This window comes from Rutilus rutilus (genome assembly GCF_951802725.1).
Source record: "Rutilus rutilus genome assembly, chromosome: 2".
Taxonomy (NCBI): Eukaryota; Metazoa; Chordata; class Actinopteri; order Cypriniformes; family Leuciscidae; genus Rutilus; species Rutilus rutilus.
In genome coordinates this window covers 34,233,369-34,305,457 of record NC_140210.1, presented here as the reverse complement: position 1 = coordinate 34,305,457, position 72,089 = coordinate 34,233,369, and the positions used below count along the sequence as shown (strand labels likewise).

The 72,089-nt window shown below is 38.5% G+C and overlaps 2 protein-coding genes across 3 annotated transcripts; both read right to left on the bottom strand.

The window, feature by feature from the left end:
- Nucleotides 1-47,443: 47,443 nt before the first annotated feature.
- cpz (carboxypeptidase Z) lies at nucleotides 47,444-58,248 on the bottom strand. Of its 2 annotated transcripts, none has more exons than XM_084401779.1 (11): nucleotides 58,051-58,248; nucleotides 57,404-57,433; nucleotides 56,367-56,741; nucleotides 55,927-56,142; nucleotides 55,135-55,370; nucleotides 54,186-54,347; nucleotides 53,744-53,905; nucleotides 53,521-53,656; nucleotides 53,199-53,338; nucleotides 49,264-49,363; nucleotides 47,444-49,131 (listed from the first exon to the last, which is right to left on the bottom strand). In XM_084401779.1, exons 1-11 carry the CDS (start codon nucleotides 58,190-58,192, stop codon nucleotides 48,785-48,787), a joined length of 2,046 nt encoding a protein of 681 aa, XP_084257905.1. In that variant the 5' UTR covers nucleotides 58,193-58,248; the 3' UTR covers nucleotides 47,444-48,784. The 2 variants fall into 2 exon arrangements, with proteins under 2 accessions (XP_084257905.1, XP_084257906.1); XM_084401780.1 differs by having other exon boundaries at nucleotides 55,174-55,370.
- A 1,036-nt stretch (nucleotides 58,249-59,284) lies between these two features.
- gpr78a (G protein-coupled receptor 78a) lies at nucleotides 59,285-61,391 on the bottom strand. The gene is made up of 3 exons (XM_084402916.1): nucleotides 60,546-61,391; nucleotides 60,340-60,453; nucleotides 59,285-59,880 (listed from the first exon to the last, which is right to left on the bottom strand). Exons 1-3 carry the CDS (start codon nucleotides 61,214-61,216, stop codon nucleotides 59,622-59,624), a joined length of 1,044 nt encoding a protein of 347 aa, XP_084259042.1. The 5' UTR covers nucleotides 61,217-61,391; the 3' UTR covers nucleotides 59,285-59,621.
- Between the last annotated feature and the right edge of the window lie 10,698 nt (nucleotides 61,392-72,089).

The window sequence follows — 72,089 nt, the reverse complement described above, 5'->3', positions numbered from 1 at the left end:
AATAGTTTTAAATGAAGGATCACACCAACTTTCCCAAAATATTTAATTTCCGCCCATCCATATATATCTATTAAACACAGTGACACAACTTCTGTTTGTTTTCTTGTTTAACTGTCTTCCTTTCTTCCTATTATTGTTTTAGCCTATCTTTTCTTTCATTTATTTATCTATTTATTTATTTATTTCCCTCTGCAAAAAAAAAGTATACAAAAGTATGTAACGCCAATAAACCAATATGAATTTGAATTTGAGACTGAGTGAGCGAGTCCCTGAAGTGGCCAGTGGTCCAGGGGGACACTTGTAACAAGAACTCCATGACACAGCACATTACAACATAAACAACATCCTATTCGTTAGGATGAGCAACTGGAGAAGAGAACAGGGCTTTTCAATACCCCCTAAAGAGTTTCAGATAGCTTATTGATCTACTAATTTAGTAGACTTCTGTGGCCTGGGCGATGCTTGGCGCTTAAGGAAATTGAATGGGGGTTAGTGGACAATGAACCTTTTGGAAAAGAAGATCAGTGAAGCAGAAGACTGAGACAGAGAAAGAGGAGGTGCACGTGTGTATGAACACCAGCAGGCTTCTCTGTCTGGTTGTAAGTTATCTAGTACGTGCATGTGTGTGTGTTATTTGAAAGTGGAGAGGGTGAAAAGCCAAATGTGTTTAGAGTATCTGGGGAGCTTGGGTGTCTGATTTATGCATTAGGTTCCACCAGATATGTCAGGAAATGACATGACATCATCCATGTTCAGTGCACTTAGATTTTTAATATTCATAATTAGATTGATAGATCTAACACATTGAAGTATGTGTTGGCTTTGGTCATACATAATATGTACAGTAGTGGCCATAAGTGATGTCTGCAGGGGATATTTGTTTTTAATGACCCTACAAGTTCAATTAAACATCAATTTATTTATTTTTTATTTAAAAAAAAGCATAAAATGACTACAGCATTATAAGTTATTAATATTTCATTGCTTCTCTTGTTTTTGTATCTGTTGATAATTTCTTTGTGTGACAGCCAGGCCAAAAATTATGTCCGCACAATTTGGCATGTTTCATTGCGTTATCACAAATAAAACAGTTGACTCAAGCACAACTAGCCAAACTTGCTTACAAAATCTTTAACAATCTTTTAATAATATTTGAATAAAGGGTGAAGATGTCAGTTTTTTTCTAGGCCAGACATCACTTTTGGCCACTAGTGCCTACATAGTATAGTATAAAACTAGTGAAGTCAAGTGAGCATGGACCATTTGCCTTTAACGTGTCAATCAAACTTTGAACATCCTACCAACATAAAGCAAACAAATTCTTTTAAAAACATGTTATCTAAATTACAAATGGATAGGTTTATATTATATTATATTATATTATATTATATTATATTATATTATATTATATTATATTATATTATATTATATTATATTATATTATATTATATTCATTTTGTATTTTTCACTGTTGTTTGATTATTTGTATTTCATGGATTTTATTTATTCATAATATTCCATATATTTAACAAAATGTGAGAAAAATTAAGTTTTGGTCATTAAAGTTACAGCAGCTTTATCCTTATTTTGTCACAATATACATTGCTATTTTCAATTAAATCTAAAGTTATTTTTATTTGAATGTATATGCGTACCCAAGGAAGATTAGCCATCACTGTGTGGTAGTTAGTGAGGATCTGAATAAAGAAATGCTCCACTATGACTGATAAGGCACTACATAAATATGTGACGACCATAAATGCCCTATAGCTCATTTTTCATATACAGAATAATAATAATAAACGTTATTTTATATAGCGCCTTTAAAAGTAGCATCTCAAAGCACTTTACATAAAAATATGAAATTAAAAGATACACATAACAGTGCAGGCAGTAAAAAACTAACCAAACAATTAAAATAAAAAGTCAATAAAATAACAAACAAAGTAATCACATGGATCACGTAAAAGCTACCCTAAAAAAGTAAGTTAAAAACACTAAGGGATTCTGCATTCCTAATCTCAGAGGGCAGGGAATTCCACAATTTAGGAGCCAAAGAAGAAAAAGCCCGATCACCCATAGTTTTTAGCCGTGTTGTTTGGACAGTTAGAAGACCAGCTTCAGAAGAGCGTAGAGCACGTGTAGGAGTGTAGGGGGTTAAAAGCTCACACAAATATTGAGGGGCCAAATTATTCAAGGCCTTATAAGTGAGCATGAGAATTTATCGAATTTATCGAATATGTTGATATTCTCAAAAAGAAACATAGACTGTATCAACTGTAGCCACAAATTTATGCTTTGATATGTTTAAATATGTTCATTCTAAGAACCTGGATTCAAACCCATTGCAGTACCGCTGTCTATTGCTCACTTAGCGTGACAGAAAAGACAAAATCGATGTTCCACACACAGCAGTGCTGAAACTTGAGACTAATGGGGGAATGAATTGAGTGACCTGCATGCTTGTGAGTAAGACTGTGTGTGTGAACAGCAGAAAGACAGGGGTGAAATTTATCCGGGTGCAGAAGGGGCTCCTTGGCCTTGCGAGAGCGAGAAAGAGCATGAGATAAAAGAGGAGAGGAGTGAAGGGGTGTCTATGTACTAATGGAGGTGTATTGACTCGGCTGTTCTTTCTGAGAGAATATTAGCATTAGTTTGCCCCAAGTGGCATTGGACAGTGTCTGGACTTATAGATCTTCATGGCTATTCTCACTCAAATGATAATTAGTACTGGTCCTTCATTCCTCAACTCCAAGCGCTGCCATCCATTCCTGATCAATGATCCGGCGGCGGCTTCTTTATTTTACTAGAGATTATCCGTCTAATCCGTCTCCACTCACCCTTCCTGTCCTCTTTTGCTCTCACTCAACTCATCGATCAATAATCTGCTTTTAGTAGCTCATTCAAAGTCACAATATCACAGTGTGCGCGTCTGAGTGTTTGTGTACTTATTGGGTTTGTGGAGAGTGTGTTTAATTGATACAATAGAGTGGTGATAAATAGAGTGATAAATAGAGAGGTGAGTAATTTATTTTGGCCATAACAATTGTATCAATGTTTATAGCATTTGGTTGTTAACATAATCACTTCACACAGACGAAATGTTGCAGATTCAATAAGCAGCTGAATATACTCAGAAAACCATCTTAGTGAAATATTACAGATTCTGTCCAGAGATTTTTGAGCTTTTCCAGAGTATTGTAATGCTATGACAACCATTAAAAGGGATAGTTCAGACAAAAATAAAAAGTCTGTCATAATTTAAAGAATAAAGAATGTCAAAATGAAAATGAAAAGTCAATGGGGTCCAAAACAACTCTGTCTCTGTCACGGGTTGCTCCACAAAGATGACGATGAGAGACTTGGTATTTCAAATTGTCAAGTGGTGAATTCACACATATGACGAGTCGATTTTAAGTAAAAAGCAAGCATGAAGGTCCACCCCAGAATCGTTAATTAGTATGGTGTAGGGCCTCCTTTTGTGGCCAATACAGCATAAATCGTCTTGGGAATGACAGATACAAGTCCTGCACAACGGCCAGAGGGATTTTGAGCCATTCTTTTTCCAGGAATTCACACTGTGATGCTGGTGGAGCAGATCATGTGAGCGAAGCCGAGCGGTGTGAAGCTCAATATTCTGCTATGCCAGTGCAACAGTCTGGGTGTTAAGTATCAAGAAAACAATATATGTTTCACATCGTCCACAGCCCAAGATTTGCAGTGTTGGCACCATTGAAACTAACACTTGTCATTGGCACGAGTGACCTTTGGCTATAGCAGCCCGACCATGAATACTGACTCTGTGGAGCTCCCGATGAACAGTTTTGGTGGGAACAGGAGAGTTGAGGTGCGCATTTAATTCTGCAAAGAGTTGGGCAGCTGTGTTTTTATGCTTTTTGGATACAATCTGTGTTAGTACCTGGGCATCCCTTTCAGACAGCTTCCCGTTGCATTGACAGTTACTCCTGTTGGATGTGGTTCGTCTTATGTGGTGGTATGGCAACATTACCCATAGCTCTCCATACACCACAAAGATTTGCTGTCCTGGTCAGAGACGAGCCAGCGAGACGCGCACCAACAATTTGTCCTCTTTTGAAGTCTGTTATGTCTTCCATTATGTTGTGTGGATTGCAATATTTGATGTACCACTGTGCTATTGCTCTGCTAATTCAACCTTCATACTCTGCTCTTACTTATGGAATGCAATATCAGTGAAGGCCCTTGTATATACCCTGACTACTTGGATGAAGGTGGCCAGGCTGAACATGTTTAATTATATTATTTATTGTAACCAGTATGCATTCAACTGTTTGACATTTAAATAGAATAATTAGCTGAATTTATATTTAAATACCCCATTTGCACATGTGAAAACAGACACATTTGCACACATATGCATATGCAAACACACACAGAGAAATAAACCAGTGGGAGTGGCCAACTAAACTCAGCTTGCTGTGGCTTGTACTAGGGTGAGCAGTGAAGCAGAAGTGATGGGTAAAGCAAATGTGCATGTAGTAAAGGTGACCTAAATGCAAGAGCTGTGACAGGCTCCAGAAAGAGGCCCCAGAGACAGCTTACACTGCACTGTGTCACTGTCTGCTGCACTGATCAGGGATTAGCTCAACTGTGAGAGACTCTTTCTCTGCGGCCTGATCTGAGACACCTCAATGTGAAAATACACAGAAGATAGGGTGTCATATTTAGCAGACACAGTTCCTCTGCAGGATGCTGTTTAAGCTGATAATACATCTATATGTTTTACATTCAGGAGAAATTGCAGGCAATTGTTGAAAGAACTAGTTTTTTACTAGGGCTGTTAAATTTCAAAACATAATTTGTTGAGAAAAGCCTCTTACGTGCTACAAAAAGCACCCAAACAAATCTCTCCTCAATAACTTAAAGGTGAACTAAGTAACTTTTTTACCTTAACTGAACAGCTTCGGAGTCATTGGAATGGTTATAATACTTATTTTGGGTTGAATGGTGGTCGTAGTGCGCTAAGTTAGTCCGCATCCGCCGTTAAGCAGCCAAAGAAGAAGAAGAAGAAGAATGGTGGTCGTTTCGCACATAGATATCATATATAAACGCTAGATGTCTTATGGCGCAGTCACTTCCGGCATCACCGTTCGGCCATCTTGTGTCAGTGCTCTGTGCATTAAGGTGAATGATCAACATGCACACAAATCCTCATATCTCGCTGAAATATTGACGGATTTACAAACGGTTTGGTTTCTTACAAACGTTATTAACGTGGCTATAATTCCGAATGCTTGAACATGTATGTTATAATTTTTCATATGTATGCAGTGTATGAATGTAGTCTCATAACTACATCTCTGACGTTTATAACAAACCAAACCGTTTGAAAATCGGTAGAAAATTGAGCAAGTTATGGTTATTTTAAAGTATTTGCACCATTAAACAGTGAGCGAGCGCACTGTCGCAAGATGGCCGCCACGTGCGGACGTCGACCTACATTGGCCAGCAGCGCGCACGAGACATCTAGCCTTTATATATGATATCTATGGTTTCGCACCCCCCTGGTGCCCGTGAGCGGAAAATACGCACTTGCAACTTTGAGGCGGCGGGCCGCCGGCCGCCGCGTCAAGAAGTATCGCGTGATATCATGTCTCGCGATGTAAACAACTGCTTTACGGCCAAAAGAAATCTGCTAAAATGCTGTCATTATTGCGCTCCCTCACGCTGTCCGAACCTGAATGAAGAACGTTTTAAAGAATGTCCCATCTGCTTTGATGTCGTTGATCTACTAGCCTCTGGTGTCTGAGAATCGCCAATGAGTTTTTACAACAGTGTTGTCAAATATCTATTCCGAAGCTGTGGGGGAGCTCTAGAGAGAAACCTGCGAGCAAAAAGCGAGAATACAGCGTAGAAATCCCGAAGCTACTGAGTGCTGCTTTAAGGTATCACTCATCTCCATAGCACAAACAGCATGACGGCATTGTTCACATCCTTAAAGATGCAGTCACACCAAACTTTTTTGCACTGACTTCCATTCAAACACAAGATCATGTGAATTTTGCTGCATTCCACTGAATTCTGAGCTGCGAATTTGTATCAAGTGAAGATGTGTGACCAATAAAAGATCAAAATATCGTGGCGTAATGAATTAAAAGAACGCTAATGTGAGTGGAAGTAAATGTCATTGGAGTAGATTGCACATTTTGTACATTTTGAATTTATTATTTGTTATTATGTTGAATTTATGTCTGTTTAGACCAATGCCTAAGAAAATGGCAGATGGGCTGAATAAAAATTGGAAAAGTAGAAATACCCTGGTTACCAAGGTACGCAAAGCAGCAAAATGCGCAACTTTCTGTTTCTGCCATCTGCTTGTCACAGAGAAGAAAGGAAGTCAAGCCGTATTTACTGAGCTTAACCAAGGCATAGTTTTATGTAAAATGGCAGCGTCTCTTGGCAAAAGTGCACATGTCATTGATTGTATATATATATATATATATATATATAAAGCGGGACTTTTCTTTGTCAGTCTAGAACTGATTGAATCGTTTGATCATTGTCATGTGCTAATTGTCTCTCTGAGGGACAGGGGAAGTTTTTATTTAAAGATTACATGAATTTTTAAAGGGTACATGAATTATTTGATAAAATAATGATGTGCACACATAAATCATTCATAATAAACAATGCAATATTCCATGAAAAATACGAATTGTCAATTTAGATTTCATGGTGACTTTAATAGTGATTTTTAGAAATATATATATATAAAAAAAAGATTTATTCTTATTATTTATTCTTATCCTTTTGTACGCTGATATTTTGAAATCATGGCTACATCTTATCTAACCCTGATCAGCAAGACTTTAGGTGAACCTGCAGATGTATTTAAAGAATTGAAATATAGTGCGCCAGCTACCCACTTCTGCCTGTCATTTCACATCAGACCCACCTGCCCCTATCCAAGAGTCTCTTTAATTCACATCGCTGCTGTGCCCGTGGCAACGGTTGAGATGTTTTAAGTGCCCTTTAATAGTCAGCAATAATTGCAGCATGTCAACTTGCTTCAGGGAACGAAATAAATAAATAAGATGAAGAAATAAAAGCTTGTGTATGCGCCACAGAAGCTGCGGTCAGAGGCAGTGTGTTCTATAATGAATATAGATTGAATGCTGAAATATTAATTTGGTGTGAGGTGGAGTGGTCTGTGCTAAATGGTTGTGTTCGGACTTTGGAGGCTTAACCTCGCTCCCCAGCGTCTCAGTTCTTGAGGCACTGCAGCCTCACTGTCAGGTCATCAAAGCTCATGAGACCTGAGGACAGCGACGTATCATAAAAAACTTTTTCTCATTTTCTCACTGGGTGGCTGTTAGTATATTACCATGCTCATATTATTTCTAAAGTATAGTATATCTAAATCTATAGTCTATATCCATAGTCCTTTCAATAGTCCACTTTAGACATTCTACTAACCATAAGTAACTTTGCAACTACATGCTGTCAACTTATTCTACAAACCCTAAGATCTACTAATACTCTAATGAGAGTTAGTTGACAAGCAGTTGCACAGTTACTTACAGTTAGTAGAATGTCTAAAGTGGACCATCGAAATAAAGGGTTACCTTTTATTGAATACATGCAAAATAGCCGTTTTTATTTCTGAAATGATAACTGGACACCTGAGTTGAACATGCACATAATGGGCCTCGTTCATAAATGCAATGCTAGTGAGAACTCAGAGACGAGGGAGAGTGGGATCCAAATGCAGTTTTTTTTAAACAAACAAGAATTCAAGCACAAGTAGTAGAAACCAGGAATCACAGGAACAGAATTGGGGACGCCAACAACATATCCAACAATGGACAAGACCCATCAAAGAGCAAAGGAAACGTTGCCAAGGGGTAATGGCATACAAGACATCACTAATCAAGAAAAACGACAAACTGACAAAAATAATGGAGCTGGAAACAGGGAACAGGAAAAGAGTCGGTTCAGAATACAACCCAAGTTCTCCAGGAGGCGGACCGGGGGAGGGATGGTGGGTCAGGCTCTTGTGGTGGAAGTGGGCCTGAAGACTGAAGTAGAGCCAGAAAAGTGTAGAGCCAGGGTGGAGTGGCGAGCCAGGGCAGAGCAGGGAAACAACCTGGAGCAGACAGGGCAGGAGACCACCAAGGTGGAGCTGAAAACCACAGTGGAGCAGGCAGAGCAGAGTACCACGGCAGAGCCAGCAGAGCCGAAGACCATGATGAAGCCCAGAGAGTTTAGGTACGATCTCCGTGGCCGTAACAGAGCTTACAGGGGGCACAGAGACTTCAGGGATGGCTTTAGTGGCCATAACAGAGCAGGTAGAGAGTCCAGAGACAGCTTCCTTGGCCGTGACAGGGCAGGCAAAGGTTTCAGAGATGGCCTGCTTCAGAGCACAGAGAGTTCAAGAGCGGACGCTGCCTCGGGAGGAGCTGTAGCGGATGCAGCCGCCTTGGGAGGAGCATGTCATGGCCCAAACACATAAGATGGCGGTTGCCATCACAGTAAGTGTAGCTGACGCCGGGCTTGAGAGCGTTAAGACCGCCAGGCTTGAGAGAGTTGAGACCGCCGGGCTAGAGAGAGTTGAGACCGCTGGGCTAGAGAGAGTTGAGACCGCCGGCCTTGAGAATGCAGAGTCTCAGTCTATGTACTCTTTGAGGGTGATTTTGCCATTTCCTCCTGGAAGACATAACTTCAGGGGCTCATTTATCCCAAAATGAAAAATGTCTTAAAAGTTAGTCAGGGCACACAACTGAACTGTATATTCCTCTATGATGTCTGTACCTTGCTGGAGGAACAGAAAATTGCTGGATCCATCGTGTTTTGTTTGGGTCTTCTTATGCAACAATCCAAACACAAGGAGCAGAAACCAGGAATCACAGGAGCAGAACTGAGGACACCAACAACACATCCAATGGATAAGACCTGACAAAGAAAACAGGAAATAGGGTTTATACCAACCCGAATACGAATTTTACGAGGTGGCTAATTCGTACAAATTCGTACCTTTTTTGCTAAATCGTACGTATTTTTTGAGTAGCCAAATTCGTATGAATTTGTACGAATGACCTACCCCTGACCCCGCCCCTAAACCTACCTATCGCGTGGGTTTAGACAAATCGTACAAATCGAATTAGCCACCCTTTAATCACTGAATTGTTCTCGTACGAATTGTACTCGTACACTTGTACACAATGGATAATGGCAAACAAGACTCACTTGGGAACATCCAGAGAACTGATCAAGAAAAACTACACACTGACTACAAAATGGTGCTAGAAACAGGAAACAGGAAAAGAACTGAGCAGAAAACAACCTAAAAGTCCAAAATAACAGAAACACAATGCACACGAAACAGAGAACATGTAACAGTAAAACTTTCACAAGGAGTAATTTGTGCACAAAATGGACCTTTCAGAAAACTGTCCTCTTCTGACTCGATAGTTAAACGTGTATATTATTGAATTCAAATCATTCGTAAATCGGGTGCACGTGCTCACTCATTCACAATTAGCATAATTGAATTACAACAACATAAAATTCCGTGTACAAGAATTATTGGGGATCTTCTGACTCCCTTCTCAGCTTTGACTCTAGAGCATAAAAGCAAAAGAGACTGTTTGGCCAAGAATTATTCAATTAAAGCTGGCAGACAAATACAACAAGTGTTCAGAATAATAGTAATCTATAAGAAAAAACAACTAAGCAGGTTTTTCTTACCATTTTGTTTGTAAATTAAATTTATTTCCACATTTAAAGCTGCAGTCCGTTGTTTTTCCTCTTTGTCGCCATCTCCATTTGAAATCTGCAATTGCAGTTATTCGCAGAATTATGAACTTTACGTAGGTTGTGCCTCAGCACGGCACAGCACGGATGAATTCAATGTTTTGAGGAGAATGTGCGGCTGTCAGTCACAGCGCCGGTGAGGATAGGCCTACTGTCATTCGGAATCACAGATTCTACTTTTTGGAAGTATGACCAACATAAGAATTTTCACTGGAAAATGTCATCTGAACAAGTAAGTAACATCCACTTTTGTTCTGACCAACTAAGGGGAAAAATCGTTTATTATATCACGTCAAATCGTGCAAATTATACTTTGTTCTCAAATTGTTAATGTTAACAACATCAGCATTGCGTGACTTCATTCAATGTGGCTACCTGTAGTTCAGTTTCCAATTCTGTGCAGTCTAATTTCTAATTGTCATACCAACAAATGAATGTTCCTTAGAACTGGTTCTCTTTGATATACAAACACACGTAATCAGATGCATATTTATTGCATTGTTCAATATTCCGATGCACGGAAAAAAGCTGTCTCTGCGTCCGTTTTGATTCCCTTCAAAACACGGAGTTCACGCCACCTTTCAAAAGCCCTTCCGATATTTATCCGGGCTCGGTTGCATTCTCTTTTTTTCTGTAGCCACTCTGAAGTCCGAAGTCTTTTGCATTTTACAATGGGTGAATCTCCAGTTGAACCTTTCTGGATCCACCATCAAATTGATAAGTGTAATTATATCAAGTGCTGTGAGAAAAGGCTATAAATCTCCACCTCCAACATCCTCACATGCAATATAGCCTACTAGCCGAGACTCCTTCTTTATGTGTACAGATGTGACGTAATGACGCAAAGACATGCTCGAATTTCCTGCGGAAATACACCAGTACCACTGGAATTAAAAACATTATTACAAGCTAACCGTTTTGAATCAAGCTAAGGCAAGCAGATAGTTTTGAAGACTGGCTGGTTATGTACTTGCTCAAAAATTCATTTTGGATAATCTTTTAACCCAAAAAAGGTACGGACTGCAGCTTTAACTAAATGGTTAACTAATACATTTTGTTATTATTTATTATTATGGTAAAAAGCAGTGTCATCTGTTTGCCTAAAAGAATTAACATTCAGATATTTTACACACCATTTAGGCTTTGCATGGTTGGAAGCAGTGTAACTTTTGTTTCATACCAACTAACATTTTGAAAATGAATCTAAACATTTTAATCAGAATAAAAAAAAAGGACATAAAAATTTATTGTTCTTGTGTTTCACGAATGAGGCCAACTGAGTTCATGCAACAAAAAAAGTCATGAGATGAAATACAGCATACTATTGTTTGAAATGTATAATACATTACTTTTTTTTTTTTTTTTTTTTTACATACAATTAAAATAATTGTTGGCAGTGTCCAATATGTGTTGGCTCACAGATAGAATGTCCTTTATACACCTGTGGTTAACATGCAGAATCACTGAAGATAAGAGGAACAACAAGAACAGTAAAAAAGAGAAGAGACAAGCAGACAGCACAACCGCTACAACTGACTCACAGCCTTAGATTAAAGGGGACCTTTATGCCCCTTTTTAAGTCTCAGGTGTCCCCAGAATGTGTCTGTGAAGTTTCAGCTCAGAATAGCCCACAGACCATTTATTATACCATGTTGTAAATGCCTATTTTTGAGTGGAAGGGAATGGGAGTGGAAGCTGCTGCTCCCTACCACACTTTCAAGAAGAGGGTGGAGCCTACAGCTTTTGAATGTAAACAGCAAGTAATGAAATGGCATGTGTATATTAGATCTGTGTATTAAACTGAAAGCAGCGTAATAGTAGCCAACCTACTGCTATATATGCTGTTAATATAAAAAAAAAAAAAAAAAAAAAAAAAAAAACAGAAAATCACTCACTGCTCTTGACTGAATAACTTTAGTAGCTTTAGTAAGAATATATTTCTTACTTGAATGCTGCTGTTAAATGCTCTGGCGAGGGGATAAACATGGCGGACAGTGTACAATTCACTCAGGGCGGGGTCTATGCTAATAGGGCAGAGTCCGTAAACAGTCCAGGGGTGCGTTTCCCGAAAGCATCGTTAGCCAACTATGGTCACAAGTTCCGTCGTTATCAGCATAGTTCAACGATTTGGTGTTTCCCGAAACCATCGTTCCAACGAACGTTCGCAAACAGCATCGCAAACTTGTGTGGTTGGAACGACAGCTCTCGAGCTGTGGTTAGAAGAATAGTTTCTAGTTTACATGAGATGTAGACTGAATAAATCCTTATCTTTAGCAAAACAAGCAAGCTGACATTCAGTACAACCCGTGTTATTTATTTAGAATACATACAAATGTAATTTACGTCTTTTAGTTTGTCAAGAGATTTAAAGCACCGTTTTTGAAGACTGCGCATGTGCGAACTTGCTCTACTATGTAAGAACGAGCCAAATATTGAGTCTGGTAATAAAGCAAAATAACTGAGAAAAAATAGAAATGGTCTTCAGATGCCATGTCTGTAGCTTATATGACAAAATCTAGCGTTAATTCGATCTCAAACAGATTAATTCAAATAAGTTATTAGTCCACCACGTGCGAGACGTCATAAACCAACGTGGTTGAACGATACTTTGCGACATACGGTTTCGGGAAACAGTCGTGACTAGCTAGTTGATTTCTCCAACGATGCATCGTACTATAGTTAGGCAGCGAGCTATATAGTTGTACGGGAAACGCACCCCTGGATGGGGCCTGTAAAATGTGAAGGCACATTGCACAGAAACTCCAAATGGCACTGCTTATGATTTATGGGGATTAAAAAAAATAAGCTATTCTAGTCAGAATGTGAGTCTGATACTGCTCCATAGGACTTTAATTATGGGGTGTGTCTCAACTGAACCAGAAAAAAAAAAAAAAAAACTCTGCACTCAATTGGATAGACCTACAACCAATCAGAGCAAAGGAGTAAATGACCCATGTTCTTCATTCATATTTTCAACCAACAAAATGTCGCGGCTCTCTGTTCCTCTTTTAAAATGAATGCGCTGTGGATATCTTCTATAACAGACGCGATGGCGGAATCTACACATGATGTTTCATAAACAAAGTTCGGGAGGAACACGTACAAATAATCAATCCAATATCATCTTGTCATCAAACAATACCATGTCTAACGTTACCCTATATCAGCATGAGGAAGCATATTCACTCTGTCAACTTACCTAACACTCCTTGACAGTTTTTCAGCATCCCTCCACCACCCCGAATCCTCACTCTTGTCTTGGCTTGTTCTCTCACAACCAGGAATACCGGGGGGAGTATGGCTACCGAGCCCACAGCCCTCTCCCTCGGACAGCACGTCATATACGCATCTGACTTATTTGTGTGAACTCGTGAAATCTAATATACGCATTTATTCTATCTGACTTATTTGCATGTGTGAACTCGTGAAATCTCAATTCTCCAGCGGCAGTCTTCTTTGTTGTAAACTAAATCAAATCAAGCGCTCTTTGGTGACGGGGTGATTACGTAACCGCAGATCATCTGTCCATCATCGATTAAAGCCCGCCCTGGCAATTTGATGGGCCCGGCCTTCTGGGAGCCGAGCATAATTACTCCTCAACGGATCGAGTCCAGACCGAACTTCCCGACCAAAAAATGTTGTGGGCGGGGCTCGGGCTGGCACCCAGGCTACTGCTGACACATATTCATGTTAAAACACCTTGTAAAAGTGAGAGTTTTGCACAATAGGTCCCCTTTAAGTCAACTGCAAATAAAGTCAATGATCTTAACCCCGCAAGACCATGCTTCACCAGCTCCGGTTTGCTTGAGAACACCATGACTTGCTGGTCCACCAGCTAAAACAGCACTAACCAGCATGGAATTCATGCCAGTTTATACTGGAATTTTCAACAGGGTCATTGCTAATGAAACTACTGCAGATCAGACTGAGGTTTGGAGTGGACATCTGGGAGCCCGGTTGGAGTGGCAGAACCTGATTTTAAGTACATGTTCGTGGAACAACATTCCAATCTACCAATCAGGGACAGAAGTTTACAGTTTATGTCAAGTTTACACTTACAACCAGGGTAAGGTGCTTCTACATCAGTGTTATTCACCTATCATTTCCCTCTGGTTTTAGGGATAACTTATGGGTAGGGTTAGTTCTGGGCGTAGGGGTATGGTTGTAATTAAATTGGACAGGAATGTTGTTCCAGGATCAACAAAATATGTTGACCCAGGAAAACGTTTAACTCTGCAAAATCAGGATGTGTAGTTGAACAGAGAGGACTGGGGCACGAGGTCTCTGCTAGTTGTCTTGAAGATGTTTTACCAGCTTACCATAAAATAGAAGGCCGATGTGTTGTACGTATAATATTCTTGTTGTTTGTCTCTATGTGTGTGTTTGCTTGCTGTACTGAATAAGTGCAGAAGTGAGGAGAATGTTGGGATTCAGGGATTTTGATAAAGTGGTTGTTGCAAGTGCAGCCTTTTAACAACAACAACAGAAAAAAAAAAGGAGATTTACAGTGGAAGCTGGAGGCTTTTAGCAATGCATAATTCATCACAATCAGTTGACCAAAATCTACAATAGTGATTATAGATATCCCACTGTGTTTCAGTGCTAACTATAAAGCCATAACCACCCACTCTCTCTCTCTCTCCCTCTCTGTGGGTCTAAATCATTAATGTTCTCCATTACGGGCTGCACACAATGGACACGTCCTCAAACACCTTCAGACACACAAACAGACACCACCGGATACTGATGTGTGGAAACCACAACTTCCAGCCAAATGAAAATGTGAGGAGAAGTGGATATATGTGGCCATTTGTGTGTGTGTGTGTGTGTGTGTGTGTGTGTGTGTGTGTGTGTGTGTGTGTGTGTGTGTGTGTGTGTGTGTGTGTGTGTGAGAGATAGAGAGAGAGAGAGAGAGAGAGAGAGAGAGAGAGAGAGAGAGAGAGAGAGAGAGAGAGAGAGAGAGAGAGAGAGAGAGAGAGAGAGAGAGAGAGAATTTTTTATTTATTTTTATGTAGCATTTTTATGATTTAATTAGGCTACTTAATAGCTTTTCATTAAACTAACGAACCCCAGTCTGGAAAACCCTCATGTAATGTAATATTTAATGTTTTTCATAAAGAATGGAATATATTTTCTTTCTCTTTGTATTTTTATATCAATATGGCAATGTTATGGACAAGTTAATGCAAAAGTAATTTAATGTAATCCAAAAGTAGTCTGATTACATTACCTTAAATATGTAATGTAATGGATTACTGACTAAAATTTTTGTCATGTAATTTGTAATCAGTAACCGATTACAATTTGTAAGTAATCTACCCAGCTCTGCTTCTCAGGCTTCATGATAGTTGAGAGGTTAAGATGCCTAGCAGTAGACAGAAAGGTAGCTTGCTAGGTTTTTGAACTTATCTTTATGTTTTGTTGTTGTTGTTGTTGTTGTTTAAATTATCTGCCTCAATCTGGTTCACATTGTAAATACTGCACAACTGCCTGAGTTATGATCAAGAAAACATTTTACTACATCTTGAACATCACTGGCATGTACCTGGCATGATATAAACAAATAATTTTATGAAAAATCAAAAAGTGTAAATGTTGTACATATACGCAAGCACCACAGATAAATATAAAAAAAAGTCCAGATCCAAACTCACATCCCTGAGGTAGAAAGGCATATGCTGTTTTCATATGTGCTCAGATGAATTTCTCCAGCCTCAATAACCATTTCTGCAGCTGCCCAACTGTTGATTATTGACTTTTGTCTGACTAAAGTAAAGCAGTCTATATAGCCATTTTACCATGTGTGTTATGCTAATGATTTTACAGACATGAAAAGTGAAAGATTATTCTGGGTGAGGACAGGTATTTATTTAAGAGTCAATGAACTTGAGTAAATACAAGTGTGTGCTTCTTGTTCATGAGTGTTAAGATCTATAAGAAAGGGAGAATACTTGTGTGTGTTTGAGACTCACTGATTGCGTGAGCGTATTAGTGTCTGTGCCATCAGAGGGCTTTCATGGAGGAGCATTTGTGTTGCATTTTGCATGACTTGAGGGCTTCCTGCTTTGGCCTGTCTGTTCAGCTCTCATCAACACTGAGCTCAGTGGAACGGTCCTGGATTGCCGCATTCTCTTCCACACACACAAGTGTGTCCAAGTGCAACGAACTCTTCCTTGCCACAGACCAATCGAATAATGTTCAAAGTCAGGATGTCCTATTTGTGCACAAGTCCATCCCAGACAAACTACTTACTCTAATTATAACTGTAACCCGTGCTGTCACAATGCATACGCACACCACAGAGAACTTCTCATGGAAAGACTTCTATTAGTATCTATGAGAGAGCACATTAAATACTAAACAACTCCATATTCACATGTGTGTGTGTGTGTGTGTGTGTGTGCGCGTGTATGAGTGTGTGTGTGAGAGAGAGAGCACTTAATGCACTTTTAATGAGGCTGCCTTCAGTCCCGGAGGCGAAACGGTGGCTTGTCCCATCTCTGCATCTGACAGGGTGCAGAGTGAGCTATGAATTATTGCTTATTAAAAGAACTAATTACTCCCCTCTTCTCTCTGCAACATTTATTGGACAGAGGTGCAATTTAGGTTTCACCAATGAAGATGTGACTGTGTATAAGGAATAAAAGTGGGCGAGAGATTGAAGACTAAAGACGATTTCCTCTGCTCCACAGGCAAAAATAAAAAAAATCAGGTACTATAACAAAAACTAAGAGTCAATAATAACAGAAATGCAAAGAGCAGATGGTGTTTCTAAGTGCCAAAAGGAATCGAACTGTAATAGCAAGGCAAACAAACTTCACTTTTTAAACAAACAAAAATGAAATGGTTTCAAAAATTCTCAGGAATGCCGGAACCAGGACATGCCTTGTAAATCGTCGTGTCTAGTAAATTGAGCTGCGAGTTTGGCAGTGTACTGGATAAATATTGGATGTGCCGCTCTAATTGAGCATTTCGTGTAGAGTTGCTGCTGTGGCTCTGGGGGCCTCTGGGATGGGAAAGGCTCGTTTTTGAAGCGATGTGCAGCATTTCACCTTAAGGAGCCCACAAGGCATTTTTAGCTTCCTACACTGTAAAAGCTTTCAAACCTCCGACCCGCCTCTGCTACATGATCAATATTGCAGATGCCGAAACGCATGAATGTCTGTGAATGCGTTTATTGGGGGCAATCTTGAGGAGTGTTTGAGTGTGTGCAACATCTCCCGTGTGCTGCCCCCGTCCATCTTTCGCCTCACACTCATGGGCAAATGTTTCCACACAAACTAGAGCCGTGGTTGCTTTATTTGCTTTCTGCAAACAGTTGCTCTATGGTGCCCAATTAGGTGTTTGCGTTGGCTGGAATGAAAGACTAGTTGTCAAACATTATATTTTTGGTAGCTTCACTGAAATCATTGCTCTCCATAATTTTCTAGATTCTAAATTGGTCTTTTCCTCAGACAAATTAATTTAATATACAGAAGAACGGCCCTGCCAGATTCTTCAATTAATCATGCACATTTCATGTGAAGTGTGTTCGCCATCACAGTCTCTCTGGTTGCAATGCCTTTGAGACAGGCTTTCTGTCAGGTTTTCTCTTGCTGTGAGTGATACTACGGCGTATAGAAAAGCTGAGCGGCAGTTACTCGTTCCATATGCGAGACTAAGTAATGGAAATGTCTCCTCAAGTAGAAATTGCTTTAGTGAGGGTACAAACGACTAAGTAAAAGATATTTTTAAGCACAAAACACCATAAAGTAGTAATTTACATGACTTATAGCCACACACTAGTTTTGTGTGATGAACAGATCAAAAAGTTGTTGTTCACCACTTGAAATATAACACACAAGTTGCCCTGGTCCTCATTCAGTCATTCTTTAAAAATTCACCTTTTGTGTTCCACACATAACATAATACGGTTTTGTAACAACATAGGTAAATAATGACAGAATCTTCATTTTGACAAATTTCAAGATGTGATATTAGATCATAGAAAAAAAAGTTGATTCAGATTGATGTGTAAAAAACAAACAAAAAACTTTTGATATGCAACTGTACTTGATTTTTACCGTACTTGTTTATTTATTTGGATTTTTACTGTAGCTGGTTTCCAATGAATTTCTGAAAGATGTTCAGAGTTAGAGGATCTTAGAGTGCAGCATCGGTACATTCTGTAAATTGTTCAAATATTGTAACCTATAAAATAAGAGCGGCGGATTTCATATAATGGATGACATTGAAACGAGTGTTCGTGTTGAGGTGTACGTGCGTGCGTGTGTGTGTGTGTGTGTGTGTGTGGTGTTGAGATGTGTGTGTGCCTCTAAAGGCTGTGATATGACAGGGGTTAGATGCTGATAAGGTCAGTACAAACCCCCTTCTTTAGTTCTCTTTCAGCACCTGGAGTCCTGGCTCGCTGTGGAAGACACTGATCACAGAAATACCTGACATAGAGACTCCAGTGAAGACGTTTGTGAGTGATTTCTGATTAAGTTCTGTTAACAACACGGCAAACCTGACTTGAACTATCGGCTTGAACTGTGTCCGTTCTAATCTGTAATCTTTTTTTTTTTATGTTGTTGTTGTTCTTTTTTTATTTAACTCTGAATACCTCAAATTTAATTTCAAATGAAAAGTTCCAAATAATAATCTTGTTTTTCGTTTATTTCAGCAAACAACACGTCAATGACTAAAGAAAAACTTTGTGTGAGTGCTTCAGAAAACACCAGAAACACTGTAATACATTAAAAAAACAGGATATAGAAATGAGCTATCCACAAGTTCTGACAACTTCTAAGTTATGTGTCAGCACTTAGAAATAACTAAATCCATTAAAGTATATCTAAATGGGGATAAGAAGGAAGGGCTAATCTAGTCAAAATCGCCGTGGACCTCGCCAACGATTACCCAGGAATTTCTCCATTGGAAGTGTTGAGGGACAACGCCAATATTCATGTTATCGGCCTTTTGTGGTACCGGACACTGAGAGAGAGAGCTGAAAAGCCGCTCAAGCTTGGCTGTGTTTTCCCAGAGCAGAAATTACACCAATCTCTATAGACACAGTTGACAGATAAAACCATCTTCTCTTTGAAAAATGATGCAGTTCATCATCAAATATTACAAAGGAACTTAATGACCGATTTAGAAATACCTTCATCATCAGTGAGTATTAAGTCAAAAACACACTCACACTTTCAAGTCATTCAAAATGGAAAGGGGAAAAAAATCAAAGCAAAGAAAAATTGATATATACCCCCAAAAACGTGTGTTGGATGCCCTTTTGCAGGGCACCGACTGAAACAAAATACCATCAAATTCCCAAAGCAAAGGGATCACAGATTACAGATCGCATGGTGATGGACATTCTCCGACTCCTCCACTTTATAACAGCAATAGATTTCAGATGAGGATCAACACTTTGAAACCTAATCGACAGCCCGGGGGCTGAGCTCTGCTATAGAGAGAAGCAAGAGAGACAGAGCGGGAGAAGTTGGGAAAGAAAAAGGGACTGAGGTCATTGGTAACATTTACAAATTGAATGTGTGATCAAAGTGTTAAGCCTGAATGGAAAAAATGAGGGGGGGTCTATAGACAGACAAGGTGTGGACCCCAAATGTTATTCATTAGGATTTCCTTTTCCTCCCATTTCTCTTTCTTTTTCATGCACTCTCTGCTCTTCTTCGTGCCAATCTGTGACTGATTTGAGCGTCTGGTGCTGGAGGAGTCGGTCGCCAGGGGGAAACGGGATCCTGACGGGGCTGTGCTGGACTGAAAAAGCCTGGAGCAGAGAGAAAGCGACCGGGCCCTTTCACGTTAGTTTAAACTGACACCTCTGCTCACCTCAACGGAGGCGGCACTGAAACTCATACTGCTGCCAACCGGATTCACAAACCTGGTTGTGCGTGACTCTGGTTTGGAAGACCGCCGCTATGGTTTCCTACGGGCGATCCAACTTCAGGTTTTAAACACAATAAACAATCACATTGGCGTATTCCTGGGTTTAATATTGCAGCAGGTTGAAGAGCTAATATTTCATTTAGTATGAAATAGGTTTACCATGAGCTTGGACTCAAAGGCCAAATATGTCAAAAACTAGCGTAGGAGGATTAGCGGGAAGAGCTTTCAAAACGTATAACTGATGTTTTTTATTAAATAAAGCTGTGTCTGAAGCATTACCAATAGAAAGTATAAAAACTAGAGTTGATTTGGAAGAAATAACTTGAAGGGATAGTTCACCTAAAAACTTTTGTTTTCCATACAATGAACGGTGTCCGAACAACATGGTTTTTGAACATGGTGAACTTTCCATTTAAGAGGGTCAAATGCTTTTCGACTTTTCGGCGTACTATCCATTGACAAAGAAATGAGAATGTCTTACAGAGAGAAATATTTCCTTTCACCTTTGGATTGGGTCAAAGGTTGAAGCAGTGATATCTCCACCTTCACACCCCTAAATGAATATGAAACACCAAATTGACCATAGCTCACCCCTGAAAGTGCTCTTTGGACCTACAATTCCGATCTTCAAAGCTGACCAACTTCCTGTGCTTGGCCCCCTGGTTGTGACCACCCCAAGGTGAAGGGAGGGGGGCGGCGAATTGCTCAAGAAAGAAGCGGTGGAGGAAGGGGAAGATTTTGGCCCGCAGTACCTATTAGCCCTAATTGCTGGATGGGTGAAGGCCTTTGAAGGCACAGTATTTGTCCCAGGGCCTTTAATGCTGATGAATGCAAAGGTTTCTTTGAGTTGTCATTGGCAATTGAGTTGGAATCAATATTTACAAAACAGATACACTACTCCGGACGTAGAGCTGGACGCTAAAGTGTTTAAATATGTGGAAGGAGAGCGTATGAGTAATTGCCATGAAGTTGGCATTGCTTTTTTTGTTGTTTTATATCCTTTCATGTGAAGTGAATTTAAATATATTAGTATTTGAGGCATTTGAGAAATGTATGAGAATCTGAATGCAACTTGGGCTGTGAATATAAACAATAATTTTTGTTTTGATAAGTCTCAAAAATACACTGGACAGACCCGTAATGACTAGACTTATGGTTACTCTTAAAAGGCATTGGGGTTAATTTGTCCTAAATTAAACGAATTAGGCATAGGAAGAAAGAGCCTCCCGCAAACTTTTCTGCTTTTAATCTTAACGGTCCGAAATTGATTCAAGCTGATGAATTTGTGATCGGTTATGATTGATTAGGCCGCAGCCAGGAAGAGAAAGGGCTGGCGTCAAATTCACATTTCGCAGAAAAACAGGCACCCTACATCCATCCATTATCATCCCTCCATCCTCCAGGGACAGAGGAGGGACAAGAAGAGAAATGAAAGTCAACAGCGGTGTTTAACATCCATCGAAACAGATGCCTCTTCATTAGGGATTGGTTCAAAGCCAAAATGGCCACCGGTTGCTTGAGGCAGTGCATTATGGGATGAGGACAGAGGGCAGGTACTGTATGGGGTGATTAAGGCACTGAATAAGCAGCATAATAACTCGGAGAGGTTCCCAGCACTTGCACAGTCAAAACAGAAACATGTGGGCTAATGTTAGGGTTTCAAACCCCTGGCCATATCGCTGACACTACAGAGCTCGAGGTAGGCATGGTGCTAAATCATAAACATGTTGCCTGGGATTCCCTTGGGTTGTCACGGAAACTATGGATAGTCTTAAATCACAGTGTTTAAAGCCGTAACAACATGGCAGAATCGGACTCTGTTTGAAGAGTATGCTGGAACATTTGACTCTTTTTTTTAAATGCATGAAACTTTTTTCGCTAAATATGCACAATTAAAAATATACTCTCCAATGAAGAAAATATTGTTCTATAAAGGTACCTGCTAAGCCTTAAAAACGCACGCTGGGTTCTTTCAGAGCGAGTTCATTTAAAATGTTGTGACTTAACAATAAGCAGCCCTTTAACCTTTTGAATATTTAATTACATTTATCATAGCACATATGGTTAGTCTTCTCTGGGCTTCAGAAAGATGTCATTGGCAGACAAAAAAGAAAAGCACTATATAAGTCACTTCAGAGGTGCCACCACTGAAAAAAAAAAAATGAAAAAAAAAAGTTGATTATCAAGTTCTTGAGTTTTGCTTTTGGCAAATTATATTGTAAAATCCACATGAATAGCATATACCAACCAGCTACAAGATACTGTCTCAGTTAAGTTTGCTGGGACAATATTGTTGGGGAAAATAAAATATTAAACAACCACTAATAACCAAGTCAAGTTTTACATTTTTAAAAAATATTTCATTCTCTTATAGTTCTCGGCAACGTTAATTCATTTAGTTAACAACAGAAAAATAAACAATAAACAACAACAAAAAAAAAATAATTGTGTAATGGCACAAGCAATATACATTTCCTCAGCTTTACTCGCGCTCCACTTTCCCTTTAAATGATTAATTTAGTCACAGCTATATGAAACCAATGACAAAGATTGCAGCAAGAGAGAGTACATTAAAGCTAATGCATTGCTGTCTACATATGTCAGGATAGTCAGGTTTAGCTCACAAAAAGCTTGTAAAATGTGAAATCACATACTTTGTTGGATCCCCCTGAGGAAAAAAGCTTAATAAATATCTTAATGAAAATCTAAAATTCTAAAATCAAAATAGGTTTCTATGAGGGTTAAGTCTAGAAAATATATTTAGTTTAATAAAAGAAATTATGTTAATGGAAAGTCCCCACTATGATAGAAAACAAATGTGTTGCAAACAAATTGTGGAAAAAGTGAGAGAGGAAAAAAAAGGTAAGGATGGAAAAAAGATATATTGATGCAGTCGATGCAGTGGATATAATGAAAAAGACAACGTAATGGAAAGCAGGAGGGTGATACAGCTGGAATGATAGAGCAGAATATGAGCTGATGTGGTCAAACTCAGCACATGCATTGTAATAAGAGTCAACAGCTTCATGTGTTTATGCATACGCACAGTCATTTTTTTATTTTCTTTAAGACACTTTAAACATGGAGCTGTCTGTAAAAACCAGCAAATAAAAACAGACAAATAAAAAAAAGTACAGTACTTGAAGTTCGAGTAGAATAGAAGTAGAAGTATTTGGAGCTCGAGTAGAATATCCTCCAAATTTTCTGAAGAGACTGGATTGCTTTATATATGATGAACAGACTGAATTGATTCACATATAAATATTGGTCAGAGAACTGTAAACATAAGCTCAACGTACTTGCTTAGTAGCAAGAAAAAACCTCATTCGTTCTAAAGGAAGCTCAAACGTGCTGCGTAACACAAGAATGAATCTCTTTGGTTCTTGCAGAAGCTCAAACGTGCTGCATAACGCACGAGAATAAACCTGATTGGTTCTTGCAGAAGCTCAAACGTGCTGCGTAACACGAGAATAAACCTGACTGGCTCTTGCAGAAGCTCAAACGTGCTGCGTAACACGAGAATAAACCTGACTGGCTCTTGCAGAAGCTCAAACGTGCTGCGTAACACGAGAATAAACCTGATTGGTTCTTGCAGAAGCTCAAACGTGCTGCGTAACACGAGAATAAACCTGATTGGTTCTTGCAGAAGCTCAAACGTGCTGCGTAACATGAGAATAAACCTGACTGGCTCTTGCAGAAGCTCAAACGTGCTGCGTAACACGAGAATGAACCTCATTGGTTATTGCAGAAGCTCAAACGTGCTGCGTAACACGAGAATGAACCTCACTGGTTCTTGCAGAAGCTCAAACGTGCTGCGTAACACGAGAATGAACCTCATTGGTTATTGCAGAAGCTCAAACGTACTGCGTAACACGAGAATGAACCTCATTGGTTATTGCAGAAGCTCAAACGTACTGCGTAACACGAGAGTGAACCTCATTGGTTATTGAAGAAGCTCAAACGTGCTGCGTAACACGAGAGTGAACCTCATTGGTTATTGAAGAAGCTCAAACGTGCTGCGTAACACGAGAATGAACCTGATTGGTTATTGAAGAAGCTCAAACGTGCTGCGTAACACGAGAGTGAACCTCATTGGTTCTTGCAGAAGCTCAAACGTGCTGCGTAACACGAGAGTGAACCTCATTGGTTCTTGAAGAAGCTCAAACATGCTGCGTAACACGAGAGTGAACCTCATTGGTTATTGAAGAAGCTCAAACGTGCTGCGTAACACGAGAATGAACCTCATTGGTTCTTGCAGAAGCTCAAACGTGCTGCGTAACACGAGAATGAACCTGATTGGTTCTTGCAGAAGCTCAAACGTACTGCGTAACACGAGAGTGAACCTCATTGGTTATTGAAGAAGCTCAAACGTGCTGCGTAACACGAGAGTGAACCTCATTGGTTCTTGCAGAAGCTCAAACGTGCTGCGTAACACGAGAATGAACCTGATTGGTTCTTGCAGAAGCTCAAACGTACTGCGTAACACGAGAGTGAACCTCATTGGTTATTGAAGAAGCTCAAACGTGCTGCGTAACACGAGAATGAACCTCATTGGTTCTTGCAGAAGCTCAAACGTGCTGCGTAACACGAGAATGAACCTCATTGGTTCTTGCAGAAGCTCAAACGTGCTGCGTAACACGAGAATGAACCTGATTGGTTCTTGCAGAAGCTCAAACGTACTGCGTAACACGAGAGTGAACCTCATTGGTTATTGAAGAAGCTCAAACGTGCTGCGTAACACGAGAGTGAACCTCATTGGTTCTTGCAGAAGCTCAAACGTGCTGCGTAACACGAGAATGAACCTGATTGGTTCTTGCAGAAGCTCAAACGTGCTGCGTAACACGAGAATGAACCTCATAGGTTCAGTATGCTTGAACTTCCTTTTACCATAACTGATGTGTGAGTTGATGAATGTTTATATGTGAATAAAAACCTAAATTAAATATGTTTATTATATAAAGTAATCGTGTCTCTTCAGAACATTTTGACTAAACCGCTCAATACATATGAATTAATTTTACAACCTCTATGAACTTTTTAAAGCATCATATTGGTACAGTAGTTGTATGGACTTTCAATGGAGGGACAGAAATCTCTCAGATTTCATTAAAATATCTTCATTTGTGTTTCGAAGATGAACAAAAGTCTTGCAGGTTTGGAACAACATGAGGGTGAGTAAAAGATTAAAATTTTTGGGGTAAACTAACCCTTTATTCCAGTAACATTGCCATGGTATTTTTTACATTAGTCAAATAGCCATTTTAAAAACGGCATGCGGTTATGCGTCACCCCACCTCATTGTCTGTCTACAGCTCTCTCGCCCCACAGAGACACATACAGCATTTCTAGCAGACACTTGGTGTGAGTTACGCCATGAATAAACTCACTAAATAAAAAATCATCCCAATCTGATCCACTTTCACTCACTAAACCTTTTCATCCAATCTGGGTTGCCATGGGGATGACCAATTGCATATCATATGCATGCCTGAGCTTGGGCAAGCTCGGAGCGCAACACAGAAATGTGTTCTACTTAAAGTGCTAATTTTACATATTTAATGCCAGACACAGCCATTTCCATATGAGAGGGAGATGTAGAAATAGAGAAAGGGAGAATAAAAAAAAAAGATCATGTTTGAGCGGCAAAGTACTCGTTTCTTTATTCTATTGCCGCTCTTTGTGTCTTTTCTGGACACTTATGGCGTTCTATTTTTAGCACGTCCAATTCCTAGAAAATGACAAAACTACATTTCTTTTGACTTGCATTATTTACGAAGCTCTGAGAATTAAGCAGGAAAAAAAAGCAATTCAGCCAAAATGGATCCAATCACATCCACTACTAAACCCCATTTGGCAACCTGAAATAAACAGACGAACAGAGAAATAACATATTTTAGTGAACTATACCTGCAACCCTTGCTTTCATGGTTGATTAGGGCGATTAGTGGATTTAACAATGTTATTTTATGGGAGCTAAAGTGAGATTAGGGCTAAATTGGATGTGTGTAGTGAGGTAGAAGACGGAGGGGCCGGTCCTAGTTCTCACTGCAAGGAGTTTGGGTGGTAGAGAGTGAGTTAATGTGTGCTATTATCTCTCTTCCAGCTGGGGCCTGACTCTCTCTGCATCTGTGCCATTCATACACACATTTGTTTAACAGTGACGGTGGAGAATTTACATTGACTTCTACGTTTTTATACTGAGAAAATTATATTTCCCTTTCGAAAACCCTTTCGAACCCTTGATTAAAGGAATGGCTCAACCAAAAATAAAAATTCTGTCATCATTTTCTCACACTCATATCGTTCCAAACCTGTATGACTTTCTATCTGAACATTCGGAAGAACTTTGGGGGTCCAAATAACAATGGACCTCATTAAAGTTCATTGTATAGACCCCAAAAAGCACTGGGACAAAATATCTTCTTTTGTGTTCTACAGAAGAAAGTCATATCTGCATGTTTTAAAAGATTTGAAAGACAGAATTTTCAGTTTTGGTTTATTGCTTTAAGACATTATTTAGAATGTTTACTGAGCTTTTTCCTCATGACGACTATTTGCTTTTATCACAAAGTTTTACTTTCCTTCCCAAGTGAAAAATAAATATATCAAAATGTACTTGAAAAAGATATACTATACTACAAATACATTTGCATATTTATGTACTTAATATAAATACTCTGCAATTGTACTGTTACTAATTTGATATACTTAAAGTCTGCTAAATTGGAACAACTAATTTTGTATTTAATGCACTTTAGTTAACGGGAAATAGTGCTGAGGCACCGTCCAACTAAAGATATACTTCAGTATATTTGATTGTGCTAAAATGGAACTATTGCAAGTATACTTTAGGTACACTTTAAATATCTTGCATTTAAAGACTGATCTTACACAGTGATCATACTATCCTTACTAATAGTGATTAAAACACATTTTAGGCTTAATATTAAGAAATGTACATTGTGCAATAAAGTAATTATTGTGCAAACAAATAATTTTTAATTATAATATTTATATTATAATATATCATATTTAATGTTGAGTCTTAAGTGATATGTCAGTAAATATGCTAATGGATTTGTAGTATACTTTATATGATATAAACGTATTTTAAATACATTTTGGTACACTTGTTGTTGTTGTTTTTTCACAAGGGTTGTAGAGACTAAAAGTGGGCAAAATCTGATCCACACACGTACAGACAAACACAAGTGCTTATGTCTTATTAGAAACATCTACACAAAAATACTGGGTTGTATTAACTCATGGTTGGGTAAAATATGGACAAACCCAACCGTTGGTTCAAATTTTTAAAGTACATTTTTAAACCCAAACGTTGGATTTGTCCATATTTGACCCAAACATGGGTTGAAACAACCCAGCATTCTCTGATGAGTAATAAGAATTAAAATTAATACAAAAATATATAATTATGATGCAACAAAAATATCAGAAATGTCAGAACCACCTGGCATTTTACACTAATGATGTCTTAACTTAAATCTTGAGTAAAAAAAATGTTTTAAACACACACACACACAAACAATCTGCTGGTTTATTTAGGTCTTTCAGAACAGGTTATGTATAGTGTTAAAAGCTGAAAACATAAATGTGTGTGTGTGTGTGTGTGTGTGTTCAACCTAATGTAAAAAACTCCCCCCAAAAAACAGCATGTGTTTCTAGAGTCTCCCTCTGCCATTATGGCTGTGTCCAGAAGCACAGATGGTGCACTGCCTTACACCCCAGTGTGGTCATGCAGCCATGCGGCCATTTACTTGATCCTAAAAGGATGCCAACTTCAGGCTCAGAGCCATACGGTTACACTAAATTGGGGGTCCCGTTACTGAAGCCTTCTGGGTTGTAGCAATTAGGCTTGTATGGAGTGGAGTCTGATCAGCTGATTGTTGCGCTCTTTGGTTTGTTGTTTGTATACAGAGCATGGAAACTAAAATTCACATCTCTTTCTTGGAAGTATGTGCACCCAGGCTAATACAAAGCGGCTGATGGTAACAAAAGTAACAGGACATTTAAAGTACCAATCCTGAATTAAGCATTCCCAAAACGTTCCCAGTGTTAACTCCCATAAGAGCATTGCATTTGTACTCTTTATTAATAATAAACCCACCTAAATGGTTGAATGGTTTAATGTGTATTTTTCACTCTCCTCACCTCTGCAAAGCTTTGCACTTGTTTAAATCTTTCCTTCTTTTCTCCATTTCAAAGCTGAGCATGGTGACTTTACACCACATGAATTTCAACTTCAGTGTAATTAGATCACTATGTGCTAGCTGAAGATCATCTGGAGATTTTCTGCTAGCTTATGGGTCACATGCAGGGGATTGGAGGGGTTAGAGTCTGAAAAGTTCTGCGAGTGATTTGGTACTTTTATTCAGTGTTTGTGTTAAAGGCAGTGAAGAGATGGTATGTATTAGAGATATGTAACGCTCTGTGTCTGAAGTAAAATTACAGAGCTGGCATAAACATTGTTAATACAACAATCCTTATTTCACAGCACTTCCAGTTGTGTATAGATTTTATATTTGAAAACCTCTAGGGATGAGTGAATTTCCTTCCAATCTGATACCAAGAATAAATAAGGCAAGTATTGCTAATGTCAACACTGATCCATCTATTAAGTAAAAAGTTGTTGTGATTACTAATTACAGAATGTAACTATTTAATATGAAAAACAGAATTAACATTAAATAGTCCTAAACAAATGTATTTTTCAGCATTTCTGCTTCTGTTGAGATGAGAAATAGTTCCTATACTACACAACTACTTTGAAGGTCATGATACATACATTTTTGTGCTAAATAAATTGAAAGAAAAACATTATAGGATTTATATTTTATGTGAATAAAATGTATGTGATCAATATTCTCGATACAACATTAGTATATTGATATTTCGCTTTGCCCATATCTGAGACATCAGCCAGTGTAAACATTATGAACCACATAAAATGTGTAAAACTGCACTATTTTTACCTTAAATTGTAAAGATTAGAGATGCACCAATGTATCGGCCGCCGATATTTTTCGGTCGAAATCTGTACAAAATACAGACCAGCGTGAAACCGGGACCAGCGTGAAAGACACTCGGAACAACGGACTGAACTGCATCTTAACTAAAGTTTTAAGCATTGCAATTCTAAATATTCAAGAAGACGAGAAAGAGAACGCAGTTCTACTCACTGTGTGAGAAGTTTTGCGTAGCCTACTCACACATCCAAAGCGCGCGCCCAAACAGCTCGCAAATACTGAATTGAGTTCCTTGGTCACTTTTTCTAAATCACACAAAATTATATAAAAACATTAGGGCTGGGGGAATAAAAAAAATAACAAAAATAACGCAATTGACGCAGCACTTTTTTTTTTCTTGTTTTTTTTTTTTTTCTGTGCGTTCTGCTCTGTTGTTAACGGCCCAAACGCTCCAATCATGTACCGATCACGCACTGGAAAAGCAAAGTCCACTCAAATAACGTGACATTTCTCAGTAGTAGACTTCTGTTTGCTGAGCTGGTATAGCCATGCTGGGCAACAATGGTAAAATTACCTGCTCTGATCACATGCTCTGGTAATAATATTTGTAGGACTATATTTTATTTTGATAATTAGTAAAAAAAAAAAAAAAAAAAAAATCTGTTAAATTGATTATGTTGGTTGATTATTGAAAAAGAATAATATATTATATTGATGTTTAATATTATTTGTATAATATTTTAATTATAGTTTAAATATTGATGATTACCAGCTTGGGGGAAATGCCATTAAATGCAATTAATTACAGCAAATTGTGCAATTAATTAGTTTTTTTTTTTTTTTTTTATCGATTCCCAGCCCTAAAAAACAAACTTTGGTTATGTCTTAAATGAACATAAACAGCTGAGAAATAAAATGCTTATGTATCAATATCAGCTCTTAAAGTGACAGCAGCCTAATATTCGAGCTGTGCTGCTTTCTGTGTTTTAATGTTAATCAAACAACAAAAGACAGCCAACAGTTGTTCGTTAAAATCAATATCAGTATTTGCCAAAAAAGATATATTTTGAGATATATTTGAACAAAAGTAGTGACAGATCTTCGTTTCCATATTGCGACATACTATACATTTAAGTGTAACGGATTATTGAAAAGAAAAAATACATAGAGGGGGGACTATGTTCTATACATCGGTTGTTGAATTTTGAAAAGTGAGCGATGCACTTAAAAAATAGCTTGCAGTCAATTGATTGTGGAGGGAGTGAGACCGTGTAAAAAATCACCATAAAAACAACATGGACAATTCTTGTTTTTATGGAATATTGCAGTGTTTATTATTAATGATTTATCAGTGCTCATCTTTTTTCAAATTCATGTGCCCTTGTAAACTTTAATCAAAATCACTCACAATGACATCTCTTCTCTCATGATGTGTTTACAGGCACGATAGCGGTGGGACAACCTGTTTCATCTCAACGTTAGCCAACCACAATGATCCAATCAATTCCTGATGGACAAAATCAAATCCTGTCCTAATTTTCTTTTGTTCGAGAAGCTGTTTCACTCTGACATTATGTCAGTGAAGAAAAATCTGTCGCAACTTTCGTTTCATGCCGACTTTAAGCGGACTACATAATTCCAGCATATGTCAGAGTGAAGTTTGTCATTTTCACTGGAAGTTTGAGTTATGACATTTTAACCCTCTGGTGTTCTTCGGTCACTTTTGACCGCGAAGATAACAAGTGTGACTCCCAATTGAGGAGCACCAGAGGGTTAAACATTACAAGGTCAGATTTAAAAGATAAGAAAAAAATTAACATGCATGGATGCATTGCTCATAATAAGATCTATAACATGCATTTACAAAATGGGTAGGTTTTGCCAACTTAAACATCCAACAGAGCAGCTTGAGGAAATACTTTACACTTTTCACCCAGAGAGAAGAGCAATCAGGCAGACAGATGTGTGACAGCTGAGTGTCTTGGAGCTCAGAGAGGCACTTGCTACATGCATGGCAGGACTGTGCTTCTAGAACTCAGACTGATGCACACAGACAGTGAACGGCAACAGAGGGAACATATCTCTGCTGCCTGTTCATTGCTCAGCTTGATTCATCAGTTAAATCATCTATATAACAGGAAGAGTGAGAGAGAGAAATGAGGAGCTTGCAAACTGAAGAAGTGGAAGAATAGATAAAGCAAAGAAGCAAATGGTTACTGTCATATGGTGTCATGTGACTCTTTTTACACCATCACACTGCTTTCTATTCAGGGTTATGAAACCCTGCTCCGGAACATGGTTAACTAGCATCTAAATGTGACGCCAAATGTGTACAGTGTGAAGCTACAGCAAATGGTTTAGCAACAAACAACCAATCATAAACTGCGCCAGTGGTCACCTCATTAAAAATTCATGAGGTTTGTACAGTCACAGAAACTCTCACTTACTTACATCTGTAAACTGTTTTTCCACTTTTCTATAAAGCTATAAAGCAAAAAGGCTAGGACAAAAACATTCATATCTTTAACACAATAATAGACAAAAAAAAAAAGAAAAAAAAAAAGAACGAGTTGATGAGGCTGTAGAGTAGGCTAATATATGGCAACAAAAAGGCCTGTTTAAATGTTATGACAATTTTGGAGCACACAAGTGGATACGGGATATGAATCTTAGCGGAGTGAAAGATTGTCAGGGTTGGTTCAATTAAAGTGAACACATTCCTTGCCCTTTCGGCTCACCCCTAGTTACTAACATGAAGTATTATATATATTTAAGGAAACAGAATCCTGCTGAAGACGTAGCTGAGAGTCTTCTCTAGTCTGACCTGAATGGAGACCATTGTGCAACACCTGAAAGAAACAATCGGATAACTGATTCGCTCTGTCGTTCACTGATGCATAGATAATAGCCTCATGAAGAAACGTCAGTCTGTCGCTTCACTTTAATATCCTAAAACCATATTATTTGTTGAAAAATAAATCATAATTCAATTTAATCACTAAATAGCCGGTAAGCCTCTCAATCAATAGTTCTTTTGACGGACTGGTTTGAGCATTAGACATGCGATGACAACTAAATCCAGAATCATAATCCTTGCTGACAGGAAAATATAAATCCCCAACGTAACAATACTTTCAGGCAGCTATTTTACAAACACACTGCCTTCAACCATCTTTATTTGTTATTCTCTGGGCTGAAGCACTTAAAAAGTGAGTGTGCAGTAATGGACGGACTAGTTCCTGTGAGTTATGTAAGATAAATATGTGCGATGGAGAGACGCAGGAACACTACAGGCCTGAGGGCAGTATCTAATTGAATTGCATTTACTTCACTTGTCCAGGCCGTATGCCTGAGATACACAAGCACACACACACACACACACACACACACACACACACACACACACACACACACACACACACACACACACACACACACACACACACACACACACACTCAGGATAAAAATCCGAACTGTTTTAACCGAATGGTGCGGTTATATGAGGATGAAATGAATGCAATAGAGAAGGGGAGATAGAGTAGGGGAGATAGAGAAAGAGAGAGAAAGACAAAGAGAGAAATTAATAGAAGCTTCACATAATCCTGCAGCTTTATAAGGCCAATGACAGAGAAATGCCATAGAGGATGGAGTCCTGCTCCTGCAATGGCCTTTTGGGAAATAGCCTTGCTTCAGCTGTAAAGACTGAGGTCATTTGACATTTACACTCAGAGTCATTCAAACTGCACTTCTCATCGCCATCAAGCTGTCTTTAAAATCCCTATTTCTGTTTTGAGGCAAAGCACTGAATTATTCCAGGTATCATCACATGGCTAGTTGAAGCATGACATTGTATCAACATATATATATACATAATAGTAATAATTAGTTTTAGATGGAGTATAACATGTCACACCACAAGGCATTTCAACTGCTCAAAAGTATTTACCCTCATCTCAATTTATCATGACTCCATTAATACCACAAAGAAAGACAACCGTTTGTCAAGGTTATTTTTTTAACATTTACTTATAGTCTCTCAAACTAAGCCCTACATGTTGTTGTCGTCTCAGCAGCTTGAGTTAGGTTTTACGTTTGTTTCACTGGGTTTCAGTGGCCTTCGGGCAACTAAACCATTAAGCTATTCAAAGGAGTTAATGCACCTAGAATGAGTCACTGCATTCCCTTACAAACTGTTCATCTGAGTTAACTTGACAAATGCACTTTGTGGTGGAGAACAAAGGATGATACAAGAACAGTGCACTCGTTTAACTTAATAATATGGCAGTATACTTTACAAAAAAATACCATTTCAGTTTTGCTACCTCACAACTTCACATTTAATTGAATCTATTGCCAAATTGTAACTATTTTAAGTTTTTGCGAAATAGTAGCTAAATCATATTTTTTGTACGATCTGCTTATGCTCCAGTGAAGGTTAGGTTTATGGGCGGGGTCAAGCGAGGACCTTCATGCTTACTTTTTTCCTAAAATCGCACATTTGCGTACGATTTACATTGTACGAATTCATACAAAATCACCACCTTGTAAAATAGTTACATTTTCCTGTGAGAATGGGTTGTGCTTGCCATTTCTTTGCAACTGTTGTGAAATTTACTACCAATTTCAGAGTGAAAACTGTTTCTTAAAGGGTTAGTTCACCCAAAAATTAAAATTCTGTCAGTAATTACTCACCCTCATGTTGTTCCAACCCCGTAAGACCTTCGTTCATCTTCGGAACACAAATTAAGATATTTTTGATTAAATCTAAGAGCTGGATCACTCCTCCATAGGCTTCTAAGACATTATAACTTGCTGGCCCAGAAAATGTATTAAAGACATCGTTAATATAGTCCAAGTGACTACAGTGGCTCAATCTTAAGTTTATAAAGCGACGAGAATACTTTTTGTGCGCAAAACCCCCCCAAAAATAACAACTGTATTCCACTTTTCATTTCCTTCTCTCTGGGCCTAGAGTTATTTCACGTAGTGTTTTAGCGCAGCGCTTCTGTGTTGCACGTCACACGCATCACACACATGACCAGCGTCGGCCAATAGTGAGCCTACGTGTGACGTGCAACACAGACGCGCTGCGCTAAAACACTACGTGAAATAACTCGAGGCCCAGAGAGAAGGAAATGAAAAGTGGAATAAAGTCGTTATTTTTTTATTTTTTTTGTGCACAAAAAGTATTCTCGTCGCTTTATAAACTTAAGATTGAGCCACTGGAGTCACTTGGACTATATTAACGATCTCTTTAATACATTTTCTGCATGGGCCAGCAAGTTATAATGTCTTAGAAGCCTATGGAGGAGTGATCCAGCTCTCAGATTTAATCAAAAATATCTTAAAGGGACACTTCACCCATTTGCATTAAGCTTTGTATTGTTAGAAACCCAGTCATATATTATAATAAATGTGGATTTTTCATCCATTTTTCCCTGAGATGGGAGAAATAAGGATTTAAGTGTTTTACTTCCTACTTATTATGACGTAAAAATCATCATTTTGCGTCATAATAAGCAGGAAGTCACATTTCATTGAAAAGTGTAGAGACTACAGACACTCGTTCCTCATCTTTCCCAGGGGGCGGGAACCGCTCACGCTACAGGCCTATTACAGATCAGTGGGTGGGACTTGACTTTCTGAAAACTAAAAGCAATATCCTCCATCTTGTTTGGAAGCTAAGCTAACAGGCGCTGTGGAGACAGATGTAAAGTTATGACAATAGCGGAGGAGAGTGCTCAATATGATATAGAGGAAGAGGATTTCAGAAGTCTGATGCTTGAATCAGGTGTTTGTGGCTACCTTTACAAGCCGCATTATAGCGAAGAGCAGCCGAGGCAGAAGACCTGCCTGCCGCGGACGAGGAGCCCGGACTGGCTCGGGTTAGGGCGGACTGGTGGCGCCGGTGATCTCACTATGCAACTACGAACCGCTACGAACACAGAGATAGGGGTCTTGACTGTGGCAAAGAATTTCAACAATGGCAACTTCTCCTGGATGAAATCTCTGAATCAGACGAGGACACGGACGTTTGTGTTGTGAATCAGACGAGGACACGGACGTTTGTGTTGTGAACTATCCTAGTTTCGCACCGCATCTGACTGAACATCCAGGTAACGTTACAATGCAATAATTCACCACTTCGAAAGAAATACAAATGAAGAGTAATTCACTAATGAGTTCGCCAACTAACTAGACATTTTGTGTGAAATTAATTTCAAGCTCTGGTGGTAGCTAGCCTTGTAGACGGAAGAGTTATTTCTCTTAGGCAGATATGCGCTTTCTGGATTAGTGGGAGTGGCTTGCGCAGCTGTGCAATGTGGTGCATTGTGGGAGTTGGTGTCTTTCATACAAATGCGTCCTGAAGTTACTTTCTTTCTTTCCTCGGCCAAGAAGGCACCAAATTCAAAATTAATTTTACATTTCGACTACATATATGACCCACTTTCAATAAAGATCAATGTTCCCATGGGTGAAGTGTCCCTTTAATTTGTGTTCCGAAGATGAACGAAGGTCTAACGGGGTTAGAACAACATGAGGGTGAGTAATTACTGACAGAATTTTACTGACAGAATTATTTTTTGGGTGAACTAACCCTTTAATGAACATGTTTAACACCCAGACTACACAGTAAATTCACTAGACAACCAGTTTACTATATTTCACAATGTGCCCATCTTCATTTTTAGGACATCCAGTAATCAGACACTTAGGTCATGTGAGAACCATTCAAAATATTACAATTTACAACATTTTACATACAGAACGAACAGTGTGTGCTATTTAAAATGGTAATAACATCATACATTATTACTTCTTGGGAAAGGGTAAGGTAAAGTCAAGACAATTGCAGTCAGTCAGTCAGTCAATTCATCTTTAAGGCAGCTTATAACAGAATAATTCTGTATCTGGTTGACCTGAACATAAAAAGCTTCACTTGGGAAAAAATCATCAGAGCCTCAGTTAAGTAATCCCATGACAAAAGTAAGGAAGAAATTCCAGGAACTTCTTTTTTTCTCCTTAAACCAACCACATCTAGGGGACACCAGAGTGTTAAAAAGAAATCATAACAAATAGAGAGGAAAAGAAGGGGAAATGTAAACAAACACTGTTGGTTGAAACTACGACTATGAAAAGCCTTAAGCTGTCCAATTACTATAGGGGTCAGAGCTTTAACCACACATGCTTTGTGTTGGATGACCTGTGAACGTCATGCTTCTACAGCCAAAATCAAATAAAACAATACCCACATTTCCGAGAAATCAGAGAAATTTCTCTAAGCACCGTTGATGGCCATTGTGATGCAAGGATGCGTAACCGCCAATGTGTTTTTGACTAAACTGACTTGCGTGCACACACAAACACACCACCCAAAACCATCACCAGCACCACTTACTGTCTTTTGTGTTGGAGACAGTAACATAACAAAGCCTTGGCATACCTCTAACCTAACTAAACCTGGCTCTGTTAAGCCTCAGGAGGTTTGGACAATAGTCTCTTACAAGACGGTGTGTGGTCAGATCTATTTCTATTTGTGGTCATGTCTAACCACACATCTGTGCAAGAGACCATTTTCATCTGCGGGTGCTTGTCTGTGTTTCCATACTTAATCTATCAAAATAGGTCTGCGAATATTGTTATAATACACTGTTTTGATCTGTTTGCTCTTTGCAATGGTTACAATTTTTATAGCGGGATAAAAATGTTCTGTACTAAAAACAGCTAGGGTCAGTTTGACATAATAATTATGAATTGTAGGCCTGATAATAGCACTGTCATGACTAGGCAGATGAAGCAGACAGACCAACGTAGATTTGAATGGTAAAGGTTTAATCCAACAGCAGGTGAACAGAATGTAACAGCGTGTTAGCATTCACACGAACAATAACCAACAAGGGATAGAACTGAACGGGAGAATATATACACAGGGTAAACGAGGGAACTAACTAGACACAGGTGGATGAAGGTTAACTAATCAGGGACTAACAAGAACAGGTGCAGACAAGACTATAAGTCTTACAAGAATATAATTGTGACAAGTACACAACAATTAAAAAACAAAAACATACAAAAATGTATTGTCCCCACTTTTTAATTAATATGGTGCATAGGTCAGCTCACTATAGGTCATGAATCAGTATATCGTTTACATGAAATGAGGACCTTGGCTCACTATGCACTGGGACATTGATGGTGACGTGTCACTACTGGTATTTATGAACAACAGCAGAACTGATACTTTTCTGATATTTATTTTTCTAATGGTACATTTGTGTCCATTATGGAACATTGGGATAAATACTTTGATTGTTACAAATAGCTGCAACATTTAAGCCACAAATTAATTATAAATGTTAATATGTTCACTACCTGTCTAGAGATGTGTTTATGCTGAAATATAATTAAATAACGTTTTGTTTTTCAAAACATCTATCACGTGCCATTATGTGTGAAGAGTTGGCTCATGTGATTTATGTTTCATGCTTCAGAACTTGCGTTAACAGAACATTAGCTGCATCCGAAATCGCATACTTCTTTATATAGTATAGGCGAAAAACAGCAATGTGACAAAAGAAGTATGTATTTGTAACTTTATAAACTATAATCACTGGCTTCCGGTAGTGGCCGTACGCAAGTCCGGCAGAAGAGTGAAATCTGACCCGACGTATGATGTAGGATGTAGGAAGCTTAGGTGAGAATAGACTAGCCTCTTGCGGGTCAGAGGTCACTCTTCCGCCGGAACTAGACTCGCGTACGGCCGTTACCGGAATCCAGTGATAATAGTTTATAATGTTATAAATATGGATATGTTTCTTACAAAAACGCATCGTTTCGCTTCACAAGGCCTTTATTCACCCCCAGGAGCCGTATGGATCTTATGATGGATGGATGCGCTTTTTTTGGAGCTTCAAAATCTCAGGCTCTATTCACTCCCATTATAAAGCTTGGAAGAACCAGGATATTTTTTGTGATTGTGAGCCACTCAGATTGTGTTTGGCTGAAAGAAGAAAGTTATATACACCTGGGATGGCTTGAGGAGGTGTGTCTAACCCTTCAAGTCCATCTAAATCCCAAACTTGTCAGTCCACTGTTAGCTCAGCCCCAGACACATGTGCACTGCAAATGTTTTGTGAAACTTCACCTGATCTCCAAACAGTGTAATCTTTATATTCATAATGTATAAACAGGTACCTTCTTAAAATCCTTGCATTTTTGTAATTTCTTTCCACCTTCATCATTTTCCATTGTCTTCTTCGATTACTTCTCAAAAGCAACGGCCCATATATGAGTGTTGCCAGATATTAGTGCAAACAAATGCGCAGAATTCAGAGATTCATTCAAATTTTACAGAGTAGGAGCTGATCGTACAGGAACAGAAAAAGGGATTCTGAAATGCGTTGCATATGTGTACTTACCAACAATTAAAAAATAGTGCAGTGAATTTGTATTTGTATTTGTGTGTTTTGCACATACTGGACTGAGTACATTAGCATTAGCTCTGCATCAGAGCTCAGCTGGACTTTCACTGACGCTGAAAGAGGGAGACTGGGGACCCAGTAAAAGAGAGACAGAGAAGGCCCCTGTAATTACTGCCACTGAGCAGCAGGACTCAATTGAAGACGACACTGGACCTTTATTACAAAATCAAGTGCTGTTTTTGCAAATTATGCCGGTTTGGCTGAACACAGTGAATCAGACCCATTGAGACTTAAATCATTCACAAAGTGCAAAGGGCTTGCCTTCTGCAAACTCTGACCTGAACAATGGCCACTTTTCTTTTCTTTTTTTCTTTTTACACAGGTTGGGAAGAGAGCTTTCGGACATTGAACAAATTGTGTCTGAGTGACTGGAGTTAGGAAAGCTATGATGTGAGGAATTCAGGGCTCAGATCCAGATTGTGCTTGTACAAAGAATAAATGTTTTGCTCAGGATGATTGAAAAAGAAAACAATTGACACATAATAGTTTATATTCATATCCAAAACTTACACATAGTGTATATTTAATTAACACATTTAATGATAACAAATTCAACAATATAAAAAAAATTACAGTCATTTCAATTTTAATTTCTACATCTCAATCAAATACAGTTTATTTGTTTATTTTTTGTGAGATATTGCTTAATTTTGTTAATAAAACATGCTATGGTGGTCAGGTTTATGTTCTGTTTTGGCTTAGTTTTGTGCTCCCAGTTCCTGTGTTCATTTCCTGTCTTCCTTAGTTGACCAGAGCTGTGTCCGAAATCGCCCCCTATAATTGTCTAATTGTTCTTAAAATGAAAATTTGTTCCGAGCAGGATCATCTGGTCCTAAATCTGGCCTGGTCTTCCTGTAGCCGTTCACTGACTGCACGTCGCATCCGCCGGAGGATGACCATGCTTTGGACTTTTCCGGGAACCAATAGTAGAGTTATTCCGTGCCAGTTGTTGCAATCAGCAAGATTTCCCTTCTTTGGGAGCTTGATTATGACGCTTTTTCTCCAATCTTGCGGCACGACAGACTTATCCCAGCAGGTGTTAAGGAGAGTTGTCAGCGCTTCGACAAAGGCTTGGTCACCATGTTTCAGCATTTTTGGGTGATATCTCGTCCAATATACAATATCGTGAAAGCCACGATCGCCGCCATGGTCTCCACCACTGTAATTGCGCCAATGTCCACTGGGAGGTCTTCGGCATGGGGTCTTCAGGGAATGTCAACGTCGGCTCCGGTTGGTTCAGGGTTTCACCAAAGTGTTTTCGATCCAGTGTTGTTCTTTTTCCTCGACTGTTAAGAGGAGACAGCCGTCCTTGTTCTTGATCGGCGCACCTTGGCCGCTAAATTGATCTGCTTAGGACGTTTGCGATCGGATACAGCATCTTTGAGTCATTTTGGTCGGCAGCTTCTTGTGCTTCTTGTCCTTTCCCCTCTATCTATTCGCGTTTGTCTCGCCGACAGCTTCGTTTAACCATCCGATCAGCCGCCTGGTAGTTCTCTTCAGCAGCTTGAAGGGCAGGTTCAGTTGAGGCTTGATCCCAGACTTGTTTCAGTCGGCGCCGCGTATCAATGAGGTCCCATGTCCGATTCTTGATCCAGCGTTCAATGTATATGCCCTTTTGCTGGCCAATCATGACCTCCTTCCATTAATTTTCCAAACCGCTGGTCTAATGTGGCCAATGTAGGTAATAGTCCAGAAATGCTTGCCTGAGCCAAACTTTGCTATGGAGCCCGAGGCCAACAGTGAGTCTGTGAGCCGGCAATAACGTCCTGTGGGGAAAGCATTTTACTGGAGTTCGAGGGCATGGGAAGGTCTCCACCTGGGACCATCGTGCTCACGGCCCCACCGGGCTCCATTGTCCCTCCAGTTTTGCCTTGGTCAGTTGCCTACAACATGGATCTCCTGGCCTTTGGCTGTGCCTTGTCCCTCCACCCCTTCGGCTTAATCGGGCTCTGCGTTCCCCCTGGCTCCACCTTGGTCCTCTGTCCCACCAGCTCTGCCTCAGTCCTCCGGCACCCTGACTCCACCTCGGCCACTTGTCACTGCGGCTTCACCAGGACCTACGGTGTCACCCAGTCTTTTTGGCTCTTCAGCTCTGCCTGGGTCTCCAAGTCTCCTGGATCCACTGATGTCAGTCAGGTTCAAGTCTCCATCGTGGCTCCTTCCTCCATCGGTTCCACTGTGGGCCTTCGTCAGGATGGCGTGCTGCTAGATCGTCATCTGGCTCCTCCCTCCATCATCTTCTCCGTGGTGGTTCCCTCTGTCAGGCCCCCCCTTGGTCACACCTCTCTCCAGCTCCACATCCCCTCCAGAGCCCCAACCCTCCCTGGGGGTTGGGAGGGGGTTTAATGTCAGGTTTATGTTCTGTTTTGGCTTAGTTTTGTGCTCCCAGTTTCTTTATTCATTTCCTGTCTTTCCTGTCCCGAGTTGTGTTCGAAATCGCCCCATACCCTCATTCACTATTCCCTACATTACTCCACTAATATAGTCCACTTGAAGAAGGGAATTTAAACAAGTGAGCAAATTCAGACACTGAGTGCGCCAGAAGGACTGCTGCTTTTGCGTAGTTTGTGCTCGTTGTTTAATAATCATTTAAAACTTCGCAAACTGGCAGCTCCAGGAGTCATGAAAGAGAATTTATATTTATATGTCATGGAAAATAGCATGCATAAACCTTAATTAAACAATTTAATAATCAATTAAAAAGGAAATTATACCTAGGATATTATGCTATAACCACATTGGACCAGTGGTTTGGTAAATGGGTTGATGGATGATTCAGCTGCGGGCGCCATCTTCAGGCGACACGTGGGAATTCATTCGGCACGACCCTCACAGTGCATTATGGGTATTCTCTTGCCATTGAGTGTAAGGCTGCGTTCCAGTCCACTTTTAGACACGCACTTGCAAACTTCCCTAAGCACATCCCCTCGGGGGAATCCCTGCCGCCATTTTGAAGTGCGTTCCACTTTGTGAAGTGGACGAGGGAAGTTTATATGGACAGACCCTCGCGCCCTCGATTTTGACAGAGGGAGCGAGTCTACTTCATATGTACACTTCAGGCAGCTCAATATACCACAGTGCAACGTCAACGCATTGTGACGTCAACGCATATTGCATTTATTACATATTGCATTCTAAGTGATCAAGGGCTTAGCACATTCCAATTCAGCCTATTGCAAAGGTTCCGCCAGTAGTGGGCACTTATGCAACGTAAGCAATGACGTACATCTGAGTGAACGAGACGGAGGGAAGTTAGCGAGTGAAGGGCATGACAATTTTGGACTGGAACGCAGCCTAAATCACTTGTACACTCGTTACTGCGTTGCATTATGGGATTGAATTAGTGCACTCGGTTTCGGACACCACTACAAATGGCTGTCCCCTCAAATAATGTCCTATTAAAGGGTATGGGGGTGATTTCAGACACATCGCTGGTTTCCTAGTGTGTGCCTATTTGTTAACATAGTAACCTATTGTGACCACCTGCCACTTGTTAACTCACTCATTTACTCCTGTCTATATACCCCGTTTAGGTTCTTGTTGAGACTACGTGTGGTTTTCTGTTCTTATGCCTGTTTGTATGATCTATTTTGGTTTATTATTAAAAGACAAATTCTTGGAATTTGATATTCTCCTTCATTTGATTGAACCACACTGTTACAATGGTTTCTGTGTTAATGTTATTATTTTATGTCTGAAATATTCTTTGTTTTATGTTAATAGCACCTCATATACAAAAACAGTGCTAATTTTTAAGATAAATTACTTTTTATACATGTAAGTGATTTCAAATACATTATGCATTTTGCATGACTGGCCTATAACTCAAAAGATCCACTGAGCTGTAGTGAGGTCTGACTTCCTACCTATGAGCAAACAGACATTAATTCAACATGGCAGCCGTGGGCTGGCCTCTGCAACTTTCTCAGCCTCCCCAAGTAATTGGTGACCCCTGAACTCTGGCTCACATGGGGGAGCAATGTGTGTGTGTGTGTGTGTGTGTGTGTGTGTGTGTGTGTGTGTGTGTGTGTGTGTGTGTGTGTGTGTGTGTGTGTGTGTGTGTGTGTGTGTGTGTGTGTGTGAGTGTGAGTGTGTGTGTGTGTGTGTGTGTGTGAGAGAGAGAGAGAGAGAGAGAGAGAGAGAGAGAGAGAGAGAGAGAGCTCTCTGTTTAACTGTCATACACAGGTTTTTTTATTAGCAGACATAAGCAATCTATAACTTTACTTTGATATCAGTAAACATGTAATCAAATTTCAACAAATGTAGCGAAAGCTGTTCTAAAGTTTGCTATTATTAGGTTATTAACTAATTTGTTTTGTTGATATACCTTGCAGTGTTAAGCTGACAACAACCTGTTAAGACACTTTCCATGAACAGGGAACAAAATAGGGTATGAAACTGAAATACTAAATTCAAATATAAAAAAAATAAAAAATTTTTTAAAAAAAGTACTTGAAAATACTGTTTAAAAACTTAATTGATGGTGTTACATACCTCACTTTCCCTCACTATTTCACATTAGCTCGCCTCGCTGTAAGAGACCAATGACTAACTTACGTTAAAGAGGCAACATAACATACAAAAGTTATGTTTCTCCGTTTAACTAAAGTTTTCATGTAAAATAGATAATTTCCTTTATTTCTCTTTTGTCCTTTTACCGCTACTTCCACCAAAAATCTTCCTTGCCATTGGTCAGTTCATAATGTAAATAGATTTACGAAAATAATTACAGTAGTGACCGTTTGCCCACAATCCTTTGCTGCTCACAGTAATACTGTATACACATTTTACGTACAGTATCTTATTGTAAATATTACAGTAAAATACTATTCAAATTACAAAAATCAGTTACAGTGTATTGCAATGTACAGTGATTTGCCTTCAGAAAATGTTGACTTAACCCCTGGAGGTCATAAATAAATATATAAATATGATATAGATAGGCGAGGGTTTTTTTTCACAGACAGTGAAACAGCATGGCTTCATTCTTGTGATAGAGTAATAAACTACTAAATTTACTGTTGTGATTTGAAAACAAATTGTAAATGTATCTGATGTTAACACAAGCACTGAATTTAGCTAACGCTGAAACTGTGATGCCACTCTAACGTAGAAAAAATATTAATATTTAATTTAAATTAGAATTAGAATCATTTATATTGCATTAACAATACTGGCTGCCCCACTTTAAACTTTCACATATGTGACCCTGGACCACAAAACCAGTCACATGGGTCAATTTTTTGAAATTGAGATGTATACATCATCTGAAAGCTGAGTAAATAAGCTTTCATTGATGAAACTTTCCATCTGATGTATGGTTTGTTATGATATGACCATATTTGGCCGAGATACAACTTGAAAATCTGGAATCTGAGGGTGCAAAAAATCGAAACATTGAGAAAATCACCTTTAAAGTTGTCCATTTATGTTCACGATTGTGCTGGATCTAAATGTTTTATATATTTACGGTAGGAACTTTACAAAATATCTTCATGGAACATGATCTTTACTTAATATCCTAATGATTTTTGGCATAAAAGAATAATTTTGACCTATACAATGTTTTGTTGGCTATTGCCACAAATATACCCGGTGCTGGTTTTGTGATCCAGGGTCACATATTTACTTTTTCATAAATAAATAAAAACTTATTATTATTATTAAACAGAGCTAAGGAGATTCTTTTTATTCTTTTTTCCCAGTCTTGCACAACCTATTGTTTAGGAATTATTTAATGGTATTTGCTATATATCTGACCAATTATTTTTTTCTCAGAGAAAATAATCAGTTGAATCATAGAATGTTATATGCAGAAACATGGAAAACTTCTGGATATTCATGCGTCATGCAATAATACAATCATGCGCACAGGGCATGGTAACTTTCTTAAAGCAAACAACAGTTCATATCACATACTGTACAGCTGACTGATTTTAGAGCTCCACAGTTGTTTTCTCTTAGGTGCACCAACTACTGAGTTCAACAGAGAGTGAATGACAGGAACAGTGCCATTGTCTGTCAGACTTTAGCATAAGCAAGTTAGTGCTGATCTGTCTGAGCTGCTTATAGTGCACTACACTCTCACTGTCGCTTTATGCTGTACAAATCAATTTGTCTCCACTGATGGAAAATAATTGCAAAGCAAACAAATTATCTCTGCCACATTGAGCACACCTCACCGCCGGGAGAGAGAGAAAGAAGAAAGAAGGCTACCAAGAGAGCTCTTTTACGTGGACGCATAGGCCTAAACCACGGATTCCACGCTGACATGTTCCAACTGAAGCTGCATTGTTTATGTACTGTGCCTCCAATTATACAGTGGGGAAAAGAATCTGGGAAAGAGGTTGAGCTGCACGTCAAACGGATGGGAACATAAAAAAACGAGAAAGGAGAAAGAGGTTCATCTTAAATTGGAGACAGCAGAACACATGAACGATTTCCATGATATCCTCATTACACAGTATGCTTAAGATGACGGGACACTAGTATTTTATTCTATTCAAACTTCTCATGAACGAGCATGTGACAAGCTGCCATAAGTGTGAATGACACATTTAGCTTGAGGTTAAATGTGCAACCATTGCATTCATACATTTTTCTTCATTGGATGCACTATATGGTGTCAGCTCTTTCAAAAATTATTTGTAAAATTATGTTTTAATTTCAAAAGCCACTGTGAGGATGACTTGTGGGATGGAAAACAAAGTGTTCGCAAAGTGGTTATCATATTCATTATAAACAAATATGCCTTTTTAAGAACTGTCTCTCATTCACAAACTGATATTATTTAAACATTTAACATTAAATTACACAATCATTAAAGAAATTATATTTTTAATTACATAAATAATATAGTATTTTTATATTGTATAGAAAAAAATATGACATGTTAAGGCAGCATAATAGTTAGTGGTGTTTTCTCTTGTATAAACTCGTTGAGCATGACTGAATAAAACCATATTGAGCTGTTAGAATTTGTCATTTGCTCCTAGATTTTCAGAAAGCTTCAGTTAGCAATGCAAATTTTATAACTTATTGGAAACAAGAGCTTACAGAAAACAGAGTAAATACCCTGATTATATAAGCAAACCCCTTAACTTTTTAAATAGTACTTAGTCACTCTTGTAACTTTGCTATCCCTACAACAGCTTTGATCTTGTGCCTGTTGATATATTTCTCATTGAGTAAAACTTGAGTTGCAAATGTGCAGAATCAAAAAAAAATTTCCTTTTACTAAAACTTTTTATTTATTAACTAGGACAAGGGTTTATGTGAGGGCAAAAGTCATATGATGGATTTTTTTAAAAGCCCAATTTAACCAAAAATATTTAAAACCGTAAGAATGAGTAAAAGGTAAGAAGTATATAAAAGCAAGACCTGCCAAAGCAACAAATATGTGTAAATAAATGTACCAAATCGCATTTTCTAAGGCCAACCGTGCATAATAAAATCAGAACGTTTTTGTTTTGTTTTTCTAGTTTCTAAGAAAGTTGTGATTGTGTGTTTGTTTTGGTCTGATGACAATTTCTAATTCAGAGGTACAGTACACAGGCTATGTAATTAGTCCTGAGGGTTTGTTAGCAGACTATAACCAAAAACCACAGAAGATGTACTGGCTGCAAAAGAGGCATGCAGACTGCAGAACTTGACAAGGCCTTGTGAAAAGACACTTACAGCGGCGCCTTTGTTATGATACTTTGACCCCACTCTGCTTATTCTTCAGGCTAATGTGTCAAAATGATTTGCTGCAATAAAGACAACCCGTGTGATATGCATCCGGGGCACTTACAGAAGCGAGTTATGATGTTTGCTGCATGTAAATTCCATCAGCATGTGTTTGGAGCTTGTGAATGCAGTCGTATTACAGGCCTTTAGAGACTTTCTTTACAAAGCCACTGGGACAGACACCTGCTCAACTGTAAAGAACACTGCTGCAGCTGCGGTGTTATGACATCAATTGTAATTCACGATAGGCTATGCTGACAGCAAATTATATTGCCTTATACTGTGCTCTCGACAAGTCTTATTTGGTGTTCAGAATGTAGGTGTAACATTCTGCAATAACACTGAGATAATATACTGTAGCCATTAAAACTGAGTATGCTTTATGGGTGCATTACTATTACATCTTTAAATTGAATGTGACACTGGATTAACCCCTGCCACCAGTTCATTTATGGGTCAGTTGTAAAGTGGTTTGAAGCCAAATGGAGAGTTGTTGTGCTAAATCTGAGCTAACATTGCTGACACACTGAGACAGGACTGATGCACAATAACCATTTCCTTGGATTTCCTCTTGGATTTTACACAACAACCAGGTTCAAGAGCAAACGCAAAAATTTAAGTAACATAAATAAATATCCTCTTAGTAATAATATTACGGTAACACGATTACAGGTTCTATCTATCTATCTATCTATCTATCTATCTATCTATCTATCTATCTATCTATCTATCTATCTATCTATCTATCCATCTATCTATCTATCCATCTATCTATCTATCTATATCTATATATATCTATATATATCTATATCTATATCTATATCTATCTCTATCTCTGTCTCTGTCTCTGTCTATCTCTCTCTCCATATATAAATATAAATATATAAATATATATATATATATATATATATATACATACTCTGAATACTCTGTTCTGTAGGCTTGATTTACTATCAATCAACCCCGAGGATCAACATCCTAATATATTTATTATATATTTTCTATTTTTATTGTTTAAAAAAATAAAAAAACGCATTTGACAGTAACCAAAATTAATTTAAATCAAAACAAGTATGTACCTAAAGTTAGTTAGTTAGAGCTGATTCGTCATTATATAGACTTTGTTGCCATCTAGTGGTTCAAGAAAGCACTGTAGCCTCCTAACTGCATAAAGCATTTGTACCAAGATTTTGCATATTACTAAACCTTTATAAAAAGGTTGACAATAGGGGGGGGGGGGGGGGGAATATTATAACAGAACAACATTATGCTGTATATACCCTACATTGTATGAACTACATCAATGTTTTAATGGTATTCCTTGACTTGCACAATTTAAAATGAATAGTTTACTGAAAATGAAAATGTACCCACCATCATGACATGAATTAAACAATTTTGTAAGACTATGCCTTTAAGGAACTCTCTTTTTATCAGCTTATTGTTGTCCATTAGGAATCCTCATTTAAATATTTAAGATAATCACACTCTAATGTACATCGAATTGTAGAATGAAAAAATAAATAAATCAGAAATTGCACTGAAGTTTGTTTTTATTTATCTTGCACACCTGATGTTCAGTCCACGTCCATAGTTTTTTTATTTATTTTTTTTATGGCTATTTAAAACAGTACATTTAACACTTTAATGACAGCCTCAAAAGTCATGCACTGAACATCCTTAATGTGCTAGAAAAAGATGAATATACAATATATGCCCTGATAACAGATAACACACTGCAAAAGCCACAGCAATGCTATCATTTACTATATGCAATGCTATCCATCCCATTTCTAGCTGCCAAACTTGATCAGAATAAGCTGTTTATAGCTGCATTTAGGGAATTTGATCTAGTGCTGAACAAAAAATCTAAGAGAAAATCAAAGCAAAATAATACTTCCTTTTAGTTTTACAGGTGAATTCTGTTGAGGCCAGTCTGATATACACTACCGGTCAAGAATTTGGAATAATTAAGATATTTTTGTTATGTTTTTGAAAGAAGTGCTCTTATGCTCACCGAGGCTGCGTTTATGTGATCAAAAAGTCTGTAAAACTGTCATATTGTGAAATGTTATTACAAATTAAAATAACTATTTTAATATATGTTTAAATGCATTTTAATCCAGTCTTCTTCCAGTCTTCACTGTCAGGTGAACCTTCATAAATCATTCTAATATATTGATTTGGTGCTCAAGAAACATTTCTTATTATTATCAATGTTAAAAACAGTTTTTGATGCATTAAGTTTTATGGAAATTGTTAAACACTACCATTCAAAAGTTTGGGGAAGGTAAGAAAAAAAGTACTTTTACTCAGCAAGGATGCATTAAACTTATCAAAAGTAACAGAAAAGACATTTATAATGTTACAAAAGATTTATATTTCAAATAAATGCTGTTCTTTTTAACTTTTATTAATCAAAGAATCCTGAAAATGTATCACGGTTTCCACAAAAATATTAAACAACAAAAACATTTTTCCAACATTGACAATAATAAGAAGAACCATTATTAATAACTAATCACCAAAAACAAAACAGCAAATTAGAATCATTTCTGAAGGATCATGTGACACATTATTAAAAAATATTAAAATATAAAACTATTATTTTAGATTGTAATAATTTCACAGTAGGTTTAACTATTTGTAACTCTTTTATTTTTGATCAAATAAATGCAGCCTTAGTGAGCATAAGAGATTTATTTCAAAAACATAAAAAAAAATAAAAAATCATAATTATTCCAAAGTTTGACTTTTTAATAAGATAGGCAATTTACCAAAGAAGCAATGCTTCACTATTCCCAGTGGTTAGCTGCACATCTATAGCATGTGGTTAATGCCACCATCGTGATGGCTTGGGTGCAAAAAGTTAGGGATCAGTTTGCTCTCCAAGGGTGTCCTGAGGGTCCCTAGTAGTTCCGCAGGAGCCAGGTAGGCGCAGATATGCCTAACTGGCTGAAATAAGCCCACCACCAGGGCTTCTCAGTTCTTTCCTCCCCGTTCTCTCCCAGCTCCCGTTGGCTGTACTGCTCAAACTGATTATAGGGGTCAAAACGCTCATAGTTGTCCAGCTCAGGGATGTTAAAGTAGTCAAGAGAGGGACCTCGTGGGACCTTCTTCAGCACAAAGTCCACTCTGCCCACCTTCATGTTCTTTGGCAGGCTAAGGCGCTTAGATGCTTTAGAGTAGCCAGTGGCAGCTGCAGTCACAATGTGAACACCTGGATTCAACAATCTCCAGTAATCACCATCCTCAGCTGTAGAGAGACAGAGGCTACATCAACACTCATTTACAACTCCATCATTCATTTCAGGTCAATGCAAAGGAACACAAGAGGTTTGTAAAAATGTGCTGAAGGTTGCATTATGACTTTACTATAAATTGTTACCTGTAGTGATATCATGTCGCATCCCCCTAACAGATATTGTTGCTCCTTTGATGCCATTTCCATGTTCATCCTTTACAATGCCCTTTATACCTCTGTGGACCTGCAAGTAACAGCTCAGGATGATGAAGTTGCTATTTACCTCATTTGGTGCCATATAGCCAATTAAAATAATCCTTTCTCTCAAATATAGATACTAGTGTAGGTAGAAGAGATCAGGGCCTATAGCCCCATATATTTCATTGTTTTTCCCAATAGCCCCATTTATTTCATTGTTTTTCTAAGTGTTCCAGGTCTTGTTCTTTCTTTTATGTGTGCACTGCAACAATTAATCTAAATAATTTAAACAATTTTTACCACAAAAAAAAGGTATCAAAACAGTCATCCTCTCTTATGAGATTGGACTAGTCCAGTGTGTTGCTGCATTTTGGGGCAATGTTCATTCATTTAATTTGTTAGATACTGTTAAAAAGTTTGAGAAAGTTGAGGAATATGAAAAAATATGATGGATAAATTATACAATATAAACATTTCCTAACACTGACTTAACCAATTACATAAAGGAATAAGGTAAAAAAACAAAAACAAAAACAGATATGACCATACCCAAGGGCGTAGATTTGGTTTGAACATTGGGGGGGGGTTGAAGTTTGGGTATGCCTCCTGATGCCTCCTTTTCATGTGATCATGGTATAAATATTGGGGGGGTTGTAATGCATATATTTAAATATTGGGGGGGTTATCTGGGGCATATGGCAGTGGTAGCAGCAGTAACACAGCCTGGGTTGCTCTATGTGAGACCGCTTCAGCACTGGCTTCATGGCTGAGTCCCAAGATGGGCGTGGCAACGCGGCACTCACCTGGTGACAATCACACCGGCGTGCCACCAGACCTTCAGCCCGTGGTCAGACACCTTGTTTCTGCGGGCAGGAGTGCCCTCAGAAGCATCTGAGCTCGATTAGGGACATTCATGTCCCCGGTGTGCTCAACTGTGTGGCCGACGAGCTTTCATGAGCTGCGCTCCTTGGAGAGTTTGGGGAGGCTCAGGTAGACCTGTTTGTCTCTCCAAAGACCTCCCACTGCCAGCTGTTTTACTCCCTGACCAAGGAAACACTCGGCACAGATGCACACAGCTGGCCCCGGGGCCTATGCAAATGCGTGTTTCTCCCAGTGAGCCTACTTGCACAAATCCTGTGCAAAGTCAGGGAGGACGAGGATTGTCCCTATTGGCCCACCTGGACCTGGTTCCCGGAACTCATGCTCCTCGTGACAGCCCCTCCTTGGCCCATTCCTCTGAGGAAGGGCGCGGAGGTTCTAGGTGACTTTCCCCCAGAGGTACTTTACACCATTGCTATGGCGCGAGGGTCCATGCTTTCCTTCCTGCAGCAAGGGTTGGAGAAAGGGCTGTCTCCCTCCACCCTCAAAGTACATGCTGCCGCTATTTCAGCATATCACGACCACATAGATGGCAAATCAGTGGGGAAGCACAACCTGGTCATGAGGTTCCTTAGGGGGGCGACACGGTTAAATCCTCCTCGATCCCCCTCCATACCTTCTTGGGACCTTTCCCTGGTGCTTCGAGCACTTCAGGATGCTCCCTTTGAGCCTTTGTAGTCAGCAGACTTAAAGCTTCTGTCCATGAAGACTTTGCTGCTGGTTGCATTGGCCATAATCAAGAAGGTAGGGGACCTGCAGGCATTTTCGGTCAACAAATCGTGCCTAGAGTTCGGGCCGGGTGACAACCACATGGTACTGAGACCCCGGCCTGGCCCAAGGTTCCTCCCACTCCCTTCAGGGACCAGGTGGTGAACCGGCAAGCACTGCCCCTGGAGGAGACAGACCCATCAGTGGCTTTGCTTTGTCTCGTCCGTGCTCTGCGACTGTACGTGGACAGAACTCAAAGCCTCAGGACCTCAGACCAGCTCTTTGTTTGTTACGGAAGCCAGCAGAAGGGAAAGGCTGTCTCCAAGCAGAGGTTGGCCCACTGGATAGTGGATGCCATCGCCTTGGCTTATCAAGCACAAGGCATGCCCTGCCCGCTCAGGTTGAGTGCTCACTTCACGAAAGGCGTTGGATCCTCCTTGGCGCTGGCGCGTGGCGCCTTGCTAAAAAAAAAAATCTGTAGAGCTGCGGGCTGGGTGACACCTAACATGTTCGCTAGGTTTTATAGCCTATGTGTAGAGTCGGTCTCCTCCCGTGTTCTCACCTTAAATGGGTAGAAGTACTGAGAGGCCCGGCTCTGTCGGCTTAATGCGCCCTATAGTGCGCTATTTTGCTCCAGAGTGAAAAACCTGTCAAGTCCTCCACCACCCTATGGGGCCGGACGTAGCAGAGCGTCCAGCGCCAGGCCTTTATCCCGCTGAATCCTTGAAAACCGGGTCTAGGCTGGGTGCCATAGGTGCGACCCTTTGGGGTTCCCATTTGTGTATTCTCCTTGGTTGCTCCTAAATGGAAGCCTGTGTCTTTCCCTTGAGCTAAGTCACTCCAGTATTTCATATGCAGTACAACCTAAGGGTTAGTCCATATGTATATCTCCACATAACTCCTTCGGGGAAGATTGTGGCTTCTGCAGCGTTCTCCGTCATGTGGAAAGGGCACACTTTCCCAGTGTAATCCAATAGTCTCACTGTATGGGTTACCACGAAACAACAGTGACAGATAATCTCTGTGTAAGCCCTCTCCTATCGTCCTTCCAGGCAAGAAGGGGCAGGATGCTTGCACAGGGCACTGAAAGGGGATAGCAGCTGTGGCGCTTTGGTATGGATTCCTATTACTCAGTCCAACATCCGTCGAGAGTGACCGACTGATAGGGAACGTCTCGGTTACATATAGTGACCCTCGTTCCACGAAGGAGGGAACGGAGACGTACGCACCCTCGCCACAGCTCCTGTACCCCGCTGCATAGCCGGGTCACTTGGCCCCTCAGTGAAAAACTGAAGTGCAATCGCACCTTCTGCTCATTATATACCCGCGCTGCAAGGCAGAGTTATACAACCATAATGAAATGACCCTTCACAATAAATAATGCTTTACAATGAACTCTGTTAGAGAGCTACATACGGCAATTTATCTGTTCAATAAAATACCTTACTCGTCTGTTGAGTAATAAAAATGGCACGCCATCTCCATGTCACTTTTACAACATTTCAAATCCCTCAGTTCTTGCCATCTCCGAACAGTCAAGCCAATGTTGATTCTGGTTTTATCTCTGTCACGTTCTCTTTTGTCAGCAGACTCTCCTCTGTTCTGCGGGGTTTTTTAAGACAGATGATTCCCCGGAGGTTGAAGATTTAGCTGCTCCATGTCAACCTTTCTCACTCGGTGTGACAACTAACCTATGCCACTCCGACACCATACACGTGTCAAAATAGCTGGAGCAACTTTTCTCTATTTACCGATATGACAAGACGTGCATGGGCAGGTGAAATATGTACAAAATTTCCCACGAAAACCATCCAGTCAGGTCTAAAATATAAACACTTATAATAGGCTTACCATAGTCAGTCATGTTTAGGAAGGATTTATAATGTATAAACTCATTGTTTAAATTCTGTTCATTTTGAACAAAAAAAGGTTACTTAGTCTATCTTCCAATATGCAAACAAGGCATTATTAGATCAAATATGCACTAATTTGCAAACATTTCAAGAACAGAAATCTGAACATTGGATAAAGCCAGGTTCAAAATTCTTGTTTAATTTCGTTGAAATTTCGTTGGGGATTTTGGATATCTATTTGTATGATTCCATATATCAGAAAATACTGTCAACAGCCAGAATTCAAATTGAAAAGAAATTTAAATCAAGCACAAATTTAGCATGTGAGGAAATAAACAAACAAACAAACAAACAAAAAAACAAAAAAAAATTAAGAGTCCAGGCAGCTGCAACTTTGAAATCTATGCTTAGCTCGATAACCCAAAAGAAGAGTGAACTCACGGACTCCATGAAGCTGAGCAGTGACTCCTTATTCCTGAGCCACTCAGGGTAGAGCTCCACCTCAGAGGGGAATTTATCACAGCCCAACTCCACTGTGATCTCATAACAGTTACTGTGCAGGTAGTTAAAATCTGACATCCCTGAAACAATAACACATAGACAGACATGGGAAACAGAAAGTGTCATGTGTGGACAACATGTGGACACTGACAAAACACACACTGGATGGCAAAATGAAGTTTTTTGGGGGATTTTTTGGAGAATGTCTCACAAACTGTACAGCTAGATGGAGATTTTACCAAAATAAATGGAAAGGATTTACCTCCAGCAAAGCTATACCACTGTGCTCCATTGGTTATCCCTCCTTTATTGGCAAATGAGGCTCCACATCTCTCTGTGTCATTGTTGGACATCGTGGCATGGGAATCTGCATATATCCTAGCCAACTGCCTAAAGATCTACACACAGGAAATTACTTTGTTATGCAAAATAAGTGCGTGCAGGAGCTTCGTCTGCAACAGTTGGAGGAACATACATTTACTCACTTGTTCATCTGGTGTGGGTGAGAATATCCTTTCTTCTTGGGGGTGTCTAGAGAAGTCAAAGGGGTATGAGATGACCAGTTCTCCTCCATGCAGACTGGCAGATATAACAAAAGGATAGGATCTAATCCACTTCATTACAGCATATGTCTCTGGTGCAACTACCTAAAAGTAAATAAATAAAAAGAAATGAACCAAAATTTCATAGTTTCTCTATGCTCAACACTAAACCATATTCTGTGATTTTCACTTCATAGTTTCACTGTATGAACAAGGTATTGTCACTATATTGAATCACTATATTGGACATTACTATAATACAGTACATTTATATGAAAGTAACTTAAATATAAGATTATTCAAATATTCAAACAGAACATGAATCAAATGCATTTTTGTTATACAACTGTACATTTGATAGAGATGGGAATGCATTCACTTCTACCTTATTTAACCAGTAGGATTCAGGGATGGGGATGTGGTCACTACGGAAATGCCTGAAGCGACGCCGATTGTAGAAAATGGAGGTGAGGTCAGGGAAGTTGCGGTTGAGATCGAGATTCTGTGCGTTGGTCCGACCGCTGGTCCATCCATTGAACTCATGACCCTAAATGTTACAAATCCCACCAGTCATCAAAAAAATCATGGGCAAATTTTTAACAGGGTTTCAAAGAGAGTCACTAAATACGTAAGAACATTTGTAACACTCTTTTTCAATTTACATGTAAGACATTTGCTACACATCAAACTAAATGACCAATTAAGGAGTTAAACAATTTAACACATTGGATGGATCGGAAAGCCAAAATGAAAGTTAGGCATTAAGGAAGAGGCGAAGGGTTAAAGACTTTAGACAGTGAATGAAAATTTATAAAAAGACAGAAAACATCAGAACCAGGCAAAGATACGTCTGTTAGTGTTAAATGAATAGACCAACATGGTTTTATCCTCTTTTTTTATCCTTAAGATTCAATTCATCGTCCTACAATTGTTTCCAACACAACACATTATATTCTTCAACATCACCCGTGGTGATCAGTAAAGAGATTTAGATGAATCTACTATTAGTTTAACAAGCTATTGTTAAAATACTGCTGTGTTATATGACAAAGAAAATGCGGGCAATTGTCTATTAGAGTGGTTAGTCAAGGCCTCCCTCTACCAGTTGTCCTTTTCAGTTCATAGCTGAATCACTAGACCAATTTTTGCTGTGGTTTTTATTTCCTAAGCAGTGATAAACTGTGCCAACTTTAAAACACAATTATTCCACAATAGCATGGACTTCCTCCGAGGCCTGACCTGTTCTGGAGGACACTCTCTGGTGCAGGGAGTTTGGCATGGTCAGTCAGCCGACAAACAGACAGGCAGACAGACTCAGACAACAAAATATTTACTTCCTGGTAGATGTTTTCGGGGTCGTTCCTATCGGCTACCTCAGAAGCGGCAATCTCGTAGCCGTCAGGATTCATGGAGGGCAGGATATGGATGCGTGTGGTGTTGATGAGGGCCTGAATTCGCTCATTGCCCAGCAGAAACTCAGAGCACAGATACTGAGCCAGGTATATCAGCAGCTGTCGGCCGAGAACCTCGTTTCCATGCATGTTCCCAATTAATTTGATCTCAGGTTCCACTAGAGGGCAGTGAAGAGACAAACGGGAACAGGAATTTTATCAAAGCTTAATTCAGAATAGTATTCTAGAATAGTACTCTTGCTATTGCATAGGCTGTGCCTCCCTTGCCTGCCCTGATGAGCCGGCAATGTGAAACAGTTGTGCTGCTTAATGTTCTTTTGAGAATATTCAAAAGAACTACATTTCTGTCATGACAACTCTTAGAGTGTTTGGCATGGTAACGGATATGACATTGTTGATATGTTTGCAAATAAGACATGCTGCAGCTGTACAATATGGAATACATGAATTACCTGTATTTATGTGTGGATGTGGACCCGTAGCAGATCAGAATGATGTGATTGCAAGCACAATTAGTAAAGGACTTATCAGCTGGCACCATCTAGATTTTCATGACATAACTTTGTATTTCTTTGAAATAAAAATCTTTTGTAATATTATAAATGTCTTTACTGTCACTTTAGAGGCATTTAATGCATGCTTGCTGAATACAAGTATACGTTTCTTTGGTTAAAAAACAAACAAAAAATGAACTGTTGTGTACCTCATACTCACATAGGTCATGTTGTCCAGGGTTATTAGAGAATTCAATAACCAGCAAGTCTTTTCCTTCCACACTGCGTCCAATGCTGTACGTATGTGAGATATGGGGGCATTTAGCTGCTGTCTTCTTCAGGATGCTGAACATCTGATGGTTGGAGTGGTAAGTGAACCGAAGGATAGTGGAAAGACCACCATCAGATATGTTGGCAAAGGCCACATCCTGCTTTTCTGAGGGGAGAAAGTATGTGCTTTTTCCAAAATATCATCTTTTGTTTTCAGCAGAGAAAATAAATTCATACAGGTTTGGAACAACTTGAGGGTGAGTAAAGGATGACAGAATTTTCATTTTGGGGTGAACAACCCTTTTAATACTTTTTAATTAATCATATAAGCATATTAATTCATATTTTTCATGAACTTATATTTGACTTTAATCACTCCACAATTCTTACCTCTTAGCTCTGACAATGGGTCATGACAACCCTCCTCACTGCTAACAAAGAATCGGTCGCAGTCCAGAAAGTAAGGCCATGCCATTTGGATGGCCTCAAAGGCATGGATACAGCTTTTTTTCACCATCTCACACGAGCTACGACACGGCTTCATAAGTCTGCCGTCTTGACAACGTGGAGCCAACACTGAGCAGCCCAGCAGACGGATGTCTGGAGAACACTCTCCATGCAGCAGCCCGTGGATCACGCTCAAGAGAAGGTACTCTGCACCCATCTCTAATTCCTGTCGTGAACGGTGGCCCACAATGTTGGGGAATGTGGTGTAGCTGTAGGGCACATCCTGACAGTAACCAAGCACCATCTCCATGCACTGCGCTAGAGACAGGAGAGAAAGGATTTTAATTTAGAACCAGTTTGAGGTGCATAGATGAAGAATGTGTTGCAGGTGGTGTAGCACTATTTTCAATTTAAAATGGAAAGTTGGAAACTAAAGTGAACTGTATCGCTCCAACTTCCTGAAATGGAACAGTTTGTAGAATGTCATCTGCAGTGGAATGTTTTTAATACTAGATTTTGAAGGGAGGGCCTCATTAATCAAATATATGGAATGTTTTAAAGTTTCGAGAAAGAAATTCATGGCTGCTTCGCTTATTCAGCCTATTAATGGCAGTTTAGTAATAAATACTTTCTTACAATGACAGTATGTGACACCCAGCATGACAAGACATTAATGCTTGTTTAGTATATCAGATTAATTATTTGTTCTTATTTAAGCAAATTGCACCTTATAAGCTATCTCACAACTTTTACTAAATCACCCTAAGGCCTTTAAAGGCATATCATGTCTTTCCCTTTCTTCAGTGATGTAGACAAGCCCCATCTTGCAGTGATGTTTGGTATTCAGAGTACCTTATCCCCCCATACCTTACAGGCTAGACTCTATTTCAGAACACCATGCAACATGATAGCAAATTTAACAATAGGTACATGCAGCAACCTGACTCATATGCACAATGGAATAAAAGGAGTATACTTACGCCTCTCTTCTGCAGGTGTTCTGCATCTTCCTAAAAAACAATTATTCACAGAGGATGTTACAGCTGCTGAAATCAGTGCAAAGCCAGTCTCTGAAGGCTAGATGGCAGTAGAGTACACAGTGGAAAGAAAGACATCTTTCTGCAGGAATATTGCATGACAATGTCAATCCTTCTCACACTTGGTGCTTGCATTTGTAAATTTGACCTCTGAGCATTTATACTGCCAGTCAAAAGTTTGTTCACACCCTCTCATTCTTTATTATAGCTATTTACACATTTTAAATGTATAGTAGCCTACATTTTAACTAACATTTTATACTAATGCTATTGCTTTTTCCACTAATATTTTGCTTTTTCCCTTAACTAATAAAACAAACTATTTAAAAACGTTAATTAAAACAATTATTTATTAATAATAGTGTTATATATATATATATATATATATATATACACACACACACACAACTCATACTTGTATCAAAAAAATAATAATAATAAGACCATGATAAACTAATTCAAAAGAGCATTCAGACTAGTAGTGTAGTTATATTGCCTACACGTTTCCAGTTTCCCCTCACATAAAATTGCAGTTAACTGTAGCCTACTAACATGGGTGCGTGCAACACTGAATGAATGTAAAAGGTTACCTATTGCTGCTTCTTCCGGTTCACATCGTCGTGGGACGCTCAAGCATGTCGCCAGTGCGCTTATAAGAATTAAAACCGTGAGCATTTTGTTGTCCATAAACTGAATGATGTGGCATTCGCAGCGACGTACAAAGTTGATCATCTTCCGAAAAGTCCCGCTACCCCCATCGCTTAAGGGACAGCCTGCACGAGCACCGCTGCCAAATGATCAAATTACAGCACTCCCGCGGTAGGCGGCCGCTCTTCTGCTGTGTCTGGGACCCACTGTAATTACAGTTCTTTCAGAAAGCCTGACTTCACATTTACCCTTTTTGTGGTATAGACTTGTTTCAAAATCAATGCAGTGTTAAAGAAAAAGAAAGGGAATAAACAAATTTCTTTTCATTTTCAAGAACTTGACCGTAATCCCTGTGTGTGGTAAAATCATTTGCCTGGATATGATTCAGAAAGGCGGGTCCACCTGGCTAAATAAAGACCCACACTTATTTGTTTCAGACCAAAATCTAAGACAGCTTATAACTCAAGACCTGCAAAAAGCAGTGTATCGTATATGAGTAAGAAAGTAATCTTCATTCACTAGTCTAGAGCTGAAAAAAAAAAACAGATACATACAAGTAGGCTACCACAAAAGTTATATCTTTTGTTTTAAATTGTTAGTATGTCATATGTCAAAGGAAAGGACACAAGGGTCAAAAGACAATGCATGATGGATGTATGGGAACACCTGCACATTTTTTTATGACTTTAACTTGAATTTCTGAACATGTAAAACTCGATAACTTAATGTGTTGAATTCCATTGTTTTTAAATTTTTATTTGTTTACCAATACAGTAATTCTACACTGCGCTATCTCCTTATAGAAATAACTCATTGTAAGCTGTGCATTTCAGTATGTCTTGTTATGAATGATGTTTCAAAATGTTTCTTTTTAATGTGGCTTGTCAACTGTAATTTACTTCTAAAAGACACATAACTTCTAGCAGAAAAATAACAGTGGCAACCAGAGTGATGATGGCAGTTCGGTAAGGCAACAAAAGAATTATTAGAATAATCAAATCAAACAGAAACAGACATTTTAAACAAATTTTCACCTTTCAAGACAACACTGGAGTGACTTTAGGACACGTTTTAATAGCCTTGTGGCCCTGCCAGAGACTGCACTTAGAAGAAAAAAGTTCTAAATATTTAATTACATGAGAGATTTAAGTTTGTATTCGTGCTATTCAATGTAGGCATATTATGAGGTAATATGTGTTGATGGATGGCGAAAAAGTAAAGTTTATCCAAATAAATATGTCATGCCATGGCAACATATGTCTATACAATTCTTACTCTTCTACAATAATTATTTTTATTTCAGAATGTACATTATAATTCACATTATAGGACTATGTTGTGAATAAAGAGTCAAATCCCAGATGAGTGTGCAAATGTTCTGATTTCAATGAAAGAAAATCCAGTGCTTGGCAAAGTTTGTGGCCTCCCGAGGTTTCAAAAGACTGAGAAAGTATACAGTATAAGCCATTATTTCAGAAATTATAGGCAGTTTGGTTTGGCAATTTCACCTGCTCTAGTGACAGTTTTCCTTCAACTTGTTAACCCTTTGTGAGCAGCATTCATTTTCCATGTCTGAGGGGCTGCTGTGATCAGACAGTGTGTATGAGTCCCGTCCCAAAATCCTGTTAAATAATTCAAAAAGGGCCTTCTTATATTGTTGCCGTAAGAGGGAGTAGACGAAAGGGTCAGAGGCAACTTTGCTGTACACCAAGCACTTACTTATGATCCCCCAATAACGGTCGATTTTCACCGAAGGAGTCAGTTCAGTCAGTCTATGAGAAAAGAAGGATATTAGGCTATTGTAGAAACATTCAATATGGCACTGTATTGAGGAAATTGATGCATGACTATGCTGGAAACAATTTACAATAAACTAGTGTTCTTAGTGTGTTCTAGTCTGTAGTGTGTAAGTAGGATTATTGCAGAGGTTGACTTAATCATATTACATAATAGGGCCCACATGCAAAAAAAAAAAAAAAAAACCTTTTTGTTGAGCAATAAAGGTGTAAATGTTCAATACATTATAGAAACACATTAAGATACAGTAGTTAACTTTCACAAATAAACCTACTCTGACTGGTGTAAAAATTGTGACAACTAGCCCGTCTCCCCTTATTGTTTTGCATAGGCCTGTATAAGTATTGCCATTGAAGTATGGGAAATCTATTCCGGTTATGTGCACATTTTTTATAATCTCCATTCTACTAAAATGTATTATCATAAAGCAATACCGTGTTATGACATAGGGGGCGAAGCACAGGACGAACGACCCGATGAATATGGAGATTTTCTTTGTGGCCCTCTGTCTCCTTTTCTTCTGCTCCAGTAAGCACCGTTGTTTCACACTAAGAAGTTTAAAATAAATAAAAAAACGTCACGAATACACATGCTTATAATATGTAACAGTAACTGTTGCTATATAATGTTTTAAATGTACCTTGGGTGAATGTCGACAAGTAGCATGATTGTCTGCACCGTTATAACGTCTATCCTCTTACAATGGAAGCGAGCAACTTGTAGTACTTTCAGGTAGGTAAAGCATAGGATGAAGAGAGAGAGAGCGAAAGTACATGTGTGGAACACTGTGGTGAACACTATGAAGTACCCACGGCTCCCTTCATCGTCTCCAAGGTGCACAGTGCATGATGCGTACGCGGGACTATAGTCGACCCACGACAGCAGGACAGCGACCAGCGAGAACGCGAGCGAGTGAAGCCAGGTATAACTGACCATCAGCGCGGCATTCTTGAGTCTCATTTTGCTGGAATAAGTCAAAGGAAAAACCACGGCAATCCAGCGGTCTATGCTGAGAGCTGCCATGCTCAACATTGTGTTGGTAGTCAGAAAAGTATCCATAAAACTCACCGTTTGGCAAAAGTGATCGCCAAACGGCTTTTGCCGTTTTAAGACCCCAAATAGTGTAGAAGGCATGTTGAGAACGGTGATGAGGATGTTGCAGAATGAGAGGTTTATGATGAAGATCCCTGGCACCTGTGCACGAACTTGTGCGCTGCAGGTGAAACATACTAACACTAGCAAGTTCGACACGAGTGACACAACTGCAATTACAACGATGAGTAACTCCAGAAATATTTCCAATAAGTTCATGTCTCTTTCTAAAGTAAATAACTGCTGATTTGTTGCGGTGTTTTGTCCGTGATTTCCCCGTGGGTCCTCGTTGGCTCATCTTTGCCGCTTTCCATTCTGCTTTGGTAAAAATGAACGGTCACTGGCGATGAGTGCTGTCCAGTGTGCTGAAGTAATCTCTGAATAACTTGATTACCATCACATCCTTTAATTAAGTTCAATCCTGTCGTCTACATTGACTAGGTTAAAATGATCATATTTGTATAAATGTATATTAGGGAACGCAAAACAACACGTTCGAAGGTGAATTGAGTGCGCGCAGTCGGAGCGCGTGCTCATGCGCATTGGAATTATTCTTCTCTGAGCGCTCCGGCTCACGTGCAGCCAGTTTATTGCATGTGACGTTTGCTTGATAAATATGCAGTTTGGCCAGCGGGAAAGATGGAAGAGATGGATTATTTGAAGCCTGAGGAAGCTGCAAAACTCTGTTCAAATATAAAATAGGCTATGCAGTAGCCTAAGTTTTGAGGTCTGTAAAGCGCTATATAAATGTAACAAATTATTATTATTATTGTAACATAAAAAAATTGATTTCTCAGAAAAATCAGAAGCTTGATTATAGGCAGAGGTGGAAAGGAGCTAATTACATTTACTCGCGAATTATGCTATTCACAGCAGCACAATTGTGAGGATTCTTAACAGGCTGGAACCTAATAAAATGGAAATAAAGAATTAACACAATGGAAATAGAGCTGAAGTTAGCCATTGATCGGTGAAGAATTGAAAGATAATTTCTATATTCCATAGCATACAGTGCTTGACTCACTTAGGTGCACAACATTTTCCATTTTCTTCTGCATTTCTTTCTTTCTTGGGAGAACAAATGTGAAACGTGTATCTTTCATACGCACATGCAAACACAAAATTGCTCAGCAGGTAAAGCCAGGGCTATTTTTCATCATCACTATGGCAACTTGTAAAGCATGTGATCTTTTTCCATCTTTTGAGGTTTTTTTTTTCCTTCTTCTTTAAACACTGAGGACAATTTATGAAACATGTTTGTCAGGGTAGTATTTTGAGGCGGCTGATCTGCATACAATGGGACTAAAGACCCCTTAAAGATTTTCTTTCTGGTTGAAAATGTATGATCGAAAAGTTAATTATTGAATACTGAAAGAAAACCAATGCCTGACCCTACTTAACTAAACTCCAAATCAAATAAACAAAATATGGCAGTGCTATGTTTACACATGGCTCTTACTAAATACACAAAAGGCTTATCTGAATAATCCTATTGTCCCTGTCAGTTTGGTTAAACTACCTGTATTATTACATAAGATAAATTCAACCTCTGTCTATTATTTAAGATGATTTCAGACAAGAGTCATCTGCATTCAGAGCCAGGTGATGAAGACGATGAGCATGCAGTGCAGGTTAAATAAAGACTGTGTATAAAAACTTCAAAGTATCACCAACAGAATGTGTTCATCACCTCATTTACAAATAGCTTTGGTAACGCAACATGGTGTCGTCATACTGCATTGCATTAGTGAAGCAGGATGCAAATGAAAATGTCTCTGCTGTGATTCAATTTGTATTCGCAAGTCTCTGACAGCGCTTCAACATTTTACTATCATGCACTGAGATAAGTGTTCTCTCATCATGTTTAGCTATTAGCTCTGCTCATGGTCATTTTAGATGTCTTGCCGGAAGACCTCTAGAGTGCTGAGGAAGTGTCCTGTGGTAAAGAAGGAAACCTCTTTGTGTTCACATGTTCAGACCCTGAGAGGATGTTACGCAAGAAAGTGCTGATGAGAGAACCACTTAAGATGTCAACAGTCAGGGTATACCTCTCTTTCCTTCCCTCTTTCACTCTCCTCATAGCTGTATATATATAGAGAGAGATTACATAACAGGATGTCTTGAGGTCAGGATGAATTTTTGCTGTGCATATGGAGGTGTACTGTACTCACATCCACATGGACACCTCAAGCCATTTTTTTGTCCATAAAGTAGGCTACAACTACATACACATTTTTGACACTGGACCACAAAACCAGTCACATGGGTATTTTATTTTTTTTATTGAGATTTACACATCACCTGAAAGCTGAATCACCATTGATGTATGGTTTGTTATGATATGACCATATTTGGCCGAGATACAACTATTTGAAAATCTGAAATCTGAGGGTGCATAAAAATTGAGAAACATTGAGAAAATCGCCTTTAAAGTTGTCCATTTATATTCGCAATTGTGCTGCATTCACACACAAAATAAACGTTTTATATATTTAGGGTAGGAAATTTACAAAATATCTTCATGGAACATGATCTTTACTTAATATCCTAATGATTTTTGGCATAAAAGAAAAATCAATCATTTTGACTCATACAATGTATTGTTGGCTATTGCCACAAATATACCTGTGCTACTTGTGACTGGTTTTGTGATCCAGGGTCACATTTCTCAAAAACACACATTTGATTTCATAGTCCATCATAGTGGGCAATTTACATTGACTTCCACTGTTTTTATACTGAGACAATGATATATTCTATTCCCTACCCCTAGAAATGTATTGTTTAATGAGGCGTTTTGGCGATTGGTGCTTGGTACCCACAAACCAGGTTCATTGGAAAAACGTGCCTGTGTGGAAAAACAAGCCAATGATGACGTTTCTGCAAAAATTACATTACGTTGCGTCAACTTCAAAGTGAAATGAACATTGAGTGTCACTAAAAATCTGGTGAATCTGGCAACGTTGTATTACTGTAAAAAATGATCGTAATTTTAACGGTAAAAGACTGTAAAAATGCTACAGTGAAAAACTGTTAATTGGTTAACAGAAAGTTTCCGTACTATATACGGTAAAGAACTGTGATAGATCTAACGGTACATTTAATGTTATTTTGCTGTAAAATACCGTTAAATTTACAGTTTTTGAAAGTGAAAAAGAACAACTCATTGTATAATTTACAGTGAAAAACCGTAAATTGGCATTCCCACAATTCCCTGTGTGACACTTCACATTTGATGTATTTTTGTTGAAATAACTGTTTCTTCATAGTTTTTTTTTTTTTTTCATTTTTTCTAATCAGTTATGTACATTAGGGTTTTATGTTACATTTAATGTTGTTAAATTAATGTTTATTGCATTTTTTAAATTTCATGTGTTACCATGATGGTGTTTAATGTTTGTGTGAATGACACTATGCAGCTTTTATAAATTAGTATTAACTTTCTTGTGGAAGAGCTGCTTGTGATGAGTTTTGATTGATCATGTGACTCTCATCACTGCTGTGATTGGTGGTTATCAGTGTATTACAATGGTACAAAACAGATATTAATAGTTCAATAGGATGGTAAATTCACATTATATCAGATAATAAAATACGGTTTATTACTGTAAATTTTAAGTTAAGTCTGTAAAACCAATAACGTTGCTACCGTATTTTTGACGGTAAAGTTCTGGCAACCACAGCTGCCGGTTTTTTACCGTAAAAATCACGGTTTAATTTTTACAGTTCGGAAATTAATAATGTACCACCTACACTAAACTCTAAACATACCAGAAAGTGTTAACAAAAGCAAACATCAGATAAAAACACATGTGATGTAGCAATCATGCCATAGCTTGCTTCTAAAAGTCTTATATTGTGACTCGTACCTGAGCGCTCCACATAGTAAGTGCGATGCTGTACCAGGTGAGCTACTGAGCAAGTGTGCAACCTCAGAAAAGCCACACATATAAAGCTGGTTATGTGATGCATACGTCAAAATGTATTAGTTTACAAATGATGATACAAGTGTTTTGAGGTCACAACATAGTGTTGTGAAAGGAACTGCGAGACAAAAAAAGGTTTTATTAATCAATAATCTGCCCCTGTAATGTGTTGTGTTGTGACTTCAGGATTTACGATTTCCTTGTGGCATAGATTAAAAAACCTGACTCACACACACCAAATTGTCTTATATATTGTGTCAACAACATTTACGAACCATTTGACCCGATTCAGGATCACATCTGCCACTATATTTAAGTCTTTATCAAATTAAGCAGCCTACAGCGTCATACAATCAACAGACTGTTTGCAGAATAGTTCATCTAAAGTAAACAATGACTTCCTGTATTACACCCCTATATTTAACAAAGGCATGATGGGGGCACAGTGGTTATCAACAAGGTTTAATTTTCTTTATGCAGTAAAAACAAGTAATGTAATACATGCAATATAAGAGAAGAACATGAGTATAAGAGGAAGAGAAGAAGCCACTGGTGGTTCTGCTATTGCTCCAGTTATATTAATATGATAAGACAGGTTGACCCTACACTGTCTTCAGCTTCCCTGCACCACAGGCACACACACAGCAGGCTGGCTAGCATTTGAAATAGATCAAAAACTTTCCATTCCCATAGATGTAAAATAACGTGCTTTCAGTTATGATCAACTTCTGCCGGAACATTTATTTTTCCCATGACAAACAAATGAAATTGCGTATGGTGGAATAATTAGTTAATTAATTCTGTCAATGCCTTTAGTGTATATAAATAATTAAAAAAATGGACATTGTGATGCAAACTATGTATATTTGCAAACATATGAATATCTGTGGAATGACCTATGGTCCTACTGTATATACAGTAGGGGCAGGGCCGTGCAGAGACCTCTGGAGGGGCAGGTGCTCAAAGTATAAAAGGGGGGCACATGGAACAAGGCTTTAAATGGGGCTGTGTTTTTCCTGGCTTAAAATGAGGCGGAGGTGGTAAAATCCTAATAATGTATTTTAATAATAAGATAATAAAATGTGTAATTTTTTGTAGATCATCATATAGCCTAATGTGTTTCCCACATCATTTTTGTGGGTGGAGCTTGGTACCTCTAGGGGGGTCCGGGGGCATGCCCCCCGTAAGAAAATTTTGTACATTTTAAAGATAAATTCATTAATCTGGTGCAATTTGAGTCACCCGAATCTGCCCGAATCCACTGTTAAAAATAAATAATCCACCCGCAAACCGCCCATATTCTTTGATTTAGATATCTGCATCTGATCATCACATTACAATTATTCAAATTCTTAGTGTTAAGCATGATAGTATGGTAACATTTATATACAATAAAAGTTCTTCTTTTGGCAAAATTACATTTCCTTAATAGCCTAAACAGAGGCTTTTCTCCCTTCAAACTTAAATTGTCAATGTTTCATTACATCACTGTTTGAAATCTCTCATTTTTTTTTATCTTTTATAAAGGGCATCTTTCCCCTAATTTTATTAAATGTATGCTCCAACTTTCATTTAAAATTCTTAAATTTGATCAATATATTATAGTTATTATATTATAGTTACCAATCACAATAAATAATTTACATTGAAAAATTATAACTGTATTAAATTAGATTATTTTAAATATTTTTGAATATACAAAAATAAGGAATGTTGAAAAGATGATACTTTATGAAACTAAACCGCCAGTAGGAGGCGGCAGGCGACCGTTTTAATGAGCGAGTCATTGAGTCATTCATTCAAACGATTCGTTCAATCGGCTGATTTATTCAGAATGAGGCAGTTTGTGAATGGGTAATTGAATCTTTGACTCAACCGATTCGTTCAAAATGCTGAATCATTCAGTAATGCAACAAGTGTTGCTGTGAGATGCGCGATGGTTCTGCGGTGATATTTGTTTGGAACTATTTTCGCTGACCTGTTATGAAATCAGTCTCGGTTTTAATCTTGATGGCATTCAGGAAAACAGTTACTTCTACAGCCTACACACTGCAATATAAACAACATCTCTGCATGCTCTCTTCACGTCGTCCTTGTAAAATAATAATAATAAGTAAACAAACATCAAAATCACTTCGCTAAAAATGAAACGCCACTTACCAGCAGCCGCAGATTTTAAGATATCTTCTGGTAGTGCGCGTAGCCGCGCGAAATTAAAAAATGTGCGTGCAGCGTGAGGAATCGTTCCGGATGAGTTCGTAAGGTGAAAGGTCATCATGTGGATCATTTCATTTACGGCTAAATTATTATTTATTAATTTTACTAATAGTTAGGTTGGGCAGGCATCCACAAAAGGGCCTTTAATTACAAAAAAAGGAGAGGAAATTTTGCCTTGACAAAAGGGCACTTTGGGCACCAAGGGGCAAAGGGGCAGGTGCTCGAGCACCCAACGCCCCCCCCCCTCTGCACGTGCCTGAGTAGGGGTGTAACAATATATCGCAATACAAAAATGCAACAATATGTATCGTGGATAGTTCACCCAAAATAAAAATTACCCCGTGAGAAAAGTTTTCAGAGTCAGTACTACATTAAACTACAATATATTATGTTGAATATAATGTATAATAATGGGGGAATATTAGTGGGTCCTGATAATGCTTATGTTATAAGTCTTATGTTACCAGTAAAAAGTGGCCTACATTATTTTTAAATATATCTAGCCAGTGACAGAGTGCAAGTCCATATTCATCTAAAATAATTCTGTGTTTTCAGGTTCAGAATCATGAATATATTTATTCTGGTGTCACCATTGTCCAAGCCTATTCATTTACACCCACAATGTTATATCAAATTTAGCATTTAATCAACCTTTTATTATATGTCTTGGAGTATCGCAATAATATCGTATCGTGAGTTCAGTATCGTGATATGTATCGAATCGTGAAATTAAAACAATTCCCCACGTCCAAATGAAACAATTCATTCAACAGTTTCGTGTCTTAGGCCATCAATGTGTACTTACGATGGGGAATTGTTTCATTTGGACGATGGGGAATTGTTTTAATTTGGACTCTGTGCTTGTGTTTTGAGCCAGTGACCATCGACCTGCATTATATGACTGACAGACAAGAACGGTTTGACCTAAAAATATCAAAATTGAAACTACTGCGGAAACAAAGACACCTACATCTTGGATGCCCTTGAGGTAAGCTAAAACATATCAAAAATTAATTTCAAAGTGAACTATCCCTTTAAATGTGCAAAAGTTCTGATATAATTTATCCTTGTTTCATTTTTTACATCACAAAAAAAAGTGTGTATACGATCTCACGGGAAAACGTACAAATTCTACGAGGTGGCTTATTCGTACGAATTCATACGACCTGACTCGTACGAATTAGTACGTTTTTTGCTAAATCGTACATATTTTACGAATTGGCCAATTCGTATGAATTCATACGAATGACCTACCCCTGACCCCGCCCCTAAACCTACCCATCACGTGGGTTTAGACAAATCGTACAAATTCGTACGAGTGAGGTCGTACGAATTAGTACGAATTAGCCAACTTTTTATCATTCGTACGAATTCGTACGAATTGGTCGTGAGATAGCGTTGGTATACTTTATATCCACTGTATATAGCCTATTACATATTGGATTTCAAATAGGCCTACTGAAATCTGGAGAAAAAAAAAACGAAAAAAACCCAGACCTGTCCTTTAGGTACACAAGCCACTTAAATACAACAAGCTTTTTCCTCCGCACTGCAGGCTTTAGTAAATAATTCACTAAAAACTCCTGTCTAAAATTGGGCTCATTGCCTGCAGTTCTTGCTGTTCTTCTGTGTGATCTCACGTGTGTAGGCATGTTTCCTCACTCGTTTCAATGTGTAATTGTGTTTCAAAGATTGAATATTAGTTTAAATCAACTCCATGATTTAAGGATGGGAAACAGTTTCCTCCTCTCCTCTGAAGGGTTGAACCTGTATTGTTTATCACGTGTCATATTTCCAGGACACTTTACGGAGCATCTTTCCCACAGGCATCAGCTCTAAGTGACCTCAACAGATATGATGACATATCTAAAAAATATCAGCTCATAAAATGCAAAGACAGAGGCAATAAAGCATTCCATAAATTATTAAGTTCAGTATGAGAGTAGGCTGTGTCCTGTCACTAACTGATAGAGTAAGCAGGAAAACTGTCTTGTTTGCATTTCTTATCTGCTTATATATCTGCTAATTATGTTGTGGGTGCTGATTAACATCTTGTGCTTTGTGTGACTATAGTGGCTAACAACAACATGTCCAGATGGTAGGTAGACTGGAGGTGGATGGGTATCGTCTCGGATCAAGTTTGTGAGAATAAAGTTGATAAAACAACACTGAAAAAAAGATTTGATCACAATGAGTGAAAGTGGACCCAGAGCCAGGCTAGTTTGGAGTGAACCCAAAGGCTCATGTGAAATACGCTACTCCTCCACAAAAATCCCATTAATTTTCGAGCCTCTCAAGAGTTCACTGTTGTGGGTAATAGTTCCTGTTTAATTCCTTTGTAAATGGAGCAACATGTTACACTAAAGCGACAGGAATTTCAGTTTTGCAATGAGCTTGTTTTCCCTTTCAGTTTAACGGGCTCTCCACTTGTGTGAGTGTTCCGTTGGGAGTGGATGGGGTTGTGTTCATTCAAGATCCAACTCATTATGACTTATGAGACCATACAACACTGTGAACATCCCAAATAATTCCATCTACTACTGACATCAAATTTGCATAATGATGATATCTAATATAAATGTTCATTTTATCCAGCAGAAAAGGTACTTTTTCCTTTCTTAATTTCCCCAAACTTACAGTTAGCATGCACCAGTATTTATAACAGCAGGCTGCATTACATTTTTATTTACTTGAGCTCTTGATTTCATCCGTGCGACTAAGCCATTCTTACCCTGCTGTAAACACTAACATCTCTCCTTTTGTTTTTACAAGCCACTTAGCTTCAATCTGCCTTGTTTATAATGAGATTGCACAAGCCCCCCAGTAATGTGTTCAGCACCTCTGTAATCAGTACTGGCTCCACCGGCTTATCACAGTCCTCCCATATTCCCCAATACATACAGTCCACACACAATAAGATGGAATGTATAAAGTTTCATTGCAATTATGTTCTCCCAAAAGTGATTGTATGGTTTCACAAGACATGAAATGTAGTACATGTCATATGGACCACTTTTATGATACTTTTTAAGACCCCATATTAAGGTCCATAATATTGTTTTTAGAGAATTTGGTAACACAATAAGGTTTAAGTTAACAGAACTAATGATAAACAATACTTCTACAGCATTTATTAATCATAGTTAATAGTAAATTGTTACATTACATTTAACATTACATTTTTGCACAGTTAATGCACTGTGAACAAACATGAGTATGAACAGTTGTATTTTTATGAACAAAAGTTAATAAGTCAGTTCAACATACTGGACACACTGCACTTTAATACAATGATCTATCTGCTATCACCGAATCCAAATCCAATGCACATCTATACTGCATTATGTGTACTTATGTGTATTTTTAAGTGTATGTTATGTATAATCTGTACTTTTCATATATTGTGTATATTGTGTACTGTTATCTATAAAGTATGTTTAATTGTATACTATCTAGTTTTATATTGTGCATTGTCATATTGTTATCTGTAAGTGGGTCAATGACGTGACGGTCATTTTTTTGTCCAAAGGCCTTAATAATAATTAAAAAAACAAATATATAACATCCAAAGTATGTAGTACAACTTGATCTCTTTTACTGAATTCAAAAGGTTTTAATTATATTCTACTACATATAAAGGTATTTTAAAGATTTTGAAGTGTCAAAAGGTCATTCGGTAAAACCGATATAGTAAATATTTAAATGGAATAATATTGTTTTTAATAACTAAAGGAACTACAATAATACAAATATAAAGCAGATAAGGCTCTTTTTTTTACATTTCCCATTTTCTCCTTTCCCTGTGCAATGTTTTACTTGAATATGTTGCAGTGTTTAGAGTAGTCCAATAAATGATTACATTTATGAGATCAGTGATAATTTTATTTAATATTTCTTCTGTGGTACACACTATATACTATCTCAACATCAATGTCAAATCAGTTTTTAACTTTCAAATCAGTGGTTAAACCGAATGACTTTTTTGGTGACAAATTTTTTCCATCTTGTAAAAAAATGACAAAAAACAGTGTTAATTGATTGTACAAACCACAAAATCTTATTGTTAACACCTAGGTAAACTAAAAAATGGTTTCAAATATAGTTATATCTCCATTCTATTTTTTTTTTCTATTACACTTTTAAAAACCTTATTCGTCAATGACCCAAGTATGTTAGATAGTTTTCTTCACTATCTTCACTCACCATGGCACAAGTGCTGTTAGTCATGTGACAATAAAAGTTATTTGATTTGATTTTGAATGCTGTAAAAATATATTGATCATAGTTAGTTCATGATAAATATTTTATTAAAGGAGTAGTTCACTTTAAAATGAAAATTAGCCCATGATTTACTCACCCTCAAGCCATCCTAGGTGTATATGACTTTCTTCTTTCAGACGAACATCGGAGTTATATTAATAAACACCCTGATGCTTCCGAGCTTTATAATGGCAGTGGATTGCAACCATCAGATTGAAGCTCAAAAAAAGTGCATCAATCCATCATAAAAGTGCTCCACGCGGCTCCGAGGGGTTAATAAAGGCGATTCTGAAGCAAAGCGATGAGTTTGTTTAAGAAAAATATTCATATTTAACACGTTACAAAGTAAAATTCTAGCTTCCGTCTGAAAGAAGAAAGTCATACACCTAGGATGGCTTGAGGGTGAGTAAATCATGGGCTAGTTTTCATTTTAAAGTGAACTACTCCTTTAATTAATGTTATTAAATGAGACCTTATTGTGAAGTGTGATTTTATTTCATTTGAATTAATTAAACTGAAAATAAATTGAATGAACCTGAATTAAGTCTGAAAAAAATGTTTTTTATTTGCTTTCATCTTTCTTTACTCATGTATTACTCATAGATGAACACACCCACACCCACACACACTGCAGTGGTCTGACTATATTTAGCACTTCACAGGAGTCTGAATGTGACAGGTGAGAGTGC

Excerpts from the sequence above, each read along its gene's own strand:
- cpz (XM_084401779.1), bottom strand. The coding sequence starts at position 58,192 with ATGATCAACTTTGTACGTCGCTGCGAATGCCACATCATTCAGTTTATG. Across the intron at positions 53,906-54,185 it reads AATCCTACTGGTTAAATAAG|GTAGTTGCACCAGAGACATA; the intron begins GTAGAAGTGAAT and ends ATTTACTTTTAG. Across the intron at positions 53,657-53,743 it reads CACCCACACCAGATGAACAA|ATCTTTAGGCAGTTGGCTAG; the intron begins GTGAGTAAATGT and ends TCCTGTGTGTAG.
- gpr78a (XM_084402916.1), bottom strand. The coding sequence starts at position 61,216 with ATGAACTTATTGGAAATATTTCTGGAGTTACTCATCGTTGTAATTGCA. Across the intron at positions 60,454-60,545 it reads CTTGTCGACATTCACCCAAG|TGTGAAACAACGGTGCTTAC; the intron begins GTACATTTAAAA and ends TAAACTTCTTAG. Across the intron at positions 59,881-60,339 it reads GCCCCCTATGTCATAACACG|ACTGACTGAACTGACTCCTT; the intron begins GTATTGCTTTAT and ends CTTTTCTCATAG.